A 72,089-nucleotide genomic window follows, 5' to 3' on the forward strand; every position below is an offset into this window, starting at 1 on the left:
GGGTACTTAGTCTGTGACCCGGCTAAGCTTGAAATTAGCAGTAAGGGTGCCGTGTGCTGGCTCCAGGCTATCTCTGTGTCTCTCTTGAAGGACTCTTTGTGGGTTAATTGTGCATTTAACCTTTTCCTGTGTGTGTGCTGTCACTATCACAGTATGTCAGACAAAGAGTGTGTTTCATGTAAGGCACAGTGTTCCTCTTCTCCAGGGGGTTAACTGGAGTGTACTCAGTGTAGTGTACCCTCCCAGGCTAGTGGGGCAGAGCCAGCTTGGCTGGATAACATTAGGGGAATGATTTCCAATATCTCTTCTAAATTGTCCTGCAATGAGAAAGAGATGCAATACTTAAGACAATCGATGACTGAGTTTATGAATGGAAACTCAGTACCCAAACCAGCGTCTCAGTCCCCTGCCATTTGTCTGCAAAAACGTCCTTTGGCTCAAATCCTGCAGTCTGACTCTGATGATGAGGGGTCAGACATGGAGGAGGGGGAGGTGGGCTCAGAGGTGGGGGATGCTACTCTGTCACGGTGAATTCAGGCTCTCATAGAAGCTATCAGAGACATTCTGCATATCCCTGATAAGGTAACAGAGGAGACTGAGGAGTCTTATTTTAATATAAAAAAATAAATCCTCCACTTTTCCTGTGTCAAAGGAACTAAATACCCTGTTTGAAGAACCGTTGGTTAATCCTGATAGGAAATTTCAAATCCCTAAAAGGTTGATATCTTTTCCTTTTCCTCCTGAGGATAGGAAAAAATGGGAAAATCCACCGATAGTGGATGCATCAGTATCCAGGCTGTCACGGAAAATTGTACTGCCTGTCTCGGGTGCAGCTTCCCTAAAATACACGGCTGATCATAGAATTGAGAATACACTCAAATCTTTGTATACAGCTGCTAGGTGGCCCAGAGGCCCACTATAGCATGTGGGTGGATTACTAAGGCCATCGCCAAATGGTCGGGTAACCTAATTGAGGGGTTAGGTACCTTGCCTCAGGGGGAGATTATTTTACTCCTGCAACATATACAGGACTCTGCGAATTTTATGGTGGAAGCCATAAAAGAAATAGGATTGCTTAATGCACGCACCACTGCTATGGCAGTGTTAGCACGCAGAGGCTTATTGCTACGCCAGTGGACTGCTGACGCGGACTCCAGGAAGGGCGTGGAAGGCCTACCCTTCACAGGCGAGGCCTTATTTGGAGATGAACTAGACAAATGGATCTCCAAAGCTACTGCGGGTAAATCCACGTATCTTCCTTCTGCAGCTCCCCCAGCCAGGAAGGCCTACTCAGGACCTAATCTACAGTCCTTTCAGACTGCCAAGTTTAAGGGCAAAACCAGTGGTTCATCTACAGCTACCAGAAGCGCTAGAAGTAAACCACGAAAACCAGCAACTTCCGGTTCACAGGAACAGAGCTCAAGCTCTGCTTCCTCAAAGCCTTCAGCATGACGGTGGGCCGCGATGCCTGGAGGACTGGCAGGTGGGTCATAGATCTTATTTCCCAGGGCTACAGACTGCAGTTTCAGGAGCTCCCACCTCACAGATTCTTCAAATCAGGCTTACCAGTTTCACAGGAAGCAAGTATAACCTTACCGGACGCCATTGAAAAACTGGTACAGACTCAGGTCATTGTTCCAGTTCCACCTCATCTGCAAAACAAGGGATATTGGGGGTCATTCCGAGATGATCGCAGCTGTGCTAAATTTAGCACAGCTACGATCATTCACACTGACATGCGGGGGGACGCCCAGCACAGGGCTATCCCGCCCCGCATGTCAGTGCCGGCACCCCCCGCAGAAGTGCAAAGGCATCGCACAGCGGCGATGCCTTTGCACTTCAAGAGTAGCTCCCGACCAGCGCAGCTTTAGCGTGCTGGCCGAGAGCTACTCATCGCTCCCTGACCCGCACCGGCTGCGTGTGACGTCACGCCGCCACTGCGGCCCGCCCCCCGTTCGGTCCGGCCATGCCTGCATAGGCCGGACCGCGCCCAAACGCTGCCGTTCCGCCCGCTCCGCCCAGCGACCGCCTCTGCCTGTCAATCAGGCAGAGGCAATCATAGCGGCCCGGCAGCCTTCGGTCATCTGGCATGCCGGCGCATGCACAGTTCTGACCCGATCGCACCGCTGCGATAAACTGCAGTGTGCAATCGAGTCAGAATGACCCCCATTATTCCAACTTGTTTGTAGTACCGAAACCGGTCGGTTCGGTAAGACTGATTTTGAACCTCAAGCCGTTGAACCCGTACTTACGAGTATTCAAACTCAAGATGGAGTCTCTGAGAGCGGTGATCTCGGGTCTGGAGGAGCGGGAATTCCTAGTGTCTCTAGATATCAAGGATGCGTACCTTCACATTCCGATCTGGCCGCCTCATCAGGCTTATCTATGGTTTGCACTGCAGGACTGTGACTACCAGTTCCAGGCCCTGCCATTTGGTCTCTCCACGGCACCGAGAGTGTTCACCAAGGTGATGGCAGAGATGATGTTTCTACTCCGCAAACAGGGAGTGGACATAATTCCGTACCTGGACGATCTTCTGATAAAGGCACCGTCCAGGGAGTGGTTGTTGGACAGCATTGGCCTCTCAACCAGACTACTCCTGGATCACGGGTGGATTCTGAACTTAACAAAATCTCACCTGGATCCGACACAGAGGCTCTCCTCCCTGGGAATGATACTGAACACAGAGTCTCAGAAAGTGTTCCTTCCCTTGGAGAAGGCGATGGAAATCCAGTCTATGGTTCGGGCTGTCCTGGAGCCAACCCAGATCTCGGTGCATCTGTGCATTTGCCTTCTGGGGAAAATTATGGCCTCTTACGAGGTGTTTCAGTATGTAAGGTTTCATGCGGGGCCCTTCCAGCTGGATCTGTTGGACAAATGGTCCAAATCGCATCTTCACATGCATCAGAGGATCTGTCTGTCGCAAAGAGCCAGAATCTCCCTTCTGTGGTAGCTACATACTTCTCACCTCATCAAGGGGCGGAGGTTCGGGATTCAGAATTGGATTCTGCTAACCGCAGACACAAGACTCAGAGGTTGGGGAGCAGTCACCCATGGGGTGCAGTTTCAATGAAGATGGTCAAGTCGGGAAGTCGTCCTTCCAATAAACATCTTGGAACTCAGGGCAATCTACAGCGCCCTTCTGCAGGCCTCATCTCTACTTCGGAATCAGGCCATTCAGTTCCAGCTGGACAATGTAACGGTGGTAACGTACATAAACCAACAGGGCGGAACGAAAAGCAGAGTAGCAATGTCAGAGGTGTCAAGAATTCTCCTCTGGGGGGAAAAACATGCTGTGGCATTGCCGGCGGTCTTCATTCCGTGAGTAGACAACTGGAAAGCAGACTTCCTCAGCAGACAGGACCTGCACCTGTTGGAGTGGGGCCTCCACCCGAAGGTGTTCCGGTGGTTGACACTTCAGTGGGGATATCCACAGATCGACATAATGGCCTCTCGACTCAACAAGAAGCTCAAGCGGTATTGTTCCAGGTCAAGAGACCCACAAGCAGTGGCGGTAGACGCTCTGACAACTCCGTGGGTCTACAAAATGGTGTACGTGTTTCCTCCACTTCCTCTGATCCCAAGAATTCTAAAAAGAATAAAGAGAGAAAAAGTTCAAGCAATCCTCATTGCTCCGGACTGGCCTCGAAGGGCCTAGTACGTGGATCTTCTTGAGATGCTGATAGAAGATCCGTGGCCTCTACCTCTTTGCAAGGATCATCTGCAAATGGGCCCGTTCGTCTACAGTACCAAGACTTACCGCGGCTATGTTTAACGGCATGGAAGTTGAACGGCTGATTTTAGCCAGTAGAGGGATTCCTGACAAGGTCATCCTGACTATGATCCAAGTCAGGAAGGGGGTAACGTCAAAACATTACCACCGTATATGGCAGAAGTACGTCTCTTGGTGTGAGAGCAGACAATATTCCGCTGTGGAATTTCATCTGGGACGTTTCCTGCTTTTTCTGCAGTTGGGAGTGGATGTGGGCCTACGCCTAGGCTCTATTAAAGTCCAGATTTCGGCTTTGTCTATTTTCTTTCACAAACAATTGGCTTCTCTCCCTGAGGTCCAGATGTTCTTGAAAGGTGTTCTGCACATCCAGCCTCCCTTTGTGCCGCCAACGGCACCTTGGGATCTTCAATTTGGTGCTGCAGTTCCTCCAATCAGACTGGTTTGAACTGTTACAGGAGGTTGACGTAAAGTACCTTACGTGGAAGACCGTCACACTGTTAGCCTTGGCCTCGGCCTCATCAAGACGTGTGTCGGAGCTGGGGGCATTGTCTCACAAGAGTCCCTACTTAATTTTCCATGAGGACAGAGCTGAACTCAGAACTCGTCAGCAATTTCTTCCTAAGGTGGTGTCCGCTTTTTGCATCAACCAACCTATTGTGGTTCTGGCTGTGACAGACACCTCTGCTACTTCAAAATCTTTGGATGTTGTGAGGGCTTTGAAGGTGTAGGTAAAGAGAACAGCTCGTCACAGAAAATCCGACTCGCTGTTCGTTCTCTATGATCCTAATAAAATTTTGTGTCCTGCTTCAAAGCAGTCTATCGCACGCTGGATTAGGCTCACTATCCAGCACGCTTATTTCACGACAGGGTTGCCAGTTCCAAAATCTCTACAAGCCCACTCTACTAGGTCGGTGGGTTCTTCTTGGGCGGCTGCCCGTGGGTGTCTCGGCTTTACAGCTCTGCGGAGCAGCTACTTGGTGAGGTTCGAACACGTTTGCAAAGTTTTACATACTTTTTTGATACTTTGGCCTCTGAGGACCTTCCTTTTGGTCAATCACTTCTGCAGGAACCTCAACACTCTCCCACCCGGTTTGGGAGCTTTGGTACTTCTCCTTGGTACTAAATGGATTCCCTCTAGGACGTAAGAGGAAATAGGATTTTAATTACCTACCGGTAAATCCTTTTCTTGTAGTCCATAGAGGATACTGGGTACCCGCCTGGTGCTTCGTTCTTCCTGCACTGTTACTTGGTTAAGTATTCTAGTTTGTTCAGCTGTTGCTGTTCATGTTTCAAGTTTGGTTAGCATGGCTTTCCTATTGTTCTGTGTGCTGGTTCGTAATCTCACCACCTTTCCTTATCTATCCTTCTCTCAAAGTATGTCCGTCTCCTCGGGCACAGTTTCCTAGACTGAGTCTGGTAGGAGGGGCATAGAGGGAGGAGCTAGGACACATTATCAAATTCTTAAAGTGCCCATGGCTCCTAGTGGACCCATCTATACCCCATGGTACTAAATGGATTCCCAGTATCCTCTACGGACTACGAGAAACGGATTTACCGGTAGGTAATTAAAATCCTATTTTCGGCTGTTTATAGGTCGAATTTACATTCAACCTATTCAATGCCCGTGCTGTTTCTACGACTGGAGGAAAAAACCGTCATGGACGAAAACGAATTTGCGGGTGTTTTTGGGTCCATTTTCACCCATGTCGATTCGTCCACAATAAAAAAAAGGCATGGGCGAAAAGTGACTCCAAAATGGGCGAAAACGCCCACAATTGAATACGTTAATGTCGAATTAGTGCCAAAGTAAACGGCAATTAATGAATACGCTCCTTAGTCCTCCTGTCTGAAAACAAATTGATGATGACAGAACGGTGGAGGATGGAGGAACAGTGTAAATGAAGAGTGGAGGATGTGGGAGAGCTGGCCAAGAGCCATTTATTCATTAAGTATCCTATATTGGGGCGAGGAGTCATACATGCTGTCAATTTACTATATGGGGGGCTATGTCGCTTTTTAAAAAAAAAAATATGTAAGTGAATGTTCATTAGGTATAAATGCAATAAATATATAAGGGCAGTAGGTGGACAGGAGGCATGTATTCATTTAATATATAAGAAGGTGGCAGGCGGCATACAAGTACATATATTTTATAAGGGTAGTGGGTATGTGGTTAGGTGCTGTTAATTAAATATATTATTCAAGGAGGGCAGGTGGCATCAATTAGTTATATTATTAAATATGTTATATAAGGAGGGTGGGCAGGTGGCCAGGAAGTATACAGTCATTAGGTATATAAGAGAGGTAGCCAGGTGGCACATATTCTTAAAAATATTATATAAGGAGTGTTCCTGTTTTTTCCTGTTTGATGCGCATTCATTTCCAAAACTCCGGGATTTTGCTGCACATGTGAAAGGGGTACAAGTGACTTGTTTATTTGTGTCACCCAAATGTGGAGGTGTAGGTGTGGTAGCAGGAAACAAAAACTATATTTATGGCATACTCTTTGTTTCAGTGTCTTCTGGGAATAAACATATAGCAGCAATAGCATTGAAAATCAGAAATGGCTGCATATTACCTACACAAAGCTAGGAATTATAATGGTTGAGAAAAATAATCTATGAAAAGGGACGGGGGTTTTAAGTTCATAATTCTGTGTAATCAAATTGGGGATCAGATCACTCCAGATGCCAATTATATACCAGCAGAAACCACTTGTAGGCCATCAGCCTCCAGCTGGCCCTTATGTGCCAGAAGAGTAGGGCCAGGATAATCCATAACACAGTATAGGCAGCTGCCTAGGGCGCACCTGCCGTTTATATTCGCTGTGTATTTCAGATGCTGTAAATAAACACTTTGTTATTGAATCACAACTTGGAATGCTGTTTTGCATATCTTACACTGTATCTACTATATCCTGGCACCCTTGATAAAACATTAGACACTGGAGTGCCCATTGAATTGGGTCATTAAACAGATGGCAGGTACCAGAGTGGCAGGTTTCTCCAGGTTTGGGGAGCAAGGCACCTTGACCAACAGCATTACAGCGAAATAATGTTGAATAGAGGGGAAATGTGATTTGTGGCGAGCCACATGGCTTGTAAGCTGTGCAAAATGACCTAATTTAAGAGATGGCTATTGCAGACCCTCCAACATGACCCGCCCCACTAGGTACAAAATGCTCTGTTTCTGGACTTCCCTCTTAATTTATGATTTCCATCACCTGTGTTGAACCAGTTGAATGATGGGAAAGCTGTTTCTTCACAGGTGATGGCAATAATATATTAAGAGGGAAGTCCAGAAACAGAGCATTTTGTACCTAGTGGGGCGGGTCATGTTGGAGGGTATGCTATTGGCAACTCGGCCATTGATGGTTGATGATTTTTCACCATCGGTAAGAAACCATCATTGGTGATCCATCGATGGTTTGACTATGTAAATGCACATAGCAGGGCCAGCGTTTGCCAGCAGGGATCAGCCACCAATTTTTAAATCAGTGGCCTCAGCTCAGTGGTGAATTAGCTCCCAGATTCCAGACTTTGCACGTGAATGATACATTGGGAGTAATTCCAAGCTGATCGCAGCAGGAATTTTTTTAGCAGTTGGGCAAAACCATGTGCACTGCAGGGGAGGCAGATATAACATTTGCAGAGAGAGATAGATTTGGGTGTGGTGCGTTCAATCTGCAATCTAAATTGCAGTGTAAAAATAAAGCAGCCAGTATTTTACCCAGCTCAGAAACAATATAACCCACCCAAATCTAACTCTCTCTGCACATGTTAAATCATGTCAAAGCAGCGAGTGATCTCTGAATGGATGCTGTGTGCACATGGTTTTGCCCAACTGCTACAAAATTTCCTGCTGCGATCAACTTGGAATTACCCCCATTATACATACAGTACGTTACATTATACCAGGGATGGGGAACCTTCGGGCCTCCAGCTGTAGAACTACACATACCAGCATACCTTGCTACATTTTTGCTATTTGGCCATGCTAAAACTGTTGCAGGGCCTGCTGGGATGTGTAGTTCAACAACAGCTGGAGGACCGAAGGTTCCCCATCCCTTTATTATACTGTAAAGGACTATGATGTATTTTCTACAGGGCATTGCTGTTATTAATCATATTATCATGAGTATTTACTATATATATAAGCCTCTGTGGTACAGTAGATGGCCATTCCCCCTCTGGAGGCTGCCCACACCCCTAAGCATGGGCCTAAACTACCATTGGTGCTGCAGGTGCATTGCACTGGGGCCCCTGAGGACTAAGGGGCCCACTGCTACCCAGATAAGCAATGAGTTATCCCCTGGAACCCCTGCAGACTATTTTGGGCAATATCAGATGAATGGCCCAGTGCAGAGAGCAGGTTGGGCCCCACTGTCTGAGGGACCTGCCCCTTACCTTAGGTAGGGCTGACCTTGTGTGTGTGCCGGACTGATAGGGGAGTCCTGCCACCTCTCAGTGCTGATAAACACAGTTACTTACTGCCTCTAACAGACAGCTGTACATTTTTTCTGATTCACTGCTGTCTGTGAATTAAAGTCAGCTCACAGGGTGGGGGCCCCTGTCAGGGACAGAGCAGAGGCCGCTGTGTTCCTTCCCCTCAACAAGGTACATGTCCCCTATCCGCCACATGATTCAAGAGATTGTGCTTGTATCCCTGTCACTCACTGTCCCTGTCATCCACTGCCTCCCTCTGTCACCCTCTGCCCCCCTTTCCCTTCCATTGTCACTCTCTGCCTCTACCCGTCACCCACTGCTGTGTGGCATAATGTGCGTTGGGGTGGAGGAGGGGGCCAAGTTTTATTTTTGTGCCTGGGCCCACCACTCACAAGTTCCGCCTGTGGATGGGCCCCAACCACTGCATTTTCATGGTGGGCCCTTCATGCCCCAGTTCAACACTGATAATATATAAAATGTTCCTAAATATCAGTTTGACATAAATTCACCTGGATCTTGATGTCTTCCTCAATAATTCTCCTTGTTGATCATAAACTAATTGCCTGATGTTAGAGGCAGTTGTTTACCTCATGCTCGCAAGAAGATTCTTCCACTTCTGTGTAGCTTCAGGGAATAGCATACATAGGGGCCAATTTATTAAAGTGTGAATAGCCCTACTGCCAGCAAAAATTGTTGTGTCAGCTTGCATTAGGGCAGTGGTCCCAAACTGGGTACAGTGGCACACTGGGATGGTGGTCCAGGGCCAATTGAAACTATTTATGGTCCATGTTATAGGAAAAACCAGTGCTTGTGGCTTCCAATCATAAAATATGTGTACAAACAGAAGCAAGTCCTGTCCCTCACCACATAAGTGAATGAAAGGATGACCTATAAACACAATATACTTAATATCTTTTTCTAAATTTCTCAATATTAAAAATTTTGACCTAGGGGTACCGTGAAAAAAATTCTGATTCTCTAGGGTGTGATTCAAAAAAGTTTATGATCTTCTGCTTTAGAGCTTTTTCATGCTCTGCCCTATACGTCAAATGGCAACTATTGGTGATTGTACTGCAAACAACCAAAAGGTCACAGAGTTCTTTTGAAGAAAATCCAGAATATGGTTGTTCAGTTGGTGTGTGGGTATGTCAGCATGCCTATGAACATGACCCATTCCAGGAGGGGCAAAATGCTCTGTTATATGTCTTCCACACATCATTGGCATTTCTATAATGGGTGCAAAGTGTGCCGTGCATATGGGCCCCTGTGTCCATGAGCGCACACACTGCACCCATGTTTTAATACTTACCTTTCTCTGAGTCTCGCGTCAGGTGCTACAGCAGCGGCAATAATCACAGTCAAAAATGGCTGCCGTGCATGCAGAAATTAGTCTCCGGAACATGGCGGGCCCCACGTTTCCGGAAACCTGCGCATGCGCAATTCCGGAGACTACTGCGCAGTGGAGAGAAGGGCATTCACCCAGAGTCTGCTCACAGGCGACCGCCTCTGTTTAAATGCCCGTTACACATACATGGAATGTGATTTCAGTATCTGTAAATGCAAACGACCCGGGACTAAGTCCTGGGTCCACGACCCTGCTACTGACCAGGGTCATAGAGCTGAGTCCCGGGAATTTGCCGGCTTGCTAGACTTGGCAAGTTCCCGGGTCACATATCTGAAATCGGCATTACTGGACTTCCCTCTTAATTTATGATTGCCATCTCCTGTGTTGAAGCACCTATGGTATCACTTAACTAGTCCAACACAGATGATGGCAATCATATATTAAGAGGGAAGTCCAGGAACAGAGCTTTTTGTCCCTCCTGAAATGGGTCATGTTGGGTGGTATGTTAGGTGAATGTGCACAAATAGAGATAAACTGCACTTCATCCAATTTTGGGGGTCATTCCGACCCGTTCGCCCGCAGCGGTTCATCGCTGTGGTGCGAACGGGTTGGAACTGCGCATGCGCGGTGGCCGCATTACGTACGCACTTCGTTGCCCAGCGACAGTCGTCGCCGGGCAGCGGCCAGAATAAAGAAGAAAGTGATCGCTAGCGCGATCGCAAGAAGATTGACAGCGGGGAGGTGTTCCGTGGGCATCTACTCACCGCTTTCCGGGCGTGAAGATCCGAACGCAGGCGTGTCCAGGCGTTTGGAGGGCAGTTGTCTGATGTCAGTTCCGGGACCTTCATCGCTGGATCCATCGCACAGGGTAAGTAACTGCAAGACTAGTCTTGTTCTGCACAAAACTTTTTTAGCATAGCAGGGCTGCACAAGCGATCGCAGCCCTGCTATGCTAAACTACACTCCCACTTAGGCGGTGTCTAGTTGATCGCACGAGCAGCAAAAATTTGCTACGTGCGATCAACTCGGAATGACCCCCCTTGCCTGTAAAAGTTTAGTAGCTGCATACCCGCAGGCTGGTGGCAGTTGGGGTAGGCTTTGATCACCCGCTGCTCTGCTTTGCAAAGCAGCGAGTGATCTCTGAATGGATGCTGTGTGCACGTGCACAGCATCTATTCAATGCGGGGAGTGAGCCGGGTGCTGCTCAGGGAGCGCGGGGCACGCCCCCAAAATGACGGAAAACGGGTCCTCGGTGCGCAGCCACGCTCCTCCCACCTGAGACCATGCCCTTTTTTGTGACGCACGCTATGCTGCGTGAGTGTCCCTACCAGGCAGGATCAAATGTTGGGAGGTATGATACTGTTAAGTATATAGTCAATGGAATAGACTTTCTCAGTGATAATGCCAGCAATGAAATGCACAACAATTCACTAAAAAGTGGTGACTGATAACTACATTGCCCCCAGAGAATATAAAGTGAGAAAGGCAGTGTATGCTATCATACAGTGCAGGTACACAATACCTATGTTCACGTAGTTGGTGATTTGTTTTGTGATGACTCTGCATGCATCTAAATCCCTAAAAAGTTGCATACTGCATGCATCCCGCAGTGGCAAACACAGAGGTGCAGGAGCGGATGAGGCGCACAGACTCTGGCATGTATTGGGTGTTCCTGGACGGTGAGTGGGAGATGGCTGTGTAGAAGCATGAAGATACTCATTGTTAATTTGTTATATGCATTCTATGGAAGTGTCGCAAGTGTCGGACTCAGATGCTTAATTGCATACATTGAAGGCCATACTCTGACTGACATTCTGTACCTAGCATGGGGCTGATTCAAGTCCCAATGGTGCTTCCAATGGTTGCAACTATAGCCGCTCAAAGTGGGAGTTCCAGCCTTTGTACATCCAGATGCAACGGATGCACACCAGAGAGGGGCTGATATTAGCATTACCTTAAAGTAGCAGACGTGTCTATAAATAAAATACTCTAACGCCGTTGCAGCTGCGCCCGACTCAGAATCAGCCCCAATATACCCATATACCAATAATGTTTTTAACTTTAGTTCCTTTCAAACTTCCATTTGGGAAATTCTCTTCTGTGGGTTGCTGCCATGCTTGTGCCTATCATTATTGTGCTAATATACAAGACAAAGAAAAATGTAAAAGGTTGTGAATGGCTTTCTCATTACCAAACATACATATTTGTTGGACTCCTTTTATACTTTGCAACATTTTAACTAAATTGCCACTCACTCAGGCCCACACGAATGGGACCCCCACAGAGGAGAATACCCAATTATTGAAAATGGGGCAAAGATTTCTTTCTCTGAAAGGTGACTAATCTGCCACCATGGGGAATACTGTTGTGCTTTCTGTATGGCAGTAAGCCTAATTGGGAACATACATGAAATCGGTGCACAGGTAAAGGGGACTAACGTGCTTTAACACATTCAACCAATAAGAGTGTAACTGTCATTTTTTAGAAAATGTAATCACTCTCTTTATTGGAAATGCTTTAAATGTTAAGTGCTATTCCTGTCTACGTAGAGCTTTTAGTTGATGTGACAACAGACCTCTCAATAAGAAATACACATGCATAATGGAAAATAAACTCAATTTATCTGCAACATTATTTTGTCATTACATGGATAGTAAAATATACTGGTATACATATAAATATGAGCATAGCCCTGGCCCTTGCTTTATTAAGGTAAACGTGAGCGTTTTCTATGACCAGAAATAAATCCGTCACCATCTACATGATCACACTCCAAAAAATAATACCAGCTTTATCCTAATATAATAGCACTTACAGTAATCATGTTTCAGATATGATTATACTATATACACGAGCATTGGGCATTTAAGACTTACAAGTTGTTTTTGGCAGTTATGACTTATGAAGTTTTTCATGTGTGTTTTTCATATGAAAATGTTTGTGCAAAAAAATAAGTAATATTTCTTTTCACTAGTGATGATACAATCTGCTAATACCCCTGTATAAAGGATGCAGGATATATGGCTGTATATGACTGGCTGCTTTCTGTACTTGGAGTCACTAACTAACAACACTTTGGTTTAGGATTATTTCTTAGTTACTGGGTAAGGCTTAAAAATGAAGCACTACAAAATTGTTATCGCCTTTGTTAGTGTGTGCTAAAAAAGAGGTTTAATAACTGTTAACAGATTTTTCTTTTACAATTAGCCTTATGGAATGGCTGGCAAAATGCCCAAGACTGAGACAGCTCTCTATACTGTGCCATGTTACAAATGCTATACAACTTGATGCTCAGATCTGCTAAGGTATGTTATGTTATCATGGTCAATAAGAGGTTTTACACACATAGGAGTTTGATGTGGTTTCACTATCTATGTAGTGGCTGTAGTGCAAAGTTCCTGTACCCTAAGCTCCAATGAATGAACCATGACAAAATCCAGGCCTTTGCAGCTTGTTGCAGAGCCTGCTATTATACAGGCTAAGGTTGAGTACAAATATTGCAGGATCCAAGAGCATTTTATACTCCATACCATCCAGGAAGCAACAGCAAGACCAATGGTCAGCTGTGTCTGCTGTACTACAGTAGATAAGAGCAGAACTACACCTGTAGAATCATTTGCTGAATGCTACCCTTTCTGTATGTCATAATTGCATATTACAGCTACCTGCAGAATACTAAGACCAACAAACACAAGTGAAGATAATGTATCACTGATATCACAAGCAGGAGCTTGATGTTGGAAAAGTCATTCTTTGATATTATTTGGAGTAAATATAGAATAATACTGATGATAAAGGAGTGGGTGGTGGGTTCATATATTTGCTAGCACAGACTGTTGTGGTCATGACTAGTGGAACACGTTATAATACAGAAGACATATGGAATAAAAATAGGGCACTGGCTCAGTACACCCGGAGTGTATAAGAGGCATAGGCTTGGCACTGTCAGTGAAGGTGAAGGGATGCTGGTGACACAGTTCTTACACAATCAATGTTGGTTGTAAGGGATTCAAGAGTGTTAATCAGCAAGGCAGGCAGTTAGCTCATGGCAGAAACAGTAGCACAAAAGACTGAGTATAAGGGTGCACGGCACAAGACTAACCAGTATGATGCCTAACAGATGCCCATTCATCATAAGGTAGACACCAAGGGGCAGTGAACTAATATACACGAGGCACAAGAAGCCTAGTAGGACACGGGGCACAGGCCTGCAGGGGCCGCAGCAGTGAGGAACACAGGAATCAGGTAGCCATGCTAGACTAGATGAGATCTTCACTCTCAGGATGTCTAGTACAGGCATATGTTCATCGGGCCCTGCAGGCTCATCTGAGACCTCCATAATGGTGATGACTAGACACTCAGAGGAGTTAGGGCACAGATTCCCAGGACTCAACATGACCTCAGGTGCCACGCTGCAACCGCGCCTGTGGATCCATTCACCACAACTGAGTTTGGATAACAGGCCGCTGTCATCTGGCAGGAGCTGCAGGTCCTCAGGCAGCGGGGTTTCTTGTCGGCAAAATGGACAACATAGTGTAGCTGGTGGGGTATGACTCCAATTGGAAGACATCTTCCTGAGGCAGCGAGCGCACATGCGGTGGTCACACCCTAGAACTTTAGGGCGATGTTGCCTTGTATCAAAGCCATTATAACATATCTTGCACTCCAGCTCCAGAGGGCCCAGAAGTGGCTCCAATGAATCGTCACTGCTGATCATTTTTAGGGTTAAAGAGGGACAACACAGGGTGGTGATAAAGGACAAGCCCTGGGAATACAAAGAATATAAGAATCTGCGATGGGATAAAATCTTTAGAAAATATAACTGAGAAACAGTTTTTTTCTTCTGTGAATATAGACAAGAAAACTAAATAATGGTGTACATAAGCCTTTAGGCACGTCACTAGACTCTTCTACATTATAAACACTCCCACATCCACTAAGCCACCGCATGCATGCCCTTCTCTAACCCTGGTCCACCTACGACAGATGATCTGAGTGAGGGGGTTTTGTTCTAGTGAGGGAGGGAGCTGTCACCTACCTCCTGAGTTGTCAGCAGTAATCTGTTCTCATTGAGGGAGAGAATCAGAGGGAGATGAAGTCAGGAATTAGGGGACAGAGAAATGGTAAGAAGGAGACCGTGATAACGGGAGTAATAGGTATTGAGGGAGGATGGAGTGTATTACGTAGAACGATGCAGCTCAGCTCTGTATCAAGCCAATATGGAATAAGCCCAGTAGTTGTCATGGAAACAGAGAGAAGGGACATAGCCATCTCATCGCACTGCAGTATCTGCGGCCAGAAACAGGGGAGGACATATACAGTGACCTAAATACAGAAATCTATAAACCTTTATTCCCACTATCTAATTACCCATTGCTAACATTATTACGTTCAAGTGCACATTAACCTACAGAATGCACATATAACAAATGCAATGTGTTTTAATTTTTACAGTAAGTGCAACACCGCAGTGACATAAATTAGACATTCAATCAATATGTACTGTCTTCACTACACAAAGTTTTGGATTGTCTCTGATAAACATCCTGACCTGTTAAGTTGTTGAATGCCTTATCATGATATTAAAGAAATACACATAAAAAAGAGACATTAACGACCAGAGTTAAAAACAGAACAGTTCAGCATTTTTATGTTAACCAGTGCATTGTGTTGTTTTTTTTTAAAGAGTTTCTATTGTATTTTATTTATTTATTGTTTTTTTCTCAAATAATTTTATTAGTGATTTTGTAGCATATTGTGATACATATGTATTTTACTAGGTGATTCATCGCGCCCTACGGGCTACGCTCCCTTAACCCTTACACGCCCTTGTGGCGTGCAATATTTTTATTATATGGAGTATTACTTCCAATTGCAATTGTGTGAGTGGTTAAATATTGCATGGACAAAGGACGTGCAATGGTTAAGGGGTCGTAGCCCCTTGCAATGGCGTGAACAGCGCATGCAGGGCCTGATGAGTCACCTAGTAGGTGCTGTGGTTGGGGGAGTGGCGGGTGCGGGGGAGACGCAGATGGGGGAGGGGGTCCAGGGAAGACGCAGGTGGGGGAGGGGTGGTTGAGGGGTGCCACTGGTGGGGGAGGGGCTGGTGTGGTGGTGCCGAGGGTGGGTGTCCGGAGCCACCGCGGGTGGGGGAGGAGTGGTTACAGGGGTGCCACGGGTGAGGGAGGGGCGGGGGCGGTGGTGCCGCGGGTGCGGAGGGTGGGGAGTGGGTTTGGAGCCACCACGGGTGGTGGAGGGGGGGTGCCACGGATGGGGGCCGGAGGTACTGCGAGTGGGGGAGGGGCGGGTAATGCTTTTCCTGGTTCTCCTCCTGGAAGCAGCTAAGCTGCTGGCATCCCTTTGGCAGTGGCTGTCCCGGAGACTCGCACAGCAGCCAAGCAGGCAGTCACTATTGTTAGCGCCGGTGTCCCAACGCGCCGCATTACAAGGAAGAAGATGCACTCAATAAACTACAACTCCCAGCCATTAGCGCCGGAATGCTTTGACGCTAAGGGCTGCTGGGAGCTGTAGTTAATTTAGTGCGTCTACTTCCCTGTAATGCGGTGCGTTGGGACACAGGCGCTTACAATAGTGACTGGCTGACAGAACTGACTGACTGGCTGAATCAATGTAAAAGGTGAGAGCGCTGTGCAGTGTCAGTGACACTGCACAGCACTGTACCTTTTACATTGATTCAGCGTCCAGACATTACCCTCCGCGATATCACCCACTCTATCCATTACATTAGCCATCTCGGGGCTTCCAGGCTGACAGGCTAGGTGCTGTGTTGCAGACTCAGGGCCTCTGGGGTTCTAGGCGCGGCTGTGGTGGGGAGGCACTTCTGTGACATCATGCACTGAGGAGGCTCCGGGGCTCAGAGAGTATGCAGCGCAGGGAGGACTATGAAAGCCTTCCGCTGCACCGCTTTCATACACATCTATGCCGGTGGCCGCAGCAGCTTTTGTTCCACCTGCGCTGCAGCTAGGGAGTGGGGATTGTTGATGCTGGAGGGGGGCAGGCGGACTGACAGCAGGACATAGGACGCTGCAGTAAAAGTATGTGTTTTTTTTTTCCCTATCTACAACGCAGAGACTTGCTGCAGATGCAGTGGCATACCCTCCAACTGTACCTTTTTGGCAGGTACAGTTCCTTTTTTTTATGGTCTGTACTGTTTTTTGGCTCTCCAAACATCCATTGAAAGTAGTGATGAGCGGGTTCGGTTCCTCGGAATCCGAACCCCCCCGAACTTCACCCATTTTACACGGTTCCGACTCGGATCTTCCCGCCTTGCTCGGTTAACCCGAGCGCGCCCGAACGTCATCATCCCGCTGTTGGATTCTCACGAGATTCGTATTCTATGTAAGGAGCCGCGCGTCGCTGACATTTTTACTCGTGCATTGGAGATGATAGGGAGAGGACGTGCAGCGTTCTCTCAGTTTCTGTGTTCAGTGTGCTGCAAATATCTGTGCTCAGTGTGCTGCAAATATCTGTGCTCAGTGTGCGTGCAAATATCTGTGCTCAGTGTGCTGAAAATATCTACGTTCTCTACCCGAAAAACGCTCCATATCTGTGCTGCATTGTAGTATATAGTAGGAGGACAGTGCAGAATTTTGCTGACCAGTGACCACCAGTATTATATAGCAGTACGGTACAGTAGTCCACTGCTCTACCTACCTCTGTGTCGTCAAGTATACTATCCATCCATACCTGTGGTGCATTTTAGTTGTGCACAGTATATATAGTAGGAGGACAGTGCAGAATTTTGCTGACCACCAGTATATAATATATAGCAGTACGGTACAGTAGGCCACTGCTCTACCTACCTCTGTGTCGTCAAGTATACTATCCATCCATACCTGTGGTGCATTTTAGTTGTGCGCAGTATATATACTAGGAGGACAGTGCAGAATTTTGCTGACCACCAGTATATAATATATATAGCAGTACGGTACAGTAGTCCACTGCTCTACCTACCTCTGTGTCATCAAGTATACTATCCATCCATACCTGTGGTGCATTTTAGTTGTGCGCAGTATATATAGTAGGAGGACAGTGCAGAATTTTGCTGACCACCAGTATATAATATATAGCAGTACGGTACAGTAGGCCACTGCTCTACCTACCTCTGTGTCATCAAGTATACTATCCATCCATACCTGTGGTGCATTTTAGTTGTGCGCAGTATATATAGTAGGAGGACAGTGCAGAATTTTGCTGACCACCAGTATATAATATATAGCAGTACGGTACAGTAGGCCATTGCTATTGATATATATTACTGGCATATAATTCCACACATTCAAAAATGGAGAACAAAAATGTGGAGGGTAAAATAGGGAAAGATCAAGATCCACTTCCACCTCGTGCTGAAGCTGCTGCCACTAGTCATGGCCGAGATGATGAAATGCCATCAACGTCGTCTGCCAAGGCTGATGCCCAATGTCATAGTAGAGAGCATGTAAAATTCAAAAAACAAAAGTTCAGTAAAATGACCCAAAAATCAAAATTAAAAGCGTCTGATGAGAAGCATAAACTTGCCAATATGCCATTTACGACACGGAGTGGCAAGGAACGGCTGAAGCCCTGTCCTATGTTCATGGCTAGTGGTTCAGCTTCACATGAGGATGGAAGCACTCATCCTCCCGCTAGAAAAATTAAAAGACTTAAGCTGGCAAAAGCACAGCAAAGAACTGTACATTCTTCTAAATCACAAATCCCCAAGGAGAGTCCAATTGTGTCGGTTGCGATGCCTGACTTCCCAACACTGGACGGTAAGAGGTGGCGCCTTCCACCATTTGCACGCCCCCTGCAAGTGCTGGAAGGAGCACCCGCAGTCCAGTTCCTGATAGTCAAATTGAAGATGTCACTGTTGAAGTACACCAGGATGAGGATATGGGTGTTGCTGGCGCTGAGGAGGAAATTGACAAGGAGGATTCTGATGGTGAGGTGGTTTGTTTAAGTCAGGCACCTGGGGAGACACCTGTTGTCCGTGGGACGAATATGGCCATTGACATGCCTGGTCAAATTACAAAAAAAATCACCTCTTTGGTGTGGAATTATTTTAACAGAAATGCGGACAACAGGTGTCAAGCCGTGTGTTGCCTTTGTCAAGCTGTAATAAGTAGGGGTAAGGACGTTAACCACCTAGGAACATCCTCCCTTATACATCACCTGGAGCGCATACATCAGAAGTCATTGACAAGTTCAAAAACTTTGGGTGACAGCGGAAGCAGCCCACTGACAACTAAATCCCTTCCTCTTGTAACCAAGCTCCTGCAAACCACACCACCAACTCCCTCAGTGTCAATTTCCTCCTTAGACAGGAAAGCCAATAGTCCTGCAGGCCATGTCACTGGCAAGTCTGACGAGTCCTCTCCTGCCTGGGATTCCTCCGATGCATCCTTGAGTGTAACGCCTACTGCTGCTGGCGCTGCTGTTGTTGCTGCTGGGAGTCGATCGTCATCCCAGAGGGGAAGTCGGAAGACCACTTGTACTACTTCCAGTAAGCAATTGACTGTCCAACAGTGCTTTGCGAGGAAGATGAAATATCACAGCAGTCATCCTGCTGCAAAGCAGATAACTCAGGCCTTGGCAGCCTGGGTGGTGTTAAACGTGTGTCCGGTATCCACCGTTAATTCACAGGGAATTAGAGAATTTATTGAGTTAGTGTGTCCCCGGCACCAAATACCATCTAGGTTCCACTTCTCTAGGCAGGCGATACCGAGAATGTACACAGACCTCAGAAAGAGTCACCAGTGTCCTAAAAAATGCAGTTGTACCCAATGTCCACTTAACCACGGACATGTGGACAAGTGGAGCAGGGCAGACTCAGGACTATATGACTGTAACAGCCCACTGGGTAGATGTATTGCCTCCCGCAGCAAGAACAGCAGCGGCGGCACCAGTAGCAGCATCTCGCAAACGCCAACTCGTTCCTAGGCAGTCTACGCTTTGTATCACCGCTTTCCATAAGAGGCACGCAGCTGACAACCTCTTACGGAAACTGAGGAACATCATCGCAGAATGGCTTACCCCAATTGGACTCTCCTGGGGATTTGTGACATCGGACAACGCCACCAATATTGTGCGTGCATTACATGTGGGCAAATTCCAGCACGTCCCATGTTTTGCACATACATTGAATTTGGTGGTGCAGAATTATTTAAAAAACCGTCAGGGGGGGCGTGGCTTGAGGCCTAACTGAGAGGAAGTGTCCCGAGAGAGCTCCTGCAGATCCAAACCCCTATAACCCCTCAAATAAGCTTTTACCCCACATGTCTCTCCCCTATACCACCCCACAGTTGCCCATGCTAATTAGGGCTCTAAGGGAGTGAGCTGCAGAGCCGGAGCACGGGCTAGCCCTGTGCTTGCGGGTTGCGGCCTTCCCTGAGAGACCAAGCCGCGGCCTAAATTTATTCAAAACCCCCGCACAGGATTGCCCACCGCCCGGCCGCTGAAACGCTGCCCCCAGACTTACCCTATCATCACACCACCTACCCCTTGCCTGGGGAGGCCTGACAGGGCGGACGAAGGAGTAACATGTGCTCCTGATAGTGCAGGGCCGGAGCCGAACTGAATCGCGGAGCTCCGGTGGCGGCGGCCATATTGGGTGTGGCGTCTGACGAGACGCAGACGCTACACCGCTCCAAGAAGCCTACTGGCCGCGGTAATTGATGGGGGGGACGGGCGGAGGCCGCTGAGGGGCCTGGGAGCATTTAACAGTGCAATAAACCCCTGGGGGCACCGCTATAAATGCCCATAAGAAGCTACACCATATATTAATGACGGCGGCCATCTTGGTGGTGGCAGACCAGGCACATCCTATATCACCTGCACTCTGCTGCCCCTGCTGGAGCTGTGAAAACACAATCTCCCTATTATCACAAGGAATCAAAGCAAAATCTCAACCCAGCAGCTGCTATTTCTTATTTCTTACATCACATCTCATACAACCACGGAAAAGTGTGTTGTAAATCGGGACGCTCTCCTGTGGACCCCTCTCACTGTCTTCATCGGTTAATAGGACCAAAGACCTATAAATGATGTAATTTCACGGATGCCTGACTTCCCCCTCACCCGGACCAACTGTTGAACACGTAACATCCAAGTGGACCGTTCTTGTTACCACTCCTTAAACGGACGTTTTACTTTCACCAGATATTATGAGCAGAGCGAACACCAGAGCAAAAAAACCAGGTGCTTCTCAAGATATCTCACAACACTTCTCACGCCGGGAAAAACCGTCAGAAGCTTCATCTCCATCCTCACCGATGCCCACCCCCATCATGGATCAGACGGATGCACCCTCAACTAAGGCGGACATCCAGTCCCTCCAGAACATGATACTAGACCTTAAGAGTTCATTTACGACAGCTCTCCAGACAGCGATTGGGGAATTAAAATCTGACGTGGCGGCTCTGGACTCCCGCACAACCGCGTTAGAATCACGGGTGGACCACCAACAAAATCTCCACAAACAAGTGGGGGAGGACATGAGCTACCTATCCAGCGAACTGGAAATCCTTAAGGATAAGGTTGAGGACAGCGAAAATCGCGAAAGACAGAACAACTTCCGCATCCGCAATGTTCCGGAATCTATCACAGCCTCTGAATTGGAACCATACCTCCAACGCTTGTTTCTACACCTGGTTCCGTCACTTTCAAATTCTACCATCTCGATAGAGAGAGCTCACCGCGCCTTGAGACCTAAACCAAAGGACTCGGAGCCTCCCCGCGATGTTATTCTCCGATTTCTGTCCTTCAAGATTAAAAATAGCATCACTCTGGCGTGCAGAAATTCAACCTCGATTTTATTTGAAGACTCCCGGCTTCAGATTTATCAAGATCTGTCACCAGTGACCATTGCTAAGCGACGTGATTTACGCTCTGTTACCTCCACACTGCGTGACAATGGTTATAAATATCGCTGGGGATTCCCTTTTCGCCTCATTGTGGAGATTGATGGCAAAATTTACACCATTCGCTCTCCTGATGATGGGGACAAATTGCTTCGAAAGTTGCAGCTGACCCCAGCTGCTACCTCATAGACGAGAAGCTCCTGCCGTTTAATTTTAATGTTTTTATAACGTTTAATCTACTCAATTTTGTTCGCAATCTTGCTCAACTGTTATGTAAGCCCTGTTTTAGGTACCGATCCATACGCAATTGCGCATTGACTCTCTTCTTAGAAGGTTCTTGCTGACAGACCTTTATGCCTCACGTAGTACTATGTTGTCGTCTCGCTGGGTTGGTCGGCAGCTGGGAGCCATACATAGATTAATGGATTGTATCCTTTTCCGAAGCCGTGAGGGCTGTCTCTGGCGGCCGACCTGCCCAGCGATCTTACCATTGGTTTTATTGTTAACACTAAATTGTTACTATTTGTTATATGATCACTCATACTATCGGGTTCTATAGTTCGGAATATCGCGCCCCTGAAGTAGATCTTAGTTTGCTACACAACGGTCCGCCCGACCCGTTTATTAGTGGTTTCGGGTGAGGGGCGTCAGTGTCCTATCTTGATACCTCCTCCCCCGAATCTTAGGGATTAAAGTTATTATCACGCATAGAGGGGCAATACCCTCGTCTGTTATATTGTATTTGTGTCCCGCCAGCGAGCTCTCTCATTTTTCTCTTCTTTGAGAGCTCAACCTTGGCAGCCGAGTATCCTGCCTACTGGATACTACGTCTGCTTTATTCTTTTTTGTTCTTCTTTCTTCTGTTCCCCTCCTCTTATAGACCCCGATAACAGTCCACCTGTATATTGACACCCCTGTAACCACAGAAAGTTTGTTTAACTTAACTAACATTGTTCGTATACAGAATTATATACTCCTATTTTGCTCTTTTTTTTTTTTTTTTGTCTCTTTCGTCCATATTAGCAGAGTCCGGGACCCTGGAGATCTCCAGTGAATTACCCCCTCTTCAGCTTCAAACATGCCGCTAAAATGCCTGTCCATTAATGTCAAAGGGCTGAACACTCCCCAGAAACGCTCTCATCTCCACAGATCTCTCAAGACATTAAAAGGCGACGTGATTTTCTTACAGGAGACACACTTGAAATCAGATTCCCATCCCTCCCTGACATCTAAACAATTTCCTATGGTCTGGTACTCCAATCATACAGCAAAAAAACATGGGGTGGCTATCTTAATAAGGGGGTCCGTCCCTTTCCAATTCCTAGACTGTAAGCACGACAATGAAGGCCGATACGTAATGGTGAGAGGTAAAATTGGACACGAGGAGGTTACCTTGGCTAACCTGTACTCTCCAAACACTGCCCAATCCAAATTCTTTCGTAAGTTTTTTCACGACCTTTACTCATATAGACGAGGTAAAATACTTGTTGGTGGCGATTTCAACATGACTCTCACGGGCATGGACAGGTCCGGACCTTTGCGTAGTAGTCAAACCCCGAATTCCTCCGTATTACACAGGGGCATGGCCGAGGCTGGTTTGTTCGATGTCTGGCGATTCCTTAACCCGACCACCAGGGACTATACCTTCTACTCTAATCCGCACGATGTGTACTCTCGTATTGATATGTTCTTGAGTTGTGCACCTCTCTCCCGCACCGCTCGCTTTTCCTCGATAGTCCCACTTACCTGGACAGATCACGCAGCTTTAACTGCGACTTTTGACATTTTTGATATCCCTGATGGTAGACCGTCATGGAGACTAAACGAGACACTATTGAAGATCCCTAAGTTTCAGGACTTAATTAAGACAGAACTTCGGGATTATTTCGCGGTTAATGTAGAAGGTGACTGCAATATAGCCACTATATGGGAAGCCCATAAGGCGGTTATCAGGGGATCCATTATCCAATTTGCATCCCGCCGTAAGAGAGACCGAGAAAGCCAAATTGCCCTGTTAACGGATAATATTGCAACATTGGATCAAGAACATAAACGCACACGCTCTAAAAAAACTCTAGCCGAACTTTAAAAAGCACGTGATGACCTACAATCTCTCTTGGCGGAGAATATTGAGCGCTCGCTTCGATGGGCCAATCAATCATTTTACGATAAAAGTAACAAGGCACATACTTTATTAGCTAACCAATTACGTGCCAAAAAAGCTAATCAATGCATCCATACTATTAGACAACCTTCAGGTAACATTACCTATGACCCCAAAAAAATTAATGGTATCTTTTATGACTATTATAGGACACTCTATAACCTTGATCCTCCGTCCGACCCCTTAGCACAAGCCGATCAGGCACAACAATATTTAGATTCATGCGCTCTCCCTCGTATAGACGAGGAAACTAATTCGGCTCTCAATGCTGATATTTCTGCTGAGGAAATTGAAGCGGCTCTGAAAACCCAGAAACCTTCGAAAGCACCCGGTCCGGATGGCTATCCGATGGTGTATTACAAAACCTTCGCCCCGCAACTCATCCCTCATATGGCCTCCCTGTTTAATAAAATATTACGGGGTACGCCCTTCCGCACTGACTCCACGACGTCCCGCATTATTGTAATCCCGAAACCCGGAAAAGATCCTTCGCATTGCACAAATTACAGACCCATATCTTTGATAAACACCGATCTCAAACTCTTTGCCAAAATACTAGCAACTCGCCTGAACGCTGTGTTGCCATCATTAATAGATCCTGACCAAGTGGGATTTATCCCTGGCCGTCAGGCCTCGGACAACACCAGATGCACTATTAATTTGATTCACCGAATAAACTCGACGAAAACACCAGCGATTGCCTTGGCGCTAGACGCCGAAAAGGCATTTGATCGCATTTCCTGGTCCTTTTTGTTTTCTACTTTATTTACGTTCGGCCTCCACGGTCATTTCATCACTGCAATAGCGGCCCTCTATTCCAACCCCTCATCTATGGTCCTGACCAATGGATTAAGCTCACCTCGATTTAATTTGAAGAATGGTACGCGTCAGGGTTGCCCTCTTTCACCCCTACTTTTTGCTCTATGCATCGAACCTCTTGCGGCCCGTATTAGACTTAATACGGACATTGGGGGGATTACAGTGGGGCAGAACTCATACAAAATATCTTTATTTGCGGATGACGTGCTCTTGACTTTATCTAACCCTTTGATTTCTCTGCCTAATCTACAAAAAGAACTACTCCTATATGGTTCCCTCTCTGGTTACAAAATAAACCACACCAAATCTGAAGCCCTTGCATTTAATATCCCACCCCAGACCCACTTGATTCTAACCTCCTCTTTCCTTTTTCTTTGGAGACCCTCAGCTATCAAATATCTCGGCATATTCATTACTAAATCCTAAGGCAGCCTTTACCAGACTAACTATGTTCCTATGATTAAAACTCTCACCCAAGACCTGGATAAATGGGACAGATTATTTATTTCATGGATTGGACGGATTAACGCCCTGAAAATGAATCTCCTTCCCCGTATCCTTTACCTATTTCAGACCATTCCGATAATGGTGCCCCGTGTGACTTTGACCTCATTGCAATCATTGTGCAACAAATTTATTTGGGCGCACCGTAAATCCCGATTAAGACGAACACTGCTGGCCAAAAGTGCTACCTCAGGCGGATTGGGATATCCTAACCTCCAGGCCTATTTTAATGCCTGTCACCTTAATCATATGGTGTCCTGGCATTCCCTCCAAGGGAAAAGAAAATGGGTCGATATTGAGAACTCAATGTACCAGGGCGTCCCCCTCGACTCTCTTCTATGGCTCCCCAGGTCCTGCAGACCAGCCTCGGCCTACTCAATCCCCACGATTAAATTCACCCTTGGATTATGGGACAAACTCCGCAGCACCTACAATCTAACCTCACACCCCTCACCTTTAACACCTATCTGGGGACATCCTGCCTTTCCCCCAGGCTGCGAACGAAAAATGCCGGCTCCATGGCAATCACAGGGTGTCACAAGATTTATCCATGTTAAAGGCCATTCAGCACCGACCTCTTTTGGAGAATTTCAGGAACGCCTTGGTTTGCCACCCTCGTGCCATTACCATTACATCCAAATTCTTAGCTTTCTCAAATCTCAGCTTAAAACTACATCTTTGAAACCACCCACCTCCTTTGAACATATGTGTTTACTTTCAATTGGCAAAAAAGGGAATATCTCAACGATATACAACTCTATTCTGACCCCAGACCCCCCTGACCGTGAATCCCATGAATTAGCCTGGGAATCGGATCTCTCCCATCCGTTGGAAGATGATCAATGGGAAGAAATCAGAATGCGCATTGCTAAAGCCTCCATTAGTGTGGCACTCAGAGAAACATGCTATAAGGTCTACACCAGGTGGTACTTAGTTCCTTCCAGACTTCATTCCATTTACCCCACGACATCAAATCTGTGTTGGAGACTCTGTGGAGAGGAGGGCACCTTTTTCCACATATGGTGGACGTGCCCCTCTATTCGCCCCTTTTGGAAAATGGTAGGAGCACTTATTGCTCAAACATGCGGACATAATCTAGACCTCTCCCCTGAAACTGCTCTTCTGCATGCTCCCATACCATTGCTACCCAAACCCCAAGACAAGCTTACCATGTTACTTTGCATGGCGGCTAAATCTCTGATCGCTAAATGCTGGAAAGACCATAAACCTCCCTCCAAGGCATTACTGATGACCAAGATTAATTATATAGCCAGTATGGAATATATTACAAGCCTGAGGAACAACACAGTGGCCCAGTTCCACAACATCTGGTCTCCTTGGTACCTCGCTCGGTCTTTATTGATGCCCGGACTCTGTTGATATTGCTAATTATGCTAATACCTCTATCACTTCTGTTGTCCCCCCCTCTGTTATCAATACAGTGGACTGTTCCCATCCTCTTGCCTCCCGATATGCAATTTTCCCATTTTTTCCCCTTTATTAAGATATATTCTCTAGCCTCTTCTCTCCCTCCCTTTCCTTTTGCTTTCCTACTCTTACTCTTCACAAGACTACACTCTGTTTTGGTATAAATTTTATACTATATCGGTAAAATAAAATGAGAAAAGTCAGATACACGTGTAGAGTTATGCAGGGCGCAAATTACTAATACCTACTGGCCTATAATTCCATGAAAATGTCTCTATTGTTCTGATTTGGTATGTAAAATGTTTGTTTTCATGTTCAATATCATTACCCTGCACAAGTTTGTTCTTGTTACTGTTTTGATTACTGACCAACCTCAATAAAAATTCTAACTTTAAAAAAAAAAAAAAACGACAGGGGCGTGCAAGAGATGCTGTCTGTGGCCCGAAGAATTGCGGGCCACTTTCGGCATTCAGCCACCGCATGCCGAAGACTGGAGCACCAGCAAACACTCCTGAACCTGCCCGCCATCATCTGAAGCAAGAGGTGGTAACGAGGTGGAATTCAACCCTCTATTTGCTTCAGAGGATGGAGGAGCAGCAAAAGGCCATTCAAAAGAAAAACAATAAACTGCTTACACAGCGCCTCAAGAGCGAATAACGAATGATCAAACTACCCTGATAGGTGCGCAGCTGAAAACACTATGTGGGTGTTTAAGGGAAACAATTTAGGACAAAAGGATCAGCTGCGCAATATATCAGGGAAAAGGACAATAAGAAATATGAGAGCCGATATATATACCATAAATTTATTAACCATAAATGTAAGATAATTGATTAATAATCAAAATGCAACATTAAAATGTTATAAAAAAGCACACCTCAGATAAATGTATCCATTTAAAAGGAGTAACAGTTATATTGGTTCTCTAATTAAAAGTCCACACATAATATGAGGTTCAGCTGGTATTCAGAGTAGTGAGTGACAAATATACTCAGGAAAATGACCGTAGGCAGAATATTGGAGATGCAATGAATGGTCAGTTGGATGTATGTCCCATAACATCAAAAGACGGGTTAACCCAATATTTAACACAGCGTTGATACCTCTCCTTGTGTGGGCTGGTCCAGAGCCGAGCGTCCTCGGCGGTGTATCCTGCAGTGCCCACTGGTGCGAATGCCGCAAAGGAGAGGGAGCCGCAAATTCACTGTGTGGAGCGGTTAATTGGTATAGATGGCTAGCGGGGAAGACACACCCGCGGCTGCTCTTACGGCCTCTGTAGATGGTGTAGACGGCTTGCGGGGAGAACAAACCCGTGGTAGTTTGCAAAGCTGCTTGCAGAGCCGAATAACCTTGGCAAGGTGTGCTGAAGAAGGCGTGGCCTAACGCGTTTCGTCACGTGACCCGTGACTCCTTTGATAAAGTCACGGGTCACGTGACGAAACGCGTTAGCCACGCCTTCTTCAGCACACCTTGCCAAGGTTATTCGGCTCTGCAAGCAGCTTTGCAAACTACCACGGGTTTGTTCTCCCCGCAAGCCGTCTACACCATCTACAGAGGCCGTAAGAGCAGCCGCGGGTGTGTCTTCCCCGCTAGCCGTCTATACCAATTAACGGCTCCACACAGTGAATTTGCGGCTCCCTCTCCTTTGCGGCATTCGCACCAGTGGGCACTGCAGGATACACCGCCGAGGACGCTCGGCTCTGGACCAGCCCACACAAGGAGAGGTATCAACGCTGTGTTAAATATTGGGTTAACCCGTCTTTTGATGTTATGGGACATACATCCAACTGACCATTCATTGCATCTCCAATATTCTGCCTACGGTCATTTTCCTGAGTATATTTGTCACTCACTACTCTGAATACCAGCTGAACCTCATATTATGTGTGGACTTTTAATTAGAGATCCAATATAACTGTTACTCCTTTTAAATGGATACATTTATCTGAGGTGTGCTTTTTTATAACATTTTAATGTTGCATTTTGATTATTAATCAATTATCTTACATTTATGGTTAATAAATTTATGGTATATACATCGGCTCTCATATTTCTTATTGTCCTTTTCCCTGATATATTGCGCAGCTGATCCTTTTGTCCTGAAAAGGCCATTCAAGCCTATACAGCTACCTGCGATATAGGCAAAGGAGGGGGAATGCAGCTGACTCAAGCGCAGTGGAGAATGATTTCAACGTTGTGCAAGGTTCTGCAACCCTTTGAACTTGCCACACGTGAAGTCAGTTCAGACACTGCCAGCCTGAGTCAGGTCATTCCCCTCATCAGGCTTGAAGGAGGAGCTAAAACAGCGATTCCGCTAGGCATGTGGGACTTGTGGATGGAGCCCTTAATTCGCTTAACCAGGATTCACGGGTGGTCAATCTGTTGAAATCAGAGCACTACATTTTGGCCACCGTGCTCGATCCTAGATTTAAAACCTATGTTGTATCTCTCTTTCCGGCAGACACAAGTCTGCAGAGGTTCAAAGACCTGCTGGTGAGAAAATTGTCAAGTCAAGCGGAACATGACCTGTCAACAGCTCCTCCTTCACATTCTCCCGCAACTGGGGCTGCGAGGAAAAGGCTAAGAATTCCGAGCCCACCCGCTGGCGGTGATGCAGGGCAGTCTGGAGCGAGTGCTGACATCTGGTCCGGACTGAAGGAACTGCAAATGATTCTGTCACCATTGAAAGAATGGTGGAGGATTATATGAGTGACCGCATCCAAGTAGGCACGTCAGACAGTCAGTACGTACACTGGCAGGAAAAAGAGGCAATTTGGAGGCCCTTGCACAAACTGGCTTTATTTTACCTCCCCTCCAGTGTGTACTCCGAAAGAGAGTTTAGTGCAGCCGCTCACCTTGTCAGCAATCGGCGTACGAGGTTACTTCCAGAAAATGTGGAGAAGATGATGTTCATCAAAATGAATTATAATCAATTCCTCCGTCGAGACATTCACCAGCGATTGCCTCCAGAAAGTACACAGGGACCTGAGATGGTGGATTCCAGTGGGGACGAATTAGTAATCTGTGAGGAGGGGGATGTACACAGTGAAAGGGGTGAGGAATCGGACGATGAGGAGGAGGTGGACATCTTGCCTCTGTAGAGCCAGTTTGTGCAAGGAGAGATTGATTGCTTCTTTTTTGGTGGGGGCCCAAACCAACCAGTCATTTCAGTCACAGTCGTGTGGCAGACCCTGTCGCTTAAATGATGGATTTGTTAAAGTGTGCATGTCCTGTTTATACAACATAAGGGTGGGTGGGAGGGCCCAAGGACAATTCCATCTTGCACCTCTTTTTTCTTTCATTTATCTTTGCATCATGTGCTGTTTGGGGACTATTTTTTGAAGTGCCATCCTGTCTGACACTGCAGTGCCACTCCTAGATGGGCCAGGTGTTTGTGTCGGCCACTTGGGTCGCTTAGCTTAGCCATCCAGCGACCTTGGTGCACCTCTTTTTTTCTTTGCATCATGTGCTGTTTGGGGACTATTTTTTAAATCGGCCATCCTGTCTGACACTGCAGTGCCACTCCTAGATGAGCCAGGTGTTTGTGTCGGCCACTTGGGTCGCTTAGCTTAGCCATCCAGCGACCTCGGTGCAAATTTTAGGACTAAAAATAATATTGTGAGGTGTTCAGAATAGACTGGAAATGAGTGGAAATTATGGTTATTGAGGTTAATAATACTATGGGATCAAAATGACCCCCAAATGCTATGATTTAAGCTGTTTTTGAGGGTTTTTTTATAAAAAAAACACCTGAATCCAAAACACACCCGAATCCACAAAAAAATTTCAGGGAGGTTTTGCCAAAACGCGTCCGAATCCAAAACACGGCCGCGGAACTGAATCCAAAACCAAAACACAAAACCCGAAAAATTTCCGGTGCACATCACTAATTGAAAGTATAGAAAAATATGAGGCCACGCCCCATTTTCGAATTTGTACTGATTTTTGTGTGTAAATTGTTGGAGGGTATGTTGCTGCAGATGCAGGGGGCCTATTTTGGGGTGTGGTCCTAGAGCTGCAGCTCCATCAGCCCCATTGTTAATCCTGCTCTGGGAACACACAGCAGCCAAAGGGCAGAACCTCCCATTGGATGTAACCTGTGTGGGAGGGCGTTTCTCACCCAATCAGCTGTGGGCTGGGTGTGATAGACCCGCCGGCATACCGACAGCATGGCGAGCGCAAATGAGCCCCTTGCGGGCTTGCTGCGCGCGCCACGCTATTTTATTCTCCCTCCATGGGGGTCGTGGACCCCCAAGAGGGAGATAAAGTGTCGGTATGCCGGCTGTCGGGATTCCGGCGTCCGTATACTGTGCGCCGGGATCCCGACAGTCGGCATACTGAAGACCTCCCGTTAACCCAATGAGAGCTCCTAGCCATGCCCAGCGTTATACACACAGGCACAGAGTCACAGATCTGGGCTATTATATAGGAGAAGTTAGAGGGGAAATCAGAGAAAATATCATATATGTCTCTTTAGTAACAAGTAGAGAAAGTTACACATTTCTTTTAACGGGATCTTTTGTAGATTGTCACAGTACTCTCCCAGTTTAATTTCTCTTGGTGTAAACACGCCTTTTCTGTTGCGCAGTTGTACCCTTATGTCCCCTTTTCTGTCTCTTTCTCACTTGCTGAGTACTTACTTCTTTCCATCAGTTTGTCATTTGCAGGCTACCTACTTTACTCCGGTTCTGTATATTAATTGCAGCCTCGTTCTTATCTGTGTATTCCTCAGTCGCTGCCTCACTACCTCTCCTTGTTTGTGTCTTTCTCATTTTGTCATTTGCAGCTTACTTACTTTTGATTTTCTGTGTATTTCTCAGTTGCAGCCTGTCACAAAACCATTACTTTGTCATTCTTAAGCTGGGTACATACTAGAGCAGTGATCTCCAACCCGTAGCTAGCTCGCCGTAGTATTTTCGGTAGCTCACAGAGCGCACGGGCTTGTGCAGTCACTGGCACTCCTCCTCCCTTCATTTTTAATATGGTGCCGGCCGTCAGCCAATCAGAGCTCGTGGACCGGCAGTGGACCGCGCGTTTTGATTGGCTCACTTACCGGCACCATATTTTAAATGCCCGCCGCCGCCGGAGACTCTGTCACCCTCACCGCAGCCGCTCTCCGGACTTCACAGGAGAGGCGCGCGCTGTGCTCTCCTCCCCTTCCGTCCCTCATACAGGAGGAGCAGCACCGGCAGCAGTAGAAGAAGCCAGCAAGGGTTAGCACTGTGTGGGGCACTGTACCAGACACTGTGGGGGGGCATTATTTGTGTATCTGGCACTGCTGGGGGCATTATTTGTGTATCTGGCACTGCTGGGAGGCATTATTTGAATATCTGGCACTGCTGAGGGGCATTATTTGTGTATCTGGCACTGCTGAGGGGCATTATTTGTGTTTCTGGCACTACGCGGCGGTGCATTACTTGTAGTTGTGAGGCCACACCCACTTTCGCAGGAACGCACGCGCATTGGGGAGAGGGGATAGCTCCTTCAGAGGTTTTCTTTTCCGAAAGTAGCTCACACCCCAATTAAGGTTGGAGACCACTGTACTAGAGCGATATCAGCCTAATATGTAGTTTCCAGAACTTGGAACAATGTATCGGCTGGATCGTTCAGTGTGTACGGCGAATCTGTGCGCTCCAGTGGTCGTTAGCAAGATCTTCCAGTCGGTCGTGCTGCATGGCCAACCAGATGATATTGTATGTGGCACCATGCAGTGTAATGAAGGACAGAATGATGGATCATTCCGGCCTTCATTACATCGTTATGATGTGTACTGCGGATACGATATGTCGGCCCGCCAGCCACCATATCGTCCAGATATACATTGCTTCAGTGTGTCCCCAGCTTTACCTTGTCCGGCAGTGCTTTATCATGGTGTTACATTCTGTTTTTTAATGCTGTCACTGCACTACTGGGAGTCACGGGCACAGCCATGATGGTTTGGATCAGCTGAACACCAGAATCCAGTATCTGCCTGTCTTTTGCACTCACATAACCTCTTCAACATATCACCTGCAAGAGCGCCCTATTAAACCTGTACCTGTCACAAGCACCTTGTCAGAACAATCGTGAACTTTTCTTCCTATGTGTGCACACTTCCTGGTGTGTACCTTCTGGTTTTAACTGCTGGTTGGTCCAGCAACCCTGCCATTTATAATGTGGAACAACACTCCTCAATGTGCTCACTGATCAGTGTGTATCTTCTGCACTGATCAAGTGCCTGAACCTGCGCTCTTGTCTGCTGGATTCCTGCCTTGCCGCTGCCTCTGAGTCTACTGTTTTTACTCTACAGTCAGGTACTATTACCTGGGCCCTGCAAGCACTACTTCAAGCTGCCTCTTCTTCGGTTTCAGTACGGTTCAGTCTGTACTTTCTCCGGTCCCAGTCTGGGTCAAGCCTCTGGTCCTGGTCTTGTTCGAGTTCTACTTTTCTCTGGTCCCATTTCTGTTCAAGAGCCGGTTCCAGTCCGGATCAGCCTGCATTATATTTCCTGTATCCTTTAACCTGGCTCCTGCGGTCTAGCCTTGTTGCTATTTCTTTGTCCCAGCCTATACAGTTACCTAAAGTATTCAAAGCTACCATAGTGCTTCTACTGCCAAGTCTTCAGTCTACTGATATGGTATCTTGACTTCTGTCAAGTTCTCTGGATAGATCTGCCCTACTCATTACGGGTTCATGCGGGCTATCTCCAGTTACACGTCAGGCTGTACTGCCACTCACTGAGCCTTCCCTGTATTGCAGCTCCTACCTGTCTCGGATACACTCTGCTCTTCGTATCATTGGTATCACAATTGATGGTGGTTGTTGTTCTGAGGGTCCTCTTGTGTTGGGGTGCATACTGAGTCTCTGTTAGTGTGGTCATTTTGGGTGATGGGGACTTGGTACTGAATCTATATTCCTCTTGGAATCATTGGTGGATTCCATACATACTACTGATTACTGTATTACTTGCTGTACCACTCCCTGATGTTCTCAAGCACTGGTTCTGGCCCTTTACGCTTGCTTTCAGGGTTAGGGTTTGTTTCGCATTCAGTTGGTAACAGGGGCGGTCTATGAGCCTTCCAGTTATCATCAACCTCTCTGATGGCACCAGGCATATACCATATAGGCTCTGCCAATGAGTAGACCTCTCATCCAGCCACCTAGGATCCTGTGCAACTCGCCAGCCCAGTCCACGGGTCCTGACTCAAACCTGAAAACTCAAACCGTGACCCAACATCCTTATGTCTCCTTTCCTATGTCTCTCAGTTGCATCCTCTTTAGTTCTCCTTTTTGGTCTCTCATAACTGCAGACTTCTCATTTTCTGTCTCTGACAGTTGAAACCTTAATTCTCCTTATCTATCTTTCTTATTTGCGGCATTCTGGATAACCCTACACTGTTCTGGCAGGCTGCAAAAGTAGTTGTTTGTCAGTATAGAATTTCACATACAAATTCCAAAAAGCCCAAACTGGGATGTATCATTCTGTGCAGATTGTGTCTCCCTCCCCTTTATCTAAAGCCTGTTGGGCAGAATGCAAGGCCTGCCTGGTGCAGCAAATTGTGAATAAAAAGATCCATTCCCATGAATTTATATTTTACAGGTAACAAATTTGAACGTCTCTTTTCCAGTATTCTTCAAGGACATAGATCTAATTTCTTTATTAAGGCCCTGGATGATATCAAGGACTTTCCACAACATAAAGGGACTAATGTCCTGTCTATATTGCAAACCTGTTATGCACATGGGTTGGGTTTGGGTGACCGGCGCGGCGAGCACTTATATAGTTAGGACCCCATTCATTTGAATAATAAATCTATATTTTGGGACAAGATAACTTTGCCCCGATTTTCTTATACACAAACATTGATACTTTCCCAACCCATTTCAGACCTACTTCAGTACTTTGCAAGTGCATATAAATCCCCATTATCGGTCATTACAATTTCAATTAAGTTTGCTGCTGGGACATTCAAAGAGTAACAAGGGCTGTCCTGTGTGAGCAGTGACTAGAGGAGGTGAAATAACAATGTTATGAGTGAGCATGAGCCAGTATGTGCCCGCTCACTGTGAGCCTGTCTCTTTCAGTCTCCTAGTGCGTGGACTAGACACCGAGCAGAGAGCACTCTCTAAAGAGCAATGCATGATGGGAGAAAGCACTCTATCCTGCTGGCTTCTGGTTAGAAATAGCATACATAACACCATCAACAGATAGCATTATGATTGTTTGAAAAAATTAGAGAAGATTTGCTTTTGTCTTTTATATTATTACTGTCTGAAGGCACTCTCCATTATACTCCATGGGAACTACAGTCTTCACAAGAGAAAAAAATAGAAAAATCTGTGAAATCTGTCATATTTTGGGACTTTTCACTTTAGTTAAATATGAATATAACTTAAATATCTTTCTCCAGCTAATATGTTGCATAAATGCGATAATTACATTACTAATTAGGCCCTTCGATCTTTTAGTTTTGGGCACACTTACCTACATTATAGATCAGCTGAGCGGTGACATCATTAGGCCCTGTCCTATCATGGAGAAAAGTACTCGATTGGCTCTGTTTTGCACAGTGTCGGAGCTAAAATTATGCAATTATCATATAATTGTGTCATTATGCCCCGCCCCCTCCGCCAGGTCCGCAGTTTTGACGTATTTATTTTCACATTTCAGAAGGTGGGAGGGGTGCCTACTCTTCCGGGGCTGCGGGGGACTACCCAAGAAACCGGGTGTCTCCCACAGAATCCAGGAGAGTAGGCAAGTATGGTTTTGGGATAACCTGTATGAGATTCTGTGCAGGTTTGGGTTCCCCTTACAATTCATAGAGCTTAAACAAACATGAAATACAATAATAACCCCTCTTCTCGTACTGAGGTGAATGGCTTTACATCTTTCTTTTAAAAAAAAAACAATTTTATTGAAGCATTAAGTGTCATTCACACAGACATTGTAGTGTGCAATGGTGCAATTATTGAAGACAGCAATAAGTATAGACAATGGTATAATGCCATAGGCGTACGCAGCACATTTTATTAGGGGGTGCACAACTGGAGTGGCGTGACTAGCACCGCCTACTGGGCATGTCTAGCATCACCTACTGGGCGTGTCTAGCACCGCCTACAGGGCTAGTATACACACACACACATATATCAAAGTGTTGTCGGACCGGCACTCCCACTGATGATTAACATGAGCTCCGGTGCCCTCAGTAAACAATGTTGCAGTAGAAATCAGAAGCTGCGGCACTCGAAGACTTAAACCTTCGAGTGCCGCAGCTTCTGTTTTCTACTATATACAGTGGGGCAAAAAAGTATTTGGACAGCCACCGACTGTGCAAGTTGACCCACTTAAAAAGAGAGGTCTGTAATTTCCATCATAGGTACACTTCAACTGTGAAAGACAGAATCTGAAAAAAAAGTAGGATATCACACTGTGTGATTTTTAAACAATTTATTTGTATATTCTTGCGGGGAAAAAATATTTCGACAATCAAAAAGTTTAACTCAGGTGGGACGCCCGGCGGCCATCTTGAGGTGACTTCTCTGCTCTCTCCCCGCTGTATACTGCCGCCCACACTCCTGCATTAAAAAGGGGGGCTGGCTCCCGGGCTGTGTTCTCTGCTAAGAGCCGGTGATTCTGATGTCACCCACATAGTGCTGCCTGCCACAGGGAGTTCTCCAGCCGGCTGTGACTGCTGCTTACCCCTGCTGGTGCTACAATAACATTATCAGCTGCTGTGTTCTCTACTAGAGCTGGTGAATCTGTTGTCACCCACATAGTGCTGCCCGCCATAGGGGGTTCTCCAGCCGGCTGTGACTGCTGCTTACCCCTGCTGGGGCAACAATAACATTATCAGTTGCTGCAGCTGCTCCTATCCGGCCTGACTGCTAACTGCTGCAGCCACCCCTTGCCAGTTTGGCCCCTGTGACTGCGGAGTCCCTCACACCCTCGGAGGCTGTGCTGTGCCCGCAGATCCCCTGCTGTAATGTGCCACATACCTATATTCTGGCCTGACTGGGTACTGGTATTGTGCTAATGTGCTAAGACGCACTACCGGAGACTGTATATTTGTTAATATCACCCGGGGAGATGAGCGGGGGGCTGGCGACCGCTATCTCTGTTCGCACCTCCCACGCAGTGACAAAAGCACGGAAGACGGGAAGCGCTGACCACTCTTAATCTCTAACCTCCCCAGTGGATGCACTCGCCCCTACTACGGTGCAGCTTTACATTCTGATTTATCTGCACTCAAGCATTACAGTGCACCCGGCTGGGCCTGCCCAGCCATACCCTGTGATCTGCCTATGATGTGATCTCAATATGTGATACACCCGGTCCTGTGGGTGACTCTCATGCTATAGGAGCTTTCCCGTCCCTGACTGGGTGTTGACTACCATTCTACCTCATCCCTCTCCGTCTCTATGCCTAAAGGGGGGAAAAATCCAATGCCCATAACTTGGTGGGCTACTTCAAGAACTCCACCCCGTCCTCTACTCGGAAATCATCATCACCTCCGCCTAAATCAGCGACATCCGACTGTGACTCGGACGATGACTCTTCCTCCACTCCTGCCACTAAAGCGGACGTCGCTCTTCTCCTGTCCGAGATGCGCAACATAAAAAAGTCTATCCGTGCGGAGGTGCAGGAAGCTATCTCTGGTCTGAAAACGGACGTGGACAACTTGGGAACCAGAGTTGACGCTGTTGAGAGGAAACATGAGGAGCTTATCGCTTTTCAACAAGAATCGGAACAGGAGATAGCTCAAATGCGTACAGATGTTATGCTATTAGCGGATAAGCAAGAGGATTTAGATAATAGAGGCCGTCGGAACAATCTCCGAATCCGCAACATCCCCGAGACGGTAGAACAGACCCACCTCACTGATTACCTGCTCCGCCTGTTCCGCTCACTCGCTCCCTCAGTTCCTGACGATATGCTACTCCTAGATAGGGCACACAGGGCCCTACGTCCTAGATCTCAAGATGCTAAAACGCCGAGGGATGTAATCCTACGTTTTCATTATTTTGCGGTCAAAGACCCAGTCTACGCCAAAGCTCGGATGTCTCCAACCATATCTTTCGAGGGCTCCGATCTTCTAGTCTTCCAAGACTTGTCACCGGTTACGTTGAACAGACGAAGAGAATTAAAGGACATAACTAAAACCCTGAGAGACAACAACGTTAGATACAGATGGGGCTTCCCCTTTGCCCTACAAGTCCGATCTGATGGTAAAGTCCTCTCTGCTAGATCCCCCGACGAGGCTCTTCAACTACTCCGCCACTTGAATATCTCTGGCCCCCTGACTACCTCTCAATGCCCTCCCCCAGTCAACACCTCTCCTTCCCTCAAGGCCCCGTCCCCCGATTGGAACACTGTTGGTTCTGCCTCCCATACCTCTAAGGTTACATGACTCTACATATGGTGCTGCCTTTGAACGGGCCTCATCCCCGCAATTGCTGTCACGGGATCTCCGGATGTCTTTTGATGCTTCATCAATGGCCACACATTCAGCAGAGACCTATGTCTAGTTAATGTTTGCTGTTTTTTGCATTTTTATGTTTGTGGGGGCTGGACCTGTCTGGATCCTGGGACCGGGGTCCTCCGCGGTTGGCCGCGCGGTCCGCGGCCCCGGATGACCCGGCCGGATCACGCTCTCTTTTTTGTGTTCCTAAATAGCCTTAATGTTACTGTTTTTTTTTTTTCCCTCTCTCTCCCTTCCCTGCGATTATATGCCTATTCCTCTGTAACTCAGGCGGTGAGGGCCCACAGACCTCTATCTTTTCTAGGGTTGGGGGGTCGTCACACCATGTTTACTCCCTGTTTTTTTTTGTTTTGTTTTTTTTTAGGTTTGCTTTCCCTCCTTGCCTTGCCCCCCCCCCCCCCCCCCTCTCCTCCCCTTTAGCTCCTTCAGCCTACTAACTACAATTTGCACTCCGGATGGGTTTTGCCCACACTTGGGACCCGGTCCTCACAACCCTCTCCTCTGCGCGGCTGGGTTCACCCATCCCCCATTCGGCCCTTACGGCCGAATTTGGACGAATTAGGCCCGTAGGCCTGTTCTTTCCCTGGGTCCGACCTGTGAGAATAGATTCTCCATGTTTGTTAATTGCAATCACTACCATAAACCTGTTACTTCTCTGTTCTCTTTCCACCTATCTTCTTCCTTCTCAGGTCTTCTTCCCTTCTTTTCCCCCTCTCTCTTCGGGGGTCCCGCCGGTGCAATTCAGTCTGAGTGGTGCTCCACTTTTATTCCATGGTTCTTAGAATAGTTTCCCTGAACACGAAAGGCCTGAACAGTCCACACAAACGCTCTCTTCTATTTCAGTCCCTCAAACAACTCAGTGGCGATGGTATATTGTTACAAGAGACCCACTTTTCGGGCGCATCACACCCTGAACTTAGGTCTAAAACCTTCCCGCACACTTTCCATGCTTGCGATCCTGTACGCAAAAAGAAGGGGGTCTCTATACTCTTTGCTAACCACCTTGCTTTCACCCCCTCCGATATATTAAGGGACCCTGAGGGTAGATATCTATTATTAGTGGGACAGTTGAATGGGATTCCCTACACATTCCTGAATGTTTATGCTCCAAACCAACTTCAGGCTCCCTTTTTCCATTCCCTGAATAGCCTCCTAGCTCTGCACAGACGCGGTAATGTGGTTTTAGGTGGGGATTTTAATGTGACCCTGGATAGCGCCCTGGACAGATCTAAACCTCTACCCAGATCAATGCGCTCCTCTCATTCCCGTAACGCAGCTGCTTTGAATCTCCTACTATCCCGACATCTTCTCTTCGATACATGGAGAGTGAAAGAGTCGACCGCTCGGGATTACACTTACTACTCCTCTATTTATGATGTCTACACAAGATTGGACATGCTCTTTTTGAGTACAGAGCCTGCCCAATGCATCCTGGACGCCTCCATTTACCCTAGCACGTGGTCAGACCACGGCCCAGTCACAGTGGACGTCCCGGGCCCACACCCTCCCGCTCGACACCCCACGTGGCGGTTGAATGACAGAATCCTTCTTAATCCCCAAACGAAAGCCCACATAGCCGCCGAAATTTCTCATTACTTTCATACAAACACATCTCCGACTGTCTCTCCTATGTTACTGTGGGATGCCCACAAAGCGGTTTTACGAGGATGCCTGATTAGCGCCTCCTCTTATAACAAGAAGGCTAGAACCAACCGTATCCGGGAACTCTCGGACTTGGCCACATCCCTGTCACTGAAACACAAAACGTCAGGGTCAGAAGCAGATCTCTCTGCTTTGTCCTCTGCCAGGGGCGAATTGAACATGCTCTTGACGGCTAGGGTGGAAACTAGCTTGAAATGGCTCAGCCAGTCTTTTTACGAAAAAGGGGATAAAGCTGATCGGCTGCTAGCTTCTAGGCTTAGGACTAAGCTGGCAAGGAACAACGTTATGTCTATTCAGTCTTCCCCTGATAAGAAAACTTGTGAGCCTAAACGTATCACCGAGACTTTCTCTCGCTTCTACAAGAAGCTATATAATGCTTACGGGACCTCACATTCTAGCCCGGATTTTCTTGCGGACGTGCGTACCTTTCTGTCCCAGTGCCAACTGCCTTGTCTGTCCCCAACGGTCTCCGCGGAATTAAACGCTAGGATCTCCGATGAAGAAATCGCCACCGTCGTTAAAGGCTTAAAACCTAACAAGGCTCCTGGCCCAGATGGCTTCTCAGCCATCTACTATAAGACTTTCCTGCCCCAGCTCATGCCCCACCTTTCGACCCTATTTAATGCTGTCCTGCAGGGTGCCTCTTTCTCTAAATCGGCTCTGGAGGCCAAGATCATAGGTATTCCCAAGGATGGCAAGGATACATCCAACTGCGCTAACTATAGACCTATATCGCTGCTTAACTCTGATATTAAGATATATGCGAAAATCTTGGCCCTCCGATTGAACAGCGTATTGCCCCACCTTGTCCATAATGACCAGGTTAGTTTCATCCCTGGTCGTCAAGCCCGCGACAATACGAGACAGGTCATTAGCCTTGCTCATCATATCAACCTTACCCGTACCCCTGCTCTTTTGCTTTCTCTGGACGCGGAGAAAGCATTCGACAGGATAGGATGGCCCTTTATGTTCGAAACTCTTGCTCACTTTAGCTTTCAGGGGGAATTTCTTACGGGGATTCAGGCTCTGTACTCGGATCCGTCTGCACGGGTCTCCGTGAATGGAGTGCTGTCGGACCCTTTGGGTATCTCAAACGGCACCAGACAGGGCTGCCCAGTCTCGCCCCTGATATTTGCTCTAGTAATAGAACCTTTGGCTGCACGCATTCGGACCTCGACCGACATTGGGGGGTTAGAGGTGGGGAGCTCAATCTACAAGATCTCCCTATTTGCGGACGATGTCCTCCTTTCGCTCTCCTCACCGCACACTTCTTTGCCGAACCTTCTCCATCTTCTATCGGAGTACGGGCATGTATCGGGATATAAGGTCAATTGGTCCAAAACAGAAGCTCTCCCCTTCCATATCTCCTCTACCCACCTAGCTCGCATGAAGTCCAACTTTAAATTTTGTTGGTGTGTTTCTAAAATCCGTTACCTGGGGATCTGTATCACGCGCCGCTATGGTGCCCTTTATAAGGCAAACTTCGCCCCCTTACTTGTCAACATCAAGGCCGATCTCCATAAATGGCAGTCTCTGATTATATCCTGGTTGGGACGAATTATAGCTCTGAAAATGAATATAATCCCCCGTCTACTTTATCTGTTTCAGACACTGCCTGTGAAAGTCCCGGACTCGGTCCTGGCGCAAGTCCACTCTTGGTTTCTCCGCTTTGTTTGGAAAAATAAGGTCCCTAGGATAGGGTTCTCCACCTTACGCAAACCTGTACAGGAGGGCGGAAGAGGCTTCCCAGATATTCGCCTTTACTATCTGGCCACTCATCTTAGCCAAGCTATCGCTTGGTTCGCCCCTGCTCAGAACATACGATGGCTTCAACTAGAATCTGCACTGGGCCACACTACGTCTTTGTCGTCTTTACTCTTATCCTCCCCCAAAACTAGATCCCCCCATTTGCAACTGCACCCTGTACTGGAATTCTCCTGCCAGATCTGGGACCACTGTACTCGTCGCTTTCACCTCCTGTCATCTCCCTCTCCGCTTACCCCTTTATGGGATAACCCTTCTTTCACCCCGGGTCAATCTCTGACTCGATCTCGCCCATGGTCGGAAAAGAACATCCGCTTTGTACAAGATGTTCTAGCTGGGGGTACGTGCGCACCTCTATCGGACATCATAACAAAATATAATTTCCCGGAAGCGAACCCTTTTACCTATTTCCAGATAAGACACTTTGTCTCTTCTGTATCGAATTCTTCCCCGTTCCAATCTTTATCCACTCTGGAGTCATATAGCTATCATAAGCCGCTTGCTCGAGGAATCATCTCCCTACTATACTCCCTTCTCCAGGTTGAAGGGCAGCAGACGGCCCCGGCTTTTGTTCTCCAGTGGGAGCGGGATCTAGGTCCGCCGCCTGCTGACCATGATTGGTCGGATGTCTTCACTGCTGCCGCACAATCCTCCATCTCAACGCTAGTGAAGGAAAATGCTTACAAAATATTATATAGGTGGTACTTTGTCCCCTCTAGACTCCACAAGATGTTTCCTTCCTCTCCGCCCACGTGCTGGAGGGGTTGCGGCGGTCATGGCTCCTTCCTCCACATTTGGTGGACGTGCCCCAAGATCATGCTATTTTTGGACTCAGTCGCTCACTTGTTAAGTACAGTGCTCCAATCCCAGATATCTAAAGACCCTTGGTCTTTTCTGCTGGGCCTTCCCGTTATTAACACACCTCCAAATACCGGTAAATTACTGACACAGATTTTAAATGCTGCTCGCTGCTCAATTGCTCTCCATTGGAAAAAGAAGGAGGCCCCCCCTATTAAGATGGGCATTGATAAAGTATGGTACTTCGCAAGCATGGAAAAAATCACTGCATACCTCCATAATAGATCTTTTCAGTTTCTTGCGGTTTGGGAATTATGGTTTAACTCTCAGGCCCCAGCACGCAGAACACGCGCCCCTGAGGGCTCCGCGGCACTTCTATTATGATTTCAGTAGTCTCGCCTTCCATAGAGTAGGTGTGTGACCGTCCTTAATACTACCTTTCCGTGTACCTTAGGTATTGCCTCCTATTCTACACTGGCGCTCCGAGCGGTATCTGCTGTATATAGGGACGCGCCGGCGGACCCTCCGACTTTATCTCCTTTCTTCCTACTCTATACTTTCCTCGTCTTTCCTTTCTCTTCTTTTCTCGCTTTCTCTTTATTCTTCTTCTTCCTACTGATACAGCCACGAGATTGTTTTTCTTTTTATTTTTTTGGGTTCCTAATTAATCAAAGTGCTTTGTTCGCTTTTGATGTATACTTTATCTCTATTTTCTTTATTATCAACACGATGTTTTTTCAATATGGGAACCCCATGATCTCTGTTTTTAGATTATATCTCTGCTATAAAAATAAAGGCCCTCATTCCGAGTTGTTCGCTCGCAAGCTGCTTTTAGCAGCTTTACACACGCTAAGCCGCCGCCTACTGGGAGTGAATCTTAGCTTCTTAAAATTGCGAACGAAAGATTCGCAATATTGCGAAAAGACATCTCTGTGCAGTTTCTGAGTAGCTCGAGACTTACTCTGCCAGTGCGATCAGTTCAGTGCTTGTCGTTCCTGGTTTGACGTCGCAAACACACCCAGCGTTCGTCCAGACACTCCTCCATTTCTCCAGCCACTCCCGCGTTTTTCCCAGAAACGGTAGCGTTTTTTCCCACACGCCCATAAAACGGCCTGTTTCCGCCCAGAAACACCCACTTCCTGTCAATCACATTACGATCACCAGAACGAAGAAAAAAACGTGAGTAAAATTCCTAACTGCATAGCAAATTTACTTGGCGCAGTCGCAGTGCGAACATTGCGCATGCGCACTAAGCGGAAAATCGCTGCGATGCGAAGAAATTTACGAGCGAACAACTCGGAATGACCCCCAATGTTGTTTTACGGATATACCCTCCCCACCTGTTGTGGGGGGTTAATGTAACCTTGTATAACTTGAAAATTAAATAAACAATTTAAAAAAAAAAAAAAAAAAAGTTTAACTCAATACTTTGGAATGTAACCTCGGTTGGCAATTACAGAGGTCAAATGTTTCCTGTAGTTCTTGACCAGGTTTGCACACACTGTAGCAGATATTTTGGCCCACTCTTCCATGCAGATCTTCTCTAGATCTCCCATGTTTTGGGGCTGTCGCCGGGCAACACTGACTTTCAACTCCCTTCACAGATTTTCTGTTGGGTTGAGGTCTGGAGACTGGCTAGGCCACTCCAGGATCTTGAAATGCTTCTTACGGAGCCACTCCTTAGTTGCCCGGGCGATGTGTATGGGGTCATTGTCATGCTGGAAGACCCAGCCACGTTCCATCTTCAATGCTCTTACTGAAGGAAGGAGGTTTTTGCCCAAAATCTCACGATACATGGCCCCATTCATCCTCTCCTTAACAAGGGATCAGTCGTGTTGTCCCCTTTGCAGAAAAGCAGACCCAAAGCATGATGTTTCCACCCCCATGCTTCACAGTGGGTATGGTGTTCTTGGGATGCCATTCATAATTCTTCTCCCTCCAAACACGGCCAGTGGAGTTTATACCAAAAAGTTCAATTTTGCTCTCATCTGACCACATTACATTCTCCCAATCCTCTTCTGGATCATCCAGGTGGTCACTGGCAAACTTTAGACGGGCCTGGACATGTGCTGGCTTAAGCAGGGGGACCTTTCGGGCGCTGCAGGATTTCAATCCATGACGACGTAGTGTGTTACTAATGGTAACCTTTGTGACTGTGGTCCCAGCTTTCTTGGGGTCATTGACCAGGTCCCCCCGTGTAGTTCTGAGCTGATTCCTCACCGTTCTTAATATCATTGATACCCCACGAGGTGAGATCTTGCATGGAGCCCCAGGTCGACGGAGATTGTCAGTGATCTTGTATTTCTTCCATTTTTTAATAATTGCACCAACAGTTGATCTCTTCTCACCAAGCTGCTTGCCTATTGTTGAGTAGCTCATCCCAGCCTTGTGCAGCTCTACAATTTTGTCCCTGGTGTCCTTAGACACCTCTCTGGTCTTGGCTATGGTGGAGAGGTAGCAGTCTGACTGTTTGAGGGTGTGGACAGGTGTCTTTTATACAGATAACCAGTTCAAACAGGTGCCTCTAATACAGGTAACGAGTGGAGGATAGAAGAGCTTCTTAAAGAAGAAGTAACAGGTCTGTGAGAGACAGAAATTTTGCTGCTTGGTAGGTGTCCAAATATTTATTTCTGCTGTGGGGTACACTGGGCTCCACAAGGATGGACAATGGGGGGTGTAGAGTAGGATCTTGATCCGAGGGACCAACAGGCTCAAAGCTTTGACTGTTCCCAGAATGCACAGTGCCGACTCCTCTATAACCCCGCCTTCCCTGCACAGGAGCTCAGTTTTGTAGTTGGTGCTGCAGTAAGCAGGCACATAACAGAGGGGCTGCTCCAGGCAGCCCTAAGAAGAGCTTTTTTATTAAGAAAAAGTGAAGACTTCATGGGCAGCAGCGGTGGTAAATGTCAGGAGACATTCACGGCTGCAGCTCCAGCTCTCCCCAGCTGCGCTGTACACTACAGCAGGAGGCTCCGGTTTTCTTCACGTCAGGCACACACGACGGGGGCTCTCCAGGATCGTGTGGCCACGCTTCGGGAGGTGGTGAGTGGGTCCCGCTTGCGGGACCCGGTCTTTATCGCGATCCGGCGCGGTCAGTGGGAGGCGGGCCGCGCGCGCTGACGGTGGACACTGTGGCAGTACAGGCGATCCCACTAGGTCACAAGGGCATGGGCGCAGGTCAGGTTTTCTCTCTAAACCAGTTTACTAAGAGACTGCAGTACCCAGTGGTTTTGCCAGCAGGGGATAAGGCTTAGACCCGAAGCCCCTCCCCCCAGCCCCAGGGCGCCATTTCCCGCAAATGTTCCCGCCCTGGTGCTGCATATCTGTCTCTCCCTCACTCCCTGTCAGTGTCTGGGCGCCATTATCCCTCAGCTTCACTGTTCCTGGGACTGCTTGGGCAAATCCTCCTGTGTAAAGCCGCCTGGTTGTCAGTGCTGTGACTTTACATGACACTTAAGCAGGGGTTAAAGTGAGCCGGAACGGGCCGGAACTGCGTTCCGTCAGTTCCACCAGGAGACGGAACGCAGTTCCGCCTCCCCCGGCTCACCTAACCCGATGTCCCAGGCGGCGCTGCAGGGAGATGCCGGGCGCCCGCTGAGATCGCGTTACCAGCGGGCGCCCGTCTCCCTCTCCGCAGCGGCAGCCGGAGGCAGGAGCTCAGTACTGAGCTCCGGCTTCCGGCTCTGTCAGTGCGTGCTATGGGAGAGACGTCATGACGTCTCTCTCATAGTGCAGAGGAGCGGGCGGCGAGAGAGGACTGCGGCGGGAGCGGGGCTAGGTAAGTATAGTTCTCCCCCCCCCTCCCTCCCTCTTCCCTATATGTGTACCACAGGCGTTTCTACTGGGGGCCTTTACTACTGGGGCAAACTACAGAGGGGCAAACTACTGGGGGGCTCTAGTACTGGGGGCAAACTACTGGGGGGCTTTACTGCTGGGGCAAACTACTGGGGGGCTCTAGTACTGGGGGCAAACTACTGGGGCAAACTACAGAGGGGCAAACTACTGGGGGGCTCTAGTACTGGGGGCAAACTACTGGGGGCCTTTACTACTGGGGCAAACTACAGAGGGGCAAACTACTGGGGGGCTCTAGTACTGGGGGCAAACTACTGGGGGGCTTTACTGCTGGGGCAAACTACTGGGGGGCTCTAGTACTGGGGGCAAACTACTGGGGCAAACTACAGAGGGGCAAACTACTGGGGGGCTCTAGTACTGGGGGCAAACTACTGGGGGCCTTTACTACTGGGGCAAACTACAGAGGGGCAAACTACTGGGGGGCTCTAGTACTGGGGGCAAACTACTGGGGGGCTTTACTGCTGGGGCAAACTACTGGGGGCAAACTACTGGGGGCATTACTACAAGGGGGCAAGCTACAAAGGGGCAAACTACTGGCAGCATTACTACTGGGGGCTAAACTACAAGGGGGCATAATTACAGGAGCTAAACTACTGGGGGTATAACTACAAGGGGGCAAACTACTAGGGACATTACTAACTTTGGCAAACTACATGGGGGCTAAACTACAGGGGCTAAACAACTGGGGGCACAACTGCAGGGGGCATTACCACTGGGGGCTAAACTACATGGGGCAAACTACATGAGGGCAAAACTACTGGGGGCATTACCACTCAAAGGCTAAACTAGAGGGGGGGGGGGGAGTAAATTGCTGGGGTCATAACTGCAGGGGCATTACCAGTATGGGCATGACTACTGGGGCTAAACTACAGGGGCTAAACGACTAGGGGCAATACTACACAGGGGCATTACCATTAAGGGCATTACTGATGAGGTGCACAGCTAATGAGGGCATTGTAAAGGGGGCACTTCATAAGGGGCACTACTGTTGGGGGCATTGCATAAGGGGCACTACTACTGTGGGCATTGTATAAGGGGTGCTACTGCTGGGGGCATTACTGTACGGGCCGACAAAGAAGCTGCGTTCCCGGTCCGCTCTCCGTTGCTCCACCCCTACCATCGCCGCCGCACTGGAAGCCCTGGTTCCAGACTCCCAGCTGCAGCGGATCTGGGACCAGGCCGGCTTTATTATCCCTGCCGCTGCATCGAGCTCCTGTGACCGCGGCGCTACTAGTTCAAATCTGTCGCTGATTGGCTGCCGGTCCGCAGCAGTTTTGAAATATTAGCGCCGTGGTCACAGGAGCTCGATGCGGCGGCAGGGATAATAAAGCCAGCCTGGTTCCAGATCCACTGCAGCCGCCCTCAGCCTCTTCTGCCGCCCCGCCCTCGGACCTCTGCGCACCCACAGCCTCCTCCTCCGCACTCCGAGGCCCACAGCCTCCTCCACGTCACGCCTACCACAGCCTACTCATCCACAGCACCGCAGACCACCGCCGCTGCTAAACAAGTAATCTAACCTGCTGCCTTTCTCTCTCCCTAGTCCCTACTGTATTCCCTTGCTGTCACTTTCCATGTCCCTGCTGTCACTTTCCATGTCCCTGCTGTCACTCTCCCTATCACTCTCCCTATCACTCTGTCACTCTATAATGTGAATTTCGGCTCATTCTCTGTGCTATAATGTGAATTTTGGCTCATTCTGTGTGCTATAATGTGAATTTCGGCTCATACCGTGTGCTATAATGTGAATTTCGGCTCATACTGTGTGGTGTAATGTGAATTTGGCTCATACTGTGTGGTGTAATATGAATGTGGCTCATACTGTGTGGTATAAATGTGAATTTCGGCTCATACTGTGAGCTATAATGTGAAAGGGGTCCTACTATTGTGGTGCATAATGTGTATAAGGGGTATATAATGTGGTAAACTACACTGAAGGGCACGCCCCCTTTTGCGTGGCCACGCCCCCTTGTCAGGAGTGCACGCTCCTTCGGCGCGCACATAATTGCACCCTTCACTTTTCCATACCCCCACTTCAAAATTTCCACTTGGGTACTACTACTGTGGGCATTATTACTATTGTGTGACCACGCCCCTTTTTTTAGACCACACCCCCTTTTTTGCTGCGCGCGCCGTAGGCGCGCGCAATACCTTTATTTCTTGGGCGCCGTGGGGAGGGGGGTGAGTTCCACCACCTCTCTAGGACCACTTTAAGCACTGCACTTAAGTATTCTACCTGCCTTTTCAGTCAGTGCTAGTTAAGAAAGAGTGCATTTAGTCAGGGTTTTCTAGTACAATTACCCTGTGATATACATCCAGTTCTTACTGTGTAGTGTTATATCTATTGCCTATATAGATATATATATATATATATATATATAAGCTAGTCCAGTGCAGTATTATTGTTAGTAATAACCTCTGCATTGTACAAACTGTGACTATCTGTGTGTGCATTTGATAGCTGAGTGGTGTCCATTTCGTGTCTTTCACTCAACCTGCTATCCCTATATTCTATAACCTGAGGGGGCTTGGTGCGTCAGGTTTTATATTGATATAGGTTTTTCACAAAGATTTACTCTAATATGTATTTTTCTCTGTGATTTAGTCACCATATCTGTCCTGTATCCCTGCTTGTGCTGACTACACTGCGCAGGGGTTTGGGTAGGAGGTATTGTGCTGCTACCAATTGTACTGTGTTACCTGATACTGCAAGTTATATCATGTCTGCTTCTGAGGGTAACGGTTCTGGGGCTGAACACACTGCCGGTGTTGCTGATGCCACAGATCACTATGAGGAGAATATAGCAGCTGTGGGCTCTGGTTCTGGGGGCTCCTTGCCCCCCAGTGGGACTGTGGCAACGGAGGCACATAATGACCCACCGTTGGCCGCTTTTTCCATGCTTCTGCATACGCTAATTCATAAACTAACACCCCCTATAGGACCCCCTGATGCCGGTACAACCATATGTGGTCCCTGCAGCTAACCCGCTGTGGGCGGACGATTTATCTGCGCAATTGAAGAAGTTGAACCAGTCCCTGACTACTAAAAAGTCCAAGGGGTCCTCTAAGCGAGCGCTTGTCTCCTCACAATCCACTGCTGTCACTGACACTTCGTCTGATGAAGACGGCACTTACACTGACCCCACAGGTTCTGACTCCGATACGGCTGATGGGGAGGGTGGTTCACATGTGGATGTTCCTGATCTTTTGGAGGCTATTAAGTTAATTCTACAGATTACGGATGATCCCGAGCCATCCGTCCCTCCTAAGAAACCTGATAGGTTCAAGCGTCAGAAGGTGGTTAAACAAGTTTTACCTCACTCTGATCACCTAGTAGATATAAGTCAGGAACCCTGGGAAAACCCGGGTACGAAGTTTGTGCCTCAAAAGAAGATGCTGGCTCGCTATCCCCTCGTGCCAGAGCTAAGAATTGGGAAACGCCTCCTCCAGTGGACTCACATGTGGCTAGGATGGTGGTTTCCTCAGCTCTGATGGTCGCTACCGCCACGTCTCTAAAAGAGCCTACTGTCAAAGTCAGAAAAATATCTCTATGCACACTACCATATTTGCACCTCACACAGGTCCGTGCTGCGCATGAGTACGCTCTCCCGTACGTGCGCATACTCACAGTCGCGGGCACCCGCAGGCGCATGGTATGCGTATTTACGGTAGAGTTTATGCGATCGTAGCGTGCGACTCAATCATTACATATTTTCACTATATAATGTATTTTGTAGATCATGGTCCCTTTGATAGATTCTGCAAGTTTGGTTAATATAGAATGTTCATGAACAGAGAAATCCCTCTTTGTTTGATACGAAGGGTAGGACAGGAGTAATACAGTGGTGTTTAGTATCCATCGGAAGAATATTTAATTAGAAATATTCCGGTGTTGGTTTGAAGCAGATCAATCGCTCGTGCGAATAGTTATGGACATAAGAAGTTTATGAACATTTACTTTATTTGCACTTTATTACCCATGCGGCGGGAAACCCAGTTTCCCTCCCACCTGAGCTGTTGGAAATAGTCACAGCCCACCTGTATGAATCAACCTATGACCTTTTGTTATAATGCGAAGCCGAATTCCTGTGTCCAATGAACAATAAGATTGTAGGGACCATTGAATTGCATTGTGTGTGGGGCATAAATAGGCAGGCCGACCATATCCAGTTCACTCTCTTCAACGGTTCTCATTGCTGATAATCGGGAGCTGGATATCGAGGCGCATGCGATCGTTTCCCCTTGTGCGTAAGTGTTTCTCCGCAACTATATTGATCTTCTTGTTATTGTGGGCCAATCTCTCTCAATTTCTCTCTCTCTCTCTCTCTTTCTCTCTCTCACTCATTTTCCCTTAAATTGTATTGTATTGTATTTCCTGTGTAGTTATCTGGTTAGGTAGTCTATGTTATATTGTAGTGTATGACTTGTATTGTGTTTAACTCTTTTGCAAGTATAGCATTCATAATATATATTTTAGGCATTGGACCCTGAGCACGGTATCTGTGTGTTTCTTATAGTATTAAGTATTCTCAGAGCGTCGGTGACGCTCAAACAGCTTTTAAGGTAATAAGGTTATACTGTGTTGCATTTACTCTCTAACATTACACTAAGGTTTTACTGCACAATACACTGTTTATGGTTTAGATACAAAGGTTTAATATAGTGAGCGTCAGCTCCGCTGGTGATCTCCTCGTGGTCCCGAGCGTTCGCTACGCTATAGCGAATCATTACTTTAGTTAACAGCCAATAACGTGCCTGCCTGTGATCTCTTGGCCGTGAGTGAACGTGACGCTTGAGCGTCTCGATCACGGCAAAGCGATTGTTACGCAACTAGCGTACCCTTACGGTACTTCATACGTAGATAGCGTACAGTGTTCTTAGACCTCATAAAGGGTATTTTCACAATTGGCGGCTCGCCCTGTCCTTCACATATCTGCACTAGGTAATTTCAGCAGACATTATCCAGCAGCAAAGGGCGGGAGATCATATTCCTCGTAGTGCTGTTTGGATAAGCGTCTGCTTCTCTTAGTAAAGGGTGCTGAAGGAATCCGGGAACCGGAGGTAAGAACAAAACAATAGTGTCTTTTTAAAACTGTTTATTTTTCTGTCTTGCGTACACACGCACGCACACATATATATCTGCATTTCCTTTTCATTGGTGTATTTTCGTATGTCACTCTCCTGTTTGCCAGTTCTATAGTTGATAAACGTATAAACTGTGTTACGGTGGATCTTTGCTTTGCGTACACGTGTCTCTAACAAAAGACTGAGACTTGCGTACGCAATCCAAGGGCCGACGCACGCAGCGTATATTACGCAACGGAGCGTACGGGTACGCCCACGAAACTCAAATCACAAGTTTTTTCCTCTCCTCTCAACGCGATAAGTAGCGCCACGCGGTAAATAACGCCAGGCGATAAATCGCGCAATTTTTTTTTTTAAATTCCAAATTTAAATTAATAGATCCTTCTCCTAATTTGTAACACATCTGGTCTAAAGAGAAATTTCTGCGCAGAAATAGAAATAGAAACAAAAGTGTATATGCGGTGAGTGAGTGTTTGTTTTTACAATTTTTAAGGTTGAACCACAAGAAAAGTCGAGTACTCGTGAGGTACATGCGTGTAAGTGACGTACATGGTGGCTAGGGAGGCATCCCTGGTTAAATATACAATTTGAGCATTAGAGTGTAGCAGACCAGGAGGTCATACTGTAACAGACCAGGAGGTCATAGCAGACCAACAGGTTCAGGTACAGCAGACAAGGAAGTCCGCTATACAGTCCACAGGCACAACACCAAGAAAGGGTTGGTGCAACACCCATATAGGCCATATAAGCTCTGGCTGAAGGAATTCGCAGCCGAAATTTTCGATTCCACTGGTCGCTCAGTACATAAGATTAGTTGCTTGTGTACGAAACGATTGTACCGCACGTAATTGTGTGCATTAGTAAACCTGACCGGTACTATTTGTGTACGAAGGTCATAAACGCTATTTGTACATTCTAACGTGATTTGTGTAATTTTTTTTATTTTAAGGGAAGTTCGCTGCTCACTCAGGAACTATCCAGCAACCAATAGTTACTGGAAAGAGTAAGTGTTCTTCGGAGCACCCTCACAGGTTCCAGTAAATAGAGGTTCAGGTCGCAGGGGCCCTAGGTCGAGTACGCCAGCACCATATCGGTGTGATCAGGTCGTATTGGTCGGCGTGGGCGAGTGAGTGGGGTACTCGGTAAACCGCCACCGTCAGCCTATTTTGGACATTTGGTTTGCGTAAGGGTTGGTTAAATAAAGCAACACCTTCGAACTATGGGGGCCACTTGTTCAGGTAGGGGGCGATCAACCTCGGTTCGGGTTGATTCAGTGAACCGACCAATTGGGTCGGCAAGGTATGTAATGTGTGAGAAATACGGAAGTCACACAGAAGCTTTATGTGATGAATGGGAGAGAATGACAGATCATGACGGGGAGAAATTCCCAAGAGTAGGTAGCTTCAGCACAGAAGTGTTAACGAATTTAAGGAGAAGGATATGTCTCATTAAATCAACAAAGAGACGAATCAAACATTACGATTATTTGCAGTTGTGGCAGCAGGAAGGTGACATACAGAGAGGATTGGCTCAGGCGGCGGGATCTGGCTCAATCAGAAAACTGATAGCCACGGCCCCACCGCCACCATACATATCAGGAGAAAAATTGGTTGCGGAGAATGACGCACTAAGGTGTAACACACAAACACTTAGCAACTGTATAAATGTTAAAGATAATGTTAACCAATTAACCAACGCAAGTATTAACCCGTGCAAGTTGTACCCTGTTTTGAACTTTCCTCAGGAGTGTGATCAAGAAGACGAATCGGCAACAATTTCAGCGCTCTCTCTAGCAGCCACCATAGCAGAGACCACAGTAGGCACAGCTCCACCCACGAGATTAGTAACAAAGGCCCCTAGCGGAGGGATAGGTGAGGTCGTGTCTACAGGTAAGTACGGCACCATACACTATGCTGAAGCCATTTCACCACAGGCTGTAGAACCCACACAGAGTGATGTTGTTAGAGTTAATCCTGTTAGGGTAATAGCTGTTCCAAATGGGAAAACTGACACAACAGGGGTCACCCCTGTGAGGAACATTGCCATGTATAGCCCATTTTCCAGAATGGAATTAAGGACCATCGTGTCTGAATTCCCTGACCCTAGAAAAGATTTAGTTGCCAGTCAAAAATACATCAGAGACTTAGGTAACACTGTAGAGCCCAACAATAAAGACTGGCAGATATTGCTGAGAGCATGTTTACCCTCCAATGTTGACGCAACTCAATTTTTATCTGATTGCGGATTAGATCAGGATGTACCTCTTACAGATGTGTACAACAAAGACAATGTAAAAAGAATAAACTTACAGTTAAAAGAATATTTCCCAGCGGTAGTCAGATGGAACAAGATATTCTCCATTAAACAGAAGGAGTCAGAGACAGCTGCAGAGTATTTTCACAGAGCATTATCAGAAATGGCAAAATACACAGGCATAGAGGACATTAAAACAAACATAAACCATCGAGAAGTAGCAGTATCGGTACTGATGGATGGTTTAAAAGAGTCATTGAAGACTAGGGTACAGACCACACAACCATGTTGGCGAGGTCTGTCTGTGGCTACTTTGAGAGAGGCTGCTATTGATCACGATAGGAACATCACCAGACACAGGGAACAACAAAGTGATAAGTTAATGGCCGTAAGTATACAGGCCCTGACCACAAGGCAGCCTTTGTTTGTATCACCAAACCCTGTGGGTAAGTCAAGTGTGGTTACTTGTTATTCTTGTCATAAACAGGGACACATGGCACGAGATTGTAGAGTAAAGAATGTACGAAACTCATACCAACCCCCTAGACAACGACACGACACACGACATTGGGAGCAAGGTCCGCAGAAACGGAGTTATGAGCCACATGCAGGGGAAACAAAAAGATACCCCCCAAACAGAGATTGGCAAACCTCTGGTAGTTCCCAGCTAACTCCCTCACAAGTAGTTGCTGCCAGCGGGATTCAGGGAGGTCACCATACCCAATAGGGGTGTGGCCATACCTGTAATCTGCAGCCAGTAAAATTGATTGCAAGTCTTGGAAGTGAACCAGAAATTGCAATCAATGTAGCTGGTAAATCATTAAACTTTCTTGTAGACACAGGGGCGGCCAAATCAGTGATAAATTCGACAGTGGGCATGAGGACCACTGGTAGGACAATTCCAGCCGTGGGAGTAACAGGAGTAGTCCAGCATTACCCTGTTAGCAAACCAGCAGAGATTACAATAGGGCCTTTACATACCAAGCATTCCTTTTTGCTGGCTGCATCGGCACCGACCAATCTCCTGGGAAGAGACTTACTGTGTAAAATGGGGTGCGTCATTTATTGTACTCCTGAAGGTGTATTCTTGGACATACCTGAGAATCACGCTCAGGAAGTACGAGACATGTTAGACTCCCCGTCAAAATTAATGTCACATACCACTATGACAAATAGGACTCCCTCCCAAGTAGAAGAAATGACATCTCAGATACCAGAGTCACTTTGGACTAAAGATGGACAGGACACTGGATTAATGGCAAACGTAGCTCCGGTAGTTGTACAAGTAAAAGATGGTAGGATAGCTCCAAAAATCCCACAGTACCCTCTGAAGCCAGAGGTGGAGTTAGGAGTTTACCCAGTAATAGAGCGCTTGCTACAACAGGGCATTCTGGTAAGAACGTCCAGCACTGCTAATAGTCCCATCTTCCCTGTGATAAGAGTGGGGGGAGGGGTTACCGGCTAGTGCAGGATCTAAGGGGGATTAACAAAATAGTTGAGAGTCAGTTCCCCGTAGTGCCAAATCCAGCTGTCATCCTAATGCAAATCCCTCCCACTGCGAAATTTTTCACGGTTATTGACCTCTGCTCCGCTTTCTTTTCGGTACCTCTGCACCCTGACAGTCAATATTTGTTCGCATTTACATACAGAGGAGTCCAATACACATGGACTCGATTACCACAAGGATTCATAGATAGCCCAAGTATATTTTCTCAGGCTTTGCATGATTGTTTACAGTCTTTCCAACCAGTGAGTGGATCAGTATTAATACAGTACGTGGATGATCTACTACTGTGTTCTGATTCATTGGAGGCATCCCTGAAGGATACGAAACAGCTTCTGTTTCATCTTTCAGACACAGGACACAAGGTTTCCAAAGACAAGTTGCAATTATGCCAAACTAAGGTAAAATATTTTGGACACTGTTTAACACAAGGACTGAGACACCTGACCGCTGATAGAATTCAAGCAATTAGAGACATGACTCTGCCACAAACCCAGCAACAGATCAGAACATTTTTAGGAATGTGTGGGTATTGCCGTAATTGGATCCCAGGGTTTTCCATTTTAGCGTTACCTTTGCAGGAAATGGTCTCCTCAAACAAACCTGATCGGATTTCGCATACAGACGAGTCTGAGGCAGCATTTGAGAGACTTAAACAGTGCCTAACGCAGGCACCAGCATTAGGTATGCCGGACTATGGGAAACCCTTTGAACTATACGGAACAGAAAGTGCTGGTTGCGCGGCAGGCGTACTAACCCAAAAGCACGGTGATGCCAGCAGGCCAGTAGCATATTACAGCGCTCAGCTAGACACGGTAGCGCGATCCCTCCCCACATGCTTGCGAAGCGTTGCTGCGATAGCATTGCTAGTAACGAAAAGCGAAGACGTCGTGCTAGGTCACAACCTCACAATTCATACACCGCATGCAGTGTCAGCCTTGTTAAATTCTGCCCAAACCAGGCACGTCTCATCAGCGCGGTTTACAAGATGGGAATTGGCACTAATGGCCCCCGTAAACATCACCATAAGGAGATGCAGTGCATTAAATCCTGCAACATATCTCCCAAGTGTGTCTGGACAGACCCAAAGGGTGGAGGATGAGAGTACTGGGGAAGGAGGATTTAATACAAAGGAAGACACTCATGATTGTATAGAATATTTGACCCAAAATTTTACCGCAAGGCCTGACATCAGTGACAACCCACTGAAAGATGCAGAACTTACGTTCTACACGGACGGTAGTTGTCATAGACAGTCAGACTCGGGAGACTTGTGTACTGGATACGCAGTCGTAGATGACCAAGGCACCATAGAAGCGGAACCGCTAGGCCCACCTCACTCAGCCCAGGTTGCTGAACTGGTCGCCCTAACCAGAGCATGTGAATTGGCTAAGGGCAAATCAGCCAATATCTACACCGATTCTAGATACGCATTCGGGGTAGTCCATGATTTCGGAGCCCTATGGCGCCTCCGAAATTTCATGACGGCAGCTGGTACACCGGTAGCGCATGCAGCTCACATAAAAAGGCTTCTAACAGCGATACAGGAACCTGACAGAGTGGCTGTTATCAAATGTAAAGCACATACATATAGCCAAGACCCAATATCGCTTGGTAACAGCCGAGCAGACGAAGCAGCTAAGTTAGCAGCTGCTACCCCCAGACAGACAGACACCACACAACTGATGGTATTTAATACCATCAACACACAGAAGTTGTGTGAGATGCAAAATTTGTGTTCCACACAGGAAAAGGCAGTCTGGAGGGCAAAGGGATATGGCCAGGAGTCCTCAGGACTCTGGACGGATGGACATGGTAAACCAGTGGCCCCCAGAGCATATCTTCCGTGTTTGGCTGAAGCAGCTCACGGGCTGACTCATCTAGGCAAGGAAGGGATGTGCAAGTTGGTAAGAGCATATTGGTGCGCCCCAGGATTCTCCTCTCATGCGAGTAAAAGAGCCATGTCGTGCCTTACCTGTTTGAGAAAGAATATTGGAAAGGCAATACCTACAGAACCATCCCATATCCCACCTGCCGGCGGCCCTTTCCAGGTAATACAGATTGACTTCATTCAATTACCCCCTTGTCGAAATTTGAAATATGTACTTGTTTGTATAGATGTTTTCTCAAATTGGGTCGAAGCATTTCCGGCGGCCACAAATACCGCTATGTTTACTGCTAAGAAAATTGTGCAGGAATTTGTATGTAGATATGGTATCCCTAGAATTATCGAAAGTGATAGGGGTACCCATTTTACAGGTGATGTCTTTCAAGGAATGTGTAAATTGATGGGAATTGATAGCAAGCTGCACACTCCATACCGTCCACAGGCGAGTGCTAAAGTGGAAAGAGTGAACAGCGCTATTAAAAATAAACTGAGTAAAGTGATGGCAGAGACAGGATTGACATGGCCAGAAGCTTTACCCATTGTACTGTACAGCATCAGAACCACTCCCAGGTCCCCTCTAAATCTGTCTCCCTTTGAAATCTTGTTTGGTCGACAACCGCATGTTATGATTAACCCTCAGGATGATTTGAAGTGTAACAATGAAGCGACTGTAAAATACTTGATTAACATGAGTAAACAGTTAAGGAATCAAAATGATAATCTGAAGTTAGTGATTCCTGATTTACCAGGTAGTAATTGTCATGACATTGAACCTGGGGATTATGTAATGATACGGAATTTTCTACGCTCAGGTTGCCTTATTGACAGATGGGAAGGACCATACCAGGTCTTATTGACTAGCACTACAGCATTGAAGGTTGCTGAGAGAGAGACTTGGGTTCATTCGTCCCACTGTAAAAAGGTCGTTGATCCAGAGAAGTCCTGTGATAAGGAACAGACGGTAGAGGTTGTATCACTAGAGTGTCTGTTCCAGGAGGACTAAGGCGGCACCTGAGCATCGAGAACCACAAGATCAAAAGCAGTTGTCGATCCCCTGTTCCCTTTTATTGTTTTTCTCCACTTCCCATCCCCTCTCCCTCAAATTATTTTTCCCCCCTTCTCATTCTTCTTCGTCTCCTCCTAAGATGGACTTGCCCCAAGAGACTGTGATCCGGATTTTCCTGTTGACCATGATGTTGACCAGAGCAGTCTGTTCCGGCGAGAGTACCATGGAGGTCGAGAGAGGTTCTGGAATGGGTTCTGATGATAAAGATGGAGGCGTAGTTTTCCGAGAACAACATAATCAACAAGCAAAGGCGAGTATCAGAAAACGATCCGATAGCATTGACCATAGAAGGAATTGTGAAGGATTGTTAGCTGAAGAAAACTGTATCTGTAGGCTCTGTAACAATGTCATTGAGGATGGGTGCATTAAGAAATGCCAATCCAGTTTTAATATCCATATGGACCGGCATCCATTGAGTGACTATCACTCCTTAGTGGGTAATGTGTTAAACAAAACAGATTGTTGGGTATGCTCTCAAGTACCTCAGGGTCATAGCAAATCAGGGCTAGTACCTTTTCCTTTAACGATAGAGGAGGTACTTGAGTTAAATGGTGGGAGACCGGTGGACCGGAGGTTTAATATCTCCAGCCCTCCTAGTTTGAAGCTCCACCAATACCATGTGGATAGGTCCCTATGATGTTTCAACATCTCCAATCCCCGAAAACCGGGAAATTGGGAAGTGTCATGGAGTAACCACACCATGACCTTTTCGCATAGAGCAGATAGAATGCCTACAGATACAGAGCTTGTACGCCACATAGCCAGTAGAGGAAAATCTTTCCGGTATAGGTATACCTTAGGAAATAGGATTACTAAAGTTGGAGAGGTATCACCAGGATACTGTGCACATATCGTACAACCTGATACGTGTACTAAGCAGATGGAAGAATTAGGGTTAGGAGATTTCACATGGAAGGTGTGTAATATGGTTATGTCCTACTCCGTCCCATATGTTCTCCCCGATGATGCATATTTCATATGCGGGAGAAAGGCGTACAAGTGGCTTGCCCCAAACTCTGAAGGATTGTGTTATATTGGAAAAGTACTGCCTGAAGTAATGACTGTATCACATGACAAAATGAAAGACATACACCGTGGTGCCCAAGCTCCTTATACTCACACCCATTACGAGCACGTTGTTAAAAGGCACCTGATAGAGAAGACAGAGCATCCGGCCTCTGATCTGATAAGTGAATCCACCGGGATTCAATTCTTAATCGCGTTAGATTTCACCCGCACCGCTAGAGGAGTGCTGAATTATAAATACATATTGGCGCTCGCAAATTTGTTAGACAATATCACTGAAATGTATGATGACACGTTTAGGTATACTGGAAGAGAACTTCAGGCTTACAAAACAGAACTGGTACAGCATAGAATGGTTCTCAATTACCTCACAGCAGTGACAGGCGGATATTGTGTCACACTGGCAACACAATACGGCGTGAAATGTTGCACATATATTACGAATAGCACCGAGGACCCGGTCGAGGTCATAGACCAGAAGATGGACGATATTCTCCATTTGAAGTGGGAATTTCGCAGGAGACACAATCTCACTCTTGCTGCTGTAGGTAATGAGCTGACTGGTTGGGTGTCATGGTTGAACCCACGAAATTGGTTTTCTGGTTTAGGAGACTGGGCTCAAGGAGTCATAATGGATGTTGGGAAGTTTCTCCTATGTATCTTAGGTGTTGTCATATCGATTGGATTGATATTTAAATGCGGTCAGGCTTTAACGAAGTGCAAACACCGTACAAGGGTAATGAGTTTAAGGAGTGAGGAAACTGTAATTAACCTGGACTTGATTTATGGCCCAAATGTAGAAACAATGATGTGATGAAAATGCGATTTCTACGGTCCGTTTCTTTCACCTGTTTTTCCGTTTTCTCCAAGGTAACAAGACCCACTTGGACGAGGAATTTGATGAGCCGATATACAGACAACAGAGGGATTAAAGAAGAAGTTTGACAACCTGATACACAGATTTTTGATGAACTATGCCATGGATCCCCAGTTTCCCTAGAAATTTAAAAATTACGCTAGCCCAACACTTTAGTAAATCTATGGACATTGACAGCTTTTGCTCGCACCTTATGGGCAAAAGCACAAAGAAGACTGCATTCAACAGACACCAAACAAGACCTCAATCGACGACTGTACATTTACCTGACATAGAATACCACCGCATTTACCGTAATTATGTATTTTCTTCATTTCTACAACCCTCAGGTAATGACACACATAGTCGATAGGGAATACAGGCACAGATATCAGCAATCACATATCTCCCCCATTCATGTATCATCAACTAAAATGTGCTCCCCCATTTTGTTACAACCAAAGCCGAAAAGAGCTCGGTAAAGTTTGACAGGCCATCCACAGACCCGTACCACGGGATAAGAAGGAATTCACATGTATACTTCGCAATACCTCGAAGCTTGATTTAAAACACGTACGGCACGATGATACATGACCCCCAAGCACGGATTCATACACACATGCTTCTGCTATCTCACTAGGTCATACCCTTTTCCTACCATCTCCTCTCCTCCCTTACCCAACCATGTAAATGTATTAACCCCTAACATATATTTTTCTCCTTTTGAAATGTTTTCAGGAAGTGGCAGTTATTGTTGACTGCCAAAGGGTGGACTGTCAAAGTCAGAAAAATATCTCTATGCACACTACCATATTTGCACCTCACACAGGTCCGTGCTGCGCATGCGTACGCTCTCCCGTACGTGCGCATACTCACAGTCGCGGGCACCCGCAGGCGCATGGTATGCGTATTTACGGTAGAGTTTATGCGATCGTAGCGTGCGACTCAATCATTACATATTTTCACTATATAATGTATTTTGTAGATCATGGTCCCTTTGATAGATTCTGCAAGTTTGGTTAATATAGAATGTTCATGAACAGAGAAATCCCTCTTTGTTTGATACGAAGGGTCAGACAGGAGTAATACAGTGGTGTTTAGTATCCATCGGAAGAATATTTAATTAGAAATATTCCGGTGTTGGTTTGAAGCAGATCAATCGCTCGTGCGAATAGTTATGGACATAAGAAGTTTATGAACATTTACTTTATTTGCACTTTATTACCCATGCGGCGGGAAACCCAGTTTCCCTCCCACCTGAGCTGTTGGAAATAGTCACAGCCCACCTGTATGAATCAACCTATGACCTTTTGTTATAATGCGACGCCGAATTCCTGTGTCCAATGAACAATAAGATTGTAGGGACCATTGAATTGCATTGTGTGTGGGGCATAAATAGGCAGGCCGACCATATCCAGTTCACTCTCTTCAACGGTTCTCATTGCTGATAATCGGGAGCTGGATATCGAGGCGCATGCGATCGTTTCCCCTTGTGCGTAAGTGTTTCTCCGCAACTATATTGATCTTCTTGTTATTGTGGGCCAATCTCTCTCAATTTCTCTCTCTCTCTCTTTCTCTCTCTCACTCATTTTCCCTTAAATTGTATTGTATTGTATTTCCTGTGTAGTTATCTGGTTAGGTAGTCTATGTTATATTGTAGTGCATGACTTGTATTGTGTTTAACTCTTTTGCAAGTATAGCATTCATAATATATATTTTAGGCGTTGGACCCTGAGCACGGTATCTGTGTGTTTCTTATAGTATTAAGTATTCTCAGAGCGTCGGTGACGCTCAAACAGCTTTTAAGGTAATAAGGTTATACTGTGTTGCATTTACTCTCTAACATTACACTAAGGTTTTACTGCACAATACACTGTTTATGGTTTAGATACAAAGGTTTAATATAGTGAGCGTCAGCTCCGCTGGTGATCTCCTCGTGGTCCCGAGCGTTCGCTACGCTATAGCGAATCATTACTTTAGTTAACAGCCAATAACGTGCCTGCCTGTGATCTCTTGGCCGTGAGTGAACGTGACGCTTGAGCGTCTCGATCACGGCAAAGCGATTGTTACGCAACTAGCGTACCCTTACGGTACTTCATACGTAGATAGCGTACAGTGTTCTTAGACCTCATAAAGGGTATTATATACGATAAATATTTAGCTTTATCACTACGGATAAACGTGTGGAGGGTTGTCTGAAAGCGATTTACACCCTCACGGGTGCTGCACAAAGGCCCACTATTGCAGCTACTTGGGCTACAGAGGCCATTGAAGCATGGGCCTTGGAGTTAGAAGCTGAAATCTCGTCTGACCATGCTAGACAATGCTTGTCATATATTGTCACAGCTTCTCGCTATATTAAAGAGGCGGCTTCTGATGCCGGTATCCTAGCAGCCAAGGCCTCTACCACGTCAGTCCTGGCTCGCCGGATATTGTGGCTGAGATCCTAGTCTGTGGATCTGGACTCTAGAAAATCCCTGGAGGTACTCCCTTTCAAGGGAGATATTCTGTTTGGGGAGTACTTAAATAAGATAGTGGCTGACTTGGCTACTGCCAAAACTGCCTGTCTGCCAAGTACCGCTCCTTCTGTGTCGAAGGCTAAAGGTACTTCCTTTTGCCCCTTTCGTCCTTCAGGTAAAGCAAAAGGTCAGGCGTACAACAAGCAGGCCCGCACTTCCAAACCTGGTAAGCCGAAGCCAAAAAGAGCCTGGGAGGCCCGTCAGCCAGCTTCCAAGACCGATAAGCCTGCCGCATGACAGGGCGGGCCTCCCACTGGGGGATCCCAGGGTGGGGGGCCGGCTTCTAGGGTATACCCAGGAATGGTTGAAAACCACTTCAGATGCCTGGGTACGGGAAGTCGTCACTCGAGGTTATGCCATAGCCTTCAAAAACCGACCCCCTCATCGATTTTGCCAGACAGATGTCCCGTCGGACCAGACAAAGGCAAACACTCTACATTCGGTGGTACAGACCCTCCTGGATACAGGAGTCGTAGTACAGGTGCCTCTTACGCAGAGGGGCCGGGGGTACTATTCTCCGCTGTTTTTAGTCCCGAAACCGAATGGGTCCTCCCGGCCCATTCTCAACCTCAAGGCATTGAACAGGTTTGTGAAGGTTTCCACGTTCCGTATGGAAACCCTTCGCTCTATAGTTCTAGCCTTGGAACCTGGGGACTACATGGTCTCCCTGGACATACAGGATGCTTACCTGCATATTCCTATAGCAGCGTCACATCAGCAATACCTGAGGTTTGCTATTGGTAATCTCCATTACCAGTTTCGGGCGTTACCTTTTGGTTTAACAACGGCTCCGCGAGTCTTCACCAAAGTAATGGCGGTGATGACGGTGGTACTTCGCTGTCAAGGGGTCAGGATTCTGCCGTATTTGGACGACTTGTTAATCCTGGCAAATTCCCCAGAACTTCTCCTTCGTCATCTGGATATGACGGTCCGGTTTCTACAAGCCCACGGGTGGCTCATCAACTGGAAGAAATCCTCCCTGAGTCCTGCTCAGAGCATGGTCCATCTGGGAGCGCTATTGGACACTTACAACCAGAGATTGTTCTTGTGTCAGGAGAAGGTCCTGAAGCTTCAGGACAGGATTCGTTGCTTCCTTTCTCGTCCGCAAGTGTCGATACATTCGGCGATGCAGGTGCTTGGCCTCATGGTATCAGCATTCGACATGGTGGAGTATGCTCAATTCCATTCTCGCCCCCTCCAGAGGCTGATTCTAGCCAAGTGGGATGGCCTGCCTCACCGGATCAGGTCTCAAATGATCTCATTGACTCCGGAGGTCCGTCTGTCGCTGCTCTGGTGGCTACAGGACCAACAATTGTGCAGGGGCCGTCTCTTCTGGATATCCAACTGGGTCCTGTTGACGACAGATGCCAGTCTAAGAGGTTGGGGCGCAGTGCTGGAGCAACACTCCCCTCAGGGTCGGTGCACCAAGGAGGAATCTCTCCTCTCGATCAACATTCTGGAATTGCGGGCGGTCTTCAATGCATTGAACCTGGCCCAGCATTTAATTCAGAACCGTCCTGTTAAGTGCAGTCGGACAACGCCACCACAGAGGCTTACATAAATCATCAAGGCGGCACTCGAAGCCGTTTGGCAATGAAGGAAGTCTCACGGATTCTACATTGGGCGGAACGCCATCTACCGGCCATATCGGCAATCTTCATTCCGGGTGTCCTGAATTGGGAAGCGGACTTTCTCAGTCGTCAGGACATGCATGCCGGCGAGTGGGGCCTCCATCCAGAAGTGTTTAAACTCCTAGTGGAAAAGTGGGGTCTTCCAGACGTAGATCTGATGGCGTCTCGACACAATCACAAGGTTCCGGTCTTCGGAGCTAGGACAAGGGATCCTCAAGCAGCATTCGTGGATGCGCTGGCGGTGCCGTGGAGGTTTCGGCTGCCGTACGTGTTCTCTCCGGTGTCACTCCTGCCCAGGGTAATTCGGAAGTTCAAGCAAGAAAGAGGAATTCTGCTTCTCATAGCTCCAGCGTGGCCCAGACGGCACTGGTTCTCAGACCTGCAGGGCCTATCATCAGAGCGTCCAATTCTACTTCCACAACGCCCAGACCTCCTCGTTCAGGGCCCCTGTGTCTACCAGGACCTAGCCCGGCTGTCTTTGACGGCGTGGCTCTTGAAGCTTCCGTCTTGAAAGCTAAGGGTTTTTCTGAAGAGGTCATTAAAACTATGTTGCGGGCCCGGAAACTGGCTTCTGCTCGGATTTACCATAGGGTTTGGCATTCCTACTATGTTTGGTGCGCATCTAACAATTATGACGCTTCCAAGTTTAGAACAGCCAAACTTTTGGCTTTTCTGCAACAGGGATTTAGGCCTGCGTTGGGCCTCCCTCAAGGTTCATATTTCTGCCTTGTCGGTGTGGTTTCAGAGAAAAATTGCGACTTTACCTGATGTTCACACTTTCACTCAGGGTGTTTTGCGTATCCAACCTCCCTATGTCCCGCCTGTGGCTCCTTGGGACTTGTCGGTGGTTTTGGAGGCGTTGCAGGAGTCTCCGTTTGAACCCCTTGGCTCAGCTGACCTTAAGTAGCTTTCCCTTAAGGTGGTGTTCTAGCTGGCTATTGCCTCTGCTAGAAGAGTGTCGGATTTGGGTGCCCTTTCCTGTAGTTCCCATATCAGGAGATTGTGGTTCCAGCCTTTGTCTCTCCTGATTTGTCTCCCAAAGAGCGGTCTTTGGATGTGGTACGGGCTCTCCGTATCTATGTGAAGAGAACTGCTTCTATTCGAAAATCTGATTCTCTCTTTGTTTTGTTTGGATTTCACAAACGTGGCTGGCCTGCTCACAAGCAGACCCTGGCCTGGTGGTTTAGAATGGTGATTGCACATGCTTATGTGAAGGCTGGTCTGTCAGCTCCTGCTCACATTACGGCCCATTCTACTCGGTCTTTTGGACCTTCTTGGGCGGCCCAACGTGGAGCGACCCTTGACCAATTGTGCAAGGTGGCTACGTGGTCCTCCGGGAGCACGTTCATTAGGTTCTATGCCTTCGATACTGCCGCTTCCCAGGATGCTTCCTTTGGACGCCGGGTTCTTGTGCCCGCTACAGTGCGTCCCCTCCCATAAGGAACTGCTTTAGGACATCCCCATTGTCCATCCTTGTGGAGCCCAGTGTACCCCGCAGCAGAAAACGAGTTTTATGGTAAGAACTTACCGTTGTTAAAACTCTTTCTGCGAGGTATACTGGGCTCCACAAGGCACCCACCCTGACGCACTTAGCTTCTTTGGGTTGGTATGGCATTAGCCGCTGACACTTCTCCTGTCGTGAAAGTGTGGTGTATGTGGCTACTAACCGTTGTCGTCTCTTTTCCTGCTACTGCATTGGGCTGGTTAACTAAAAACTGAGCTCCTGTGCAGGGAGGCGGGGTTATAGAGGAGGCGGTGCTGTGCATTTTGGGAACAGTCAAAGCTTTGAGCATGTTGGTGCCTCGGATCAAGATCCTACTCTACACCCCCCATTGTCCATCCTTGTGGAGCCCAGTGTACCTCGCAGAAAGAGTTTTAACAACGGTAAGTTCTTACCATAAAACTCATTTTTCCACATGAATATACAAGTAAATTGTTTAAAAATCATACAATGTGATTTCCTGTCACCATAGGGGGACGATGGTCACCATAGGGGGACGATGCACTAGAACCTCTCTGTCCAAGCACCTCTTTACAAACATCGGTGCCTATGCGTACTAAAAAGGTTGGGCTTTTATCCATTCATTTTTAGTACACATAGGCACCGATGTTTGTAAAGAGGTGCTTGGACAGAGAGGTTCTAGTACATTGTCCTCCTATGGTAACCACCCCCAGTCTTCCCAGCATGCCCCATACTTTTATATTTTCACATTTCAATAATGTTTGCTTTTACAATGCATTTTTTACTTAGCATGGCATACACAGGCACTTAGTAGTTAAACTATGCAAATGGTGTAGCTGGGTATCATTTGTTTTACATCTATTTCACTTTTCCTGACAGCCCCGGCCAGTGCGATCCGACGCGGCGGGTGCTTCCATATCAACCCGACGCAAGGACACGTGACGTCACTCGCAGTGGAACCCAGAAGTCCAGGGAGCCTGGCGGTGACGGAGTGGTCGGAGGCGTCCTACTCCACTTCATTGGCGGGTTTCTACAGACTACTTAAGGTAAAACAGCTTTAGATTTTGTAACATACACCTTGAAAAAGGTGCTGCGGGCCCCGAAACGTCGGAAGCATTTGTGTTTGTGATGCTTTAATACACTGATCTTTTGATACTACAAGTCCTGGAGTGCCATATATATATATATATATATATATATATATTCGTTTCCACGCCCGGCACTCCTGATGCACAACAATAAATATTGCCCGGTGCCTTCTCTGGCAATGATACTTGCTTGAATATCTATGTAATGAGCGGCACTCACGGGACTTTCTCATAAACAACAGGACATCACCCCATTGGTATCTGCAACGTTTCGGTTTATTTTCAAAACCGTCTTCAGGCTTACATAAACAATACAAAAACCGTTCTTACCTATATACACGTATAACACCATGTGCTGATCCGTCCAGGTGCGTTCAGCTACTCCCACTTCCGCTGACGTCACCCTGACAAAAAACCATGTGACTTCACATTAACCCTTCACCAATAATTCACATATCTGTAGCACAATGAATATATCTGTTATCTTGAGTTAATACATTGAAACGTTGTCCCTACCACTGATGTACATCTATAGTATTGTGAATACCAATCTTCATCAATTACGTATATTGTCATAATGTGCAGTATTCAGTAGTCATTATCAAAAAAAACAAAAAGAAAAAACGACCTATTACATTTAATAAAGAAAACTAGAGAAAGATAAATTTTCATTAAGGCCATAAGGTGCTATTGTGTTGAGGGAATAAATCCACTTTGTCTCACAGCGCAACAGCAATTTATTGCGATCGCCCTGTCTGCGACTTTCGGGTATATGATCTATCATTTTATACCGCAAACTTGATAGATTGTGCCCCTTTGCCTTAAAATGTTTGGCCACAGGTTGTTCACTTGTCCTCCCTTCAATAGCCAACTTGATTGCACTTCTATGCTGTGCCATGCGTTCTCTAAATGTGCAAGACGTTTTACCTACATAAAGTAATCCACAGGGACACTTTATGTAGTACACTACGAAACGAGAGGTGCATGTTAAACAATGAGTTATTTTAATAGCTTTCCCTGAATGAGGATGATACAATGTATCTCCTGTTTCCAGGTAGATACATGTAGTGCATCCTAAACACCTATAGTTACCAAATTTCCTACTAAGAAAGTTAGAAGGTCTTAATGTGGTAAAATCTGAGATGTCAGCATGAACCAGCATATCACGGAGGTTACGTCCTCTGCGGTAACATGGCATAAGGCGTTTATCTGACAACACTCTTAGATCAGGGTCAGATTGTATAACAGGCCAAATTCTTTTGGCTTTTGATGCTAACCTCTTGCTGGCCGTAGAGTATTTGTTCACATACACCATAGATGTACTAACTTCATTACCAAATCTTTCCAATTGGTGTCTAGTTTTGGGTTCCGGCAAGGCTTTACTCTTGGCTTGCTGCAGTAATTTGTTAGGGTAACCCCGTTCTAAGAATCTGTGAATCATATGATCCTTCTGTGCTAGTTCATCTTGAGGATCACTGCATATACGATGTACACGGAGTAATTGAGAAAAAGGCAAACCCTTTTTAAGAGGTTCAGGGTGATGGCTTGAGGCTGCTAAATAGTTATTACAATCTGTGGGCTTCCTGTATAATGAGGTGATGAAACCTGATTCAGTGATGGATACATCGACATCTAGGAAATAAATTTTATGTTCCTGTATGTCATAAGTGAACTTAATATTTGGATCCCTGGTGTTAATCTCAGCCATCATTTGTACAAATGCTTCACGGGTACCTGTCCATAATAAAAATACGTCATCTATATAACGAAGGAAAAAAAGTATGTTCTTTTTGTAATCTTAATTAACAAAAAATAACTGCTGTTCTAATTCAGACATAAATGCATTGGCATATGCTAACATCTCAGATTTTACCACATTAAGACCTTCTAACTTTCTTAGTAGGAAATTTGGTAACTATAGGTGTTTAGGATGCACTACATGTATCTACCTGGAAACAGGAGATACATTGTATCATCCTCATTCAGGGAAAGCTATTAAAATAACTCATTGTTTAACATGCACCTCTCGTTTCGTAGTGAACTACATAAAGTGTCCCTGTGGATCACTTTATGTAGGTAAAACGTCTTGCACATTTAGAGAACGCATGGCACAGCATAGAAGTGCAATCAAGTTGGCTATTGAAGGGAGGACAAGTGAACAACCTGTGGCCAAACATTTTAAGGCAAAGGGGCACAATCTATCAAGTTTGCGGTATAAAATGATAGATCATATACCCGAAAGTCGCAGACAGGGCGATCGCAATAAATTGCTGTTGCGCTGTGAGACAAAGTGGATTTATTCCCTCAAAACAATAGCACCTTATGGCCTTAATGAAAATTTATCTTTCTCTAGTTTTCTTTATTAAATGTAATAGGTCGGTTTTTTTTTTTTGGTTTTTTTTTTATAATGACTACTGAATACTGCACATTATGACAATATACGTAATTGATGAAGATTGGTATTCACAATACTATAGATGTACATCAGTGGTAGTGACAACGTTTCAATGTATTAACTCAAGATAACAGATATATTCATTGTGCTACAGATATGTGAATTATTGGTGAAGGGTTAATGTGAAGTCACATGGTTTTTTGTCCGGGTGACGTCAGCGGAAGTGGGAGTAGCTGAACGCACCTGGACGGATCAGCACATGGTGTTATACGTGTATATAGGTAAGAACGGTTTTTGTATTGTTTATGTAAGCCTGAAGACGGTTTTGAAAATAAACTGAAACGTTGCAGATACCAATGGGGTGATGTCCTGTTGTTTATGAGAAAGTCCCGTGAGTGCCGCTCATTACATAGATATATGTATATATATATATATATATATATATGTGTGTGTGTGTGTGTGTTATAAGGCAATAAGCCCTCTTTCTCTTACGTCCTAGAGGATGCTGGGGACTCCGTAAGGACCATGGGGATAGACGGGCTCCGCAGGAGACATGGGCACTAAAAAAGAACTTTAGGTATGGGTGTGCACTGGCTCCTCCCTCTATTCCCCTCCTCCAGACCTCAGTTTATTACTGTGCCCAGAGGAGACTGGGTGCATTACAGGGAGCTCTCCTGAGTTTTCCTGAAAAGAAAGTATTTGTTAGGTTTTTTATTTTCAGGGAGCCTGCTGGCAACAGACTCCCTGCAGCGAGGGACTGAGGGGAGAGAAACAGACCTACTTTAATGTTAGGCTCTGTTTCTTAGGCTACTGGACACCATTAGCTCCAGAGGGAACAGAACGCAGGTCTCACCCCGCAGTTCGTCCCAGAGCCGCGCCGTCCTCCTTGCAGAGCCGGAAGACAGAAGCCGGGTGAGTATGTGAAGAAAGAAGACTTCAAAGGCGGCAGGAGACTTCAGATCTTCACTGAGGTAACGCACAGCAGTAGCGCTGTGCGCCATTGCTCCCACACAGCACACACAAACGGCAGTCACTGTAAGGGTGCAGGGCGCAGAGGGGGCGCCCTGGGCAGCAATATGGACCTCCAAAGGTGGCAATAAACTTCTGTACAGGCTGGGCACTGTATATAAGAGATATCCCCCGCCATATTTTGAATTTTTAAGCGGGACCGAAGCCTGCCGCTGAGGGGGCGGAGCTTGTTCCTCAGCACTCACCAGCACCATTTTCTCCACAGCACACCACTGAGCGGAAGCTCCCCGGACTCTCCCCTGCTTACACAGTGAAAGAGGGTTTTAAAGAAGGGGGGGGCACATAATTTGGCGCAAATAGATAATTGCAGCGCTACCTGGGTAAACATATAGTGTGTTTTGTTCCTGGGTCATTAGCGCTGAGTGTGTGCTGGCATACTCTCTCTCTGTCTCTCCAAGGGCCTTTGTGGGGGAACTGTCTTCAGATAAGAGGTTTCCTTGAGTGTGTGGTGTGTCGGCATGTCTGAGGTAGAAGGCTTTCCTAGTGAGGAGGTGGAGCAAATGAATGTGGTGTCTCCGTCGGCAACGCCAACACCTGACTGGTTGGATATGTGGAATGTTTTAAGTGCTAATGTAAATTTATTGCACAAAAGGTTGGACAAAGCTGAGTCCAGGAATTATGCAGCGAGTCAGGCCCTGCCTGCCCCTATGTCGCAGGGACCCTCGGGGTCTCAAAAGCGCCCACTATCCCAAATAGTAGACACTAATACCGACACGGATTCTGACTCCAGTGTCGACTACGATGATGCAAAGTTACAGCCAAAATTGGCTAATAGTATTCAATATATGATTATTGCAATAAAGGATGTTTCTCTAACGTCCTAGTGGATGCTGGGGACTCCGTAAGGACCATGGGGGAATAGACGGGCTCCGCAGGAGACTGGGCACTCTAAGAAAGAATTAGGACTACTGGTGTGCACTGGCTCCTCCCTCTATGCCCCTCCTCCAGACCTCAGTTAGAATCTGTGCCCGGAAGGAGCTGGGTGCATTTTAGTGAGCTCTCCTGAGCTTGCTAATAAGAAAGTATTTTAGTTAGGTTTTTTTTTTATTTTCAGAGAGCTTCTGCTGGCAACAGACTCTCTGCTACGTGGGACTGAGGGGAGAGAAGCAAACCTACTAACTGCGGCTAGGTTGCGCTTCTTAGGCTACTGGACACCATTAGCTCCAGAGGGATCTAACACAGGAACCTAACCTTGGTCGTCCGTTCCCGGAGCCGCGCCGCCGTCCCCCTCGCAGAGCCAGAAGACAGAAGCCGGCGGGTTGAAGCAAGAAGACGTCAAAATCGGTGGCAGAAGACTCCTGTCTTCATATGAGGTAGCGCACAGCACTGCAGCTGTGCGCCATTGCTCCCACACTTACCCACACACTCCGGTCACAGTAGGGTGCAGGGCGCAGGGGGGGCGCCCTGGGCAGCAATTGAGTACCTCCTGGCAAAAAGCAGCATATATACAACTGGGCACTGTAATATGCATGAGCCCCCGCCATTATTTTTACACAAAATCGCGGGACAGAAGCCCGCCGCTGAGGGGGCGGGGCTTCTTCCTCAGCACTCACCAGCGCCATTTTCTCTCCACATCTCCGCTTAGAGGAAGCTCCCCAGGCTCTCCCCTGCAGAAGAAGAGGGTGAAAAGAGAGGGGGGGGCACATAAATTGTCGTAAAAACAATATATAGAGCAGCTACTGGGTTAACACTACGTTACTGTGTGATTCCTGGGTCATATAGCGCTGCGGTGTGTGCTGGCATACTCTCTGTCTCTCCAAAGGGCCTTGTGGGGGAACTGTCTTCAAATAGAGCATCCCCTGTGTGTGTGGTGTGTCGGTACGTGTGTGTCGACATGTCTGAGGTAAAAGGCTCCCTTAAGGAGGAGATAGAGCAAATATGTGTGTGTGAGGGTGTCTCCGTCGACAACGCCGACACCTGTTGGATATGTGTAATTAAGTGCTAAGGTGAATTTATTGCACAAAAGATTAGAGAACAGACAGGAAATCTACCCATGTCTGTCACTCTGTCGCAGAGACCTTCAGTGTCTCTCAATGCTCACTATCCAAAATAATAAACACTGATGTCGACACGGAGATTGACTCCAGTGTCGACTACGATAATGCAAAGTTTCAGCCAAGATGGCAGAAAAGTATTCAATATAGGATTATTGTAATAAAAGATGATTTGCATATCACTGATGACTCATCTGTCCCTGACACAAGGGTACACATGTTAAAGGGGAAGAAAGCTGAGGTAAATTTCCCTCCTCTCAGGAGGAAAAAGAGCGGGAATCTCCAGACAAGAGAATGCAGTTTCCCACAAAGAATTCTCAGGCAGTATCCTTTCCCCACTAGGGCCAGGATACGATGGGAATCTTCCCCTAGGGTGTCACGTTTGCCCAAAAGGTAACCTGTCGTAACAGCTGTTCTCAGGGATCCTGCAGATAGCGTGCACATTCTGGTACACTACTCAGACGG

General features: G+C 46.9%; 1 protein-coding gene across 1 annotated transcript; it reads right to left on the reverse strand.

Annotated features, from left to right (window-relative positions):
• Nucleotides 1-12,122: 12,122 nt before the first annotated feature.
• Nucleotides 12,123-14,712, reverse strand: LOC135057886 (E3 ubiquitin-protein ligase RNF182-like). Its single transcript, XM_063963606.1, has 2 exons — nt 14,562-14,712; nt 12,123-14,288 (listed from the first exon to the last, which is right to left on the reverse strand). The coding sequence occupies exon 2, from the start codon at nt 14,238-14,240 to the stop codon at nt 13,542-13,544; it is 699 nt and encodes a 232-aa protein (XP_063819676.1). The 5' UTR covers nt 14,241-14,288; nt 14,562-14,712; the 3' UTR covers nt 12,123-13,541.
• Nucleotides 14,713-72,089: the final 57,377 nt, after the last annotated feature.

The sequence above is a fragment of the Pseudophryne corroboree genome, chromosome 3 (assembly GCF_028390025.1).
Source record: "Pseudophryne corroboree isolate aPseCor3 chromosome 3, aPseCor3.hap2, whole genome shotgun sequence".
NCBI lineage: Eukaryota > Metazoa > Chordata > Amphibia > Anura > Myobatrachidae > Pseudophryne > Pseudophryne corroboree.

Coding starts and splice junctions, on each gene's coding strand:
- LOC135057886 (XM_063963606.1), bottom strand. CDS start 14,240: ATGATCAGCAGTGACGATTCATTGGAGCCACTTCTGGGCCCTCTGGAG.